The sequence below is a fragment of the Melampsora larici-populina genome, assembly GCF_000204055.1.
Source record: "Melampsora larici-populina 98AG31 unplaced genomic scaffold MELLAscaffold_14, whole genome shotgun sequence".
Taxonomy (NCBI): Eukaryota; Fungi; Basidiomycota; class Pucciniomycetes; order Pucciniales; family Melampsoraceae; genus Melampsora; species Melampsora laricis-populina.
In genome coordinates this window covers 332,618-402,637 of record NW_006768778.1, presented here as the reverse complement: position 1 = coordinate 402,637, position 70,020 = coordinate 332,618, and the positions used below count along the sequence as shown (strand labels likewise).

General features: G+C 42.1%; 15 protein-coding genes across 15 annotated transcripts; 10 read left to right on the top strand and 5 right to left on the bottom strand.

Annotated features, from left to right (window-relative positions):
• Positions 1–6,879: 6,879 nt before the first annotated feature.
• Positions 6,880–8,245, top strand: MELLADRAFT_55799 (uncharacterized protein; the record flags this gene model as incomplete). The annotated part of the gene is made up of 3 exons (XM_007409084.1): positions 6,880–7,203; positions 7,310–7,513; positions 7,597–8,245. The coding sequence occupies 3 exons, from the start codon at positions 7,088–7,090 to the stop codon at positions 7,835–7,837; spliced, it is 561 nt and encodes a 186-aa protein (XP_007409146.1).
• A 2,184-nt stretch (positions 8,246–10,429) lies between these two features.
• MELLADRAFT_77508 (acylpeptide hydrolase) lies at positions 10,430–13,935 on the top strand (the record flags this gene model as incomplete). Its single annotated transcript, XM_007409085.1, has 8 exons — positions 10,430–10,632; positions 10,701–12,017; positions 12,077–12,290; positions 12,383–12,432; positions 12,521–12,782; positions 12,889–13,077; positions 13,143–13,752; positions 13,824–13,935. 7 exons carry the CDS (start codon positions 10,491–10,493, stop codon positions 13,273–13,275), a joined length of 2,307 nt encoding a protein of 768 aa, XP_007409147.1.
• Positions 13,936–15,477: 1,542 nt separating this feature from the next.
• On the top strand, positions 15,478–16,023 carry MELLADRAFT_43078 (uncharacterized protein; the record flags this gene model as incomplete). The annotated part of the gene is made up of 3 exons (XM_007409086.1): positions 15,478–15,487; positions 15,558–15,627; positions 15,703–16,023. Coding segments are annotated over 3 exons (401 nt in total), but the record flags the coding sequence as incomplete, so codon positions are not given.
• Positions 16,024–16,562: 539 nt separating this feature from the next.
• Positions 16,563–17,400, top strand: MELLADRAFT_74637 (uncharacterized protein; the record flags this gene model as incomplete). The annotated part of the gene is made up of 2 exons (XM_007409087.1): positions 16,563–16,915; positions 16,993–17,400. A coding segment is annotated over one exon (280 nt), but the record flags the coding sequence as incomplete, so codon positions are not given.
• Positions 17,401–18,310: 910 nt separating this feature from the next.
• On the top strand, positions 18,311–18,900 carry MELLADRAFT_85410 (uncharacterized protein; the record flags this gene model as incomplete). The annotated part of the gene is made up of 4 exons (XM_007409088.1): positions 18,311–18,514; positions 18,584–18,703; positions 18,777–18,816; positions 18,881–18,900. 4 exons carry the CDS (start codon positions 18,311–18,313, stop codon positions 18,898–18,900), a joined length of 384 nt encoding a protein of 127 aa, XP_007409150.1.
• A 2,051-nt stretch (positions 18,901–20,951) lies between these two features.
• MELLADRAFT_105547 (uncharacterized protein) lies at positions 20,952–21,572 on the top strand (the record flags this gene model as incomplete). The annotated part of the gene is made up of 1 exon (XM_007409089.1): positions 20,952–21,572. One exon carries the CDS (start codon positions 20,952–20,954, stop codon positions 21,570–21,572), a length of 621 nt encoding a protein of 206 aa, XP_007409151.1.
• Positions 21,573–22,456: 884 nt separating this feature from the next.
• On the bottom strand, positions 22,457–24,043 carry MELLADRAFT_123276 (aspartic peptidase A1; the record flags this gene model as incomplete). The annotated part of the gene is made up of 6 exons (XM_007408854.1): positions 22,457–22,572; positions 22,640–22,954; positions 23,019–23,098; positions 23,186–23,304; positions 23,450–23,584; positions 23,663–24,043. 6 exons carry the CDS (start codon positions 24,041–24,043, stop codon positions 22,457–22,459), a joined length of 1,146 nt encoding a protein of 381 aa, XP_007408916.1.
• A 1,593-nt stretch (positions 24,044–25,636) lies between these two features.
• Positions 25,637–27,452, top strand: MELLADRAFT_105545 (uncharacterized protein; the record flags this gene model as incomplete). The annotated part of the gene is made up of 2 exons (XM_007409090.1): positions 25,637–25,716; positions 25,817–27,452. The coding sequence occupies 2 exons, from the start codon at positions 25,637–25,639 to the stop codon at positions 27,450–27,452; spliced, it is 1,716 nt and encodes a 571-aa protein (XP_007409152.1).
• Positions 27,453–34,429: 6,977 nt separating this feature from the next.
• On the bottom strand, positions 34,430–35,420 carry MELLADRAFT_105544 (uncharacterized protein; the record flags this gene model as incomplete). Its single annotated transcript, XM_007408853.1, has 4 exons — positions 34,430–34,539; positions 34,621–34,978; positions 35,055–35,079; positions 35,233–35,420. 4 exons carry the CDS (start codon positions 35,418–35,420, stop codon positions 34,430–34,432), a joined length of 681 nt encoding a protein of 226 aa, XP_007408915.1.
• Positions 35,421–35,909: 489 nt separating this feature from the next.
• On the bottom strand, positions 35,910–40,096 carry MELLADRAFT_47989 (uncharacterized protein; the record flags this gene model as incomplete). Its single annotated transcript, XM_007408852.1, has 10 exons — positions 35,910–36,539; positions 36,634–36,747; positions 36,818–36,934; positions 37,032–37,278; positions 37,717–37,807; positions 37,891–38,070; positions 38,150–38,708; positions 38,889–39,115; positions 39,203–39,778; positions 39,854–40,096. 10 exons carry the CDS (start codon positions 40,094–40,096, stop codon positions 36,473–36,475), a joined length of 2,421 nt encoding a protein of 806 aa, XP_007408914.1.
• Positions 40,097–47,034: 6,938 nt separating this feature from the next.
• On the top strand, positions 47,035–47,316 carry MELLADRAFT_124355 (uncharacterized protein; the record flags this gene model as incomplete). The annotated part of the gene is made up of 1 exon (XM_007409091.1): positions 47,035–47,316. One exon carries the CDS (start codon positions 47,035–47,037, stop codon positions 47,314–47,316), a length of 282 nt encoding a protein of 93 aa, XP_007409153.1.
• A 2,687-nt stretch (positions 47,317–50,003) lies between these two features.
• Positions 50,004–51,632, top strand: MELLADRAFT_55795 (uncharacterized protein; the record flags this gene model as incomplete). The annotated part of the gene is made up of 4 exons (XM_007409092.1): positions 50,004–50,244; positions 50,368–50,481; positions 50,545–50,779; positions 50,852–51,632. 4 exons carry the CDS (start codon positions 50,023–50,025, stop codon positions 51,427–51,429), a joined length of 1,149 nt encoding a protein of 382 aa, XP_007409154.1.
• A 4,060-nt stretch (positions 51,633–55,692) lies between these two features.
• On the bottom strand, positions 55,693–61,518 carry MELLADRAFT_47986 (uncharacterized protein; the record flags this gene model as incomplete). The annotated part of the gene is made up of 22 exons (XM_007408851.1): positions 55,693–55,759; positions 55,859–55,982; positions 56,083–56,319; positions 56,395–56,497; positions 56,563–56,697; positions 56,763–56,831; positions 56,893–56,979; positions 57,039–57,286; positions 57,364–57,464; positions 57,549–57,802; positions 57,864–58,291; positions 58,349–58,633; positions 58,699–59,253; positions 59,323–59,471; positions 59,540–59,799; positions 59,860–59,997; positions 60,059–60,133; positions 60,192–60,291; positions 60,363–60,478; positions 60,548–60,910; positions 60,976–61,309; positions 61,391–61,518. The coding sequence occupies 22 exons, from the start codon at positions 61,426–61,428 to the stop codon at positions 55,693–55,695; spliced, it is 4,266 nt and encodes a 1,421-aa protein (XP_007408913.1).
• Positions 61,519–61,753: 235 nt separating this feature from the next.
• MELLADRAFT_85404 (uncharacterized protein) lies at positions 61,754–63,282 on the top strand (the record flags this gene model as incomplete). Its single annotated transcript, XM_007409093.1, has 3 exons — positions 61,754–62,537; positions 62,626–62,816; positions 62,902–63,282. 3 exons carry the CDS (start codon positions 61,754–61,756, stop codon positions 63,280–63,282), a joined length of 1,356 nt encoding a protein of 451 aa, XP_007409155.1.
• Positions 63,283–64,855: 1,573 nt separating this feature from the next.
• MELLADRAFT_116176 (uncharacterized protein) lies at positions 64,856–68,416 on the bottom strand (the record flags this gene model as incomplete). Its single annotated transcript, XM_007408850.1, has 12 exons — positions 64,856–65,487; positions 65,586–65,756; positions 65,821–66,216; positions 66,283–66,402; positions 66,472–66,554; positions 66,622–66,999; positions 67,065–67,303; positions 67,369–67,554; positions 67,634–67,725; positions 67,795–67,841; positions 67,938–68,131; positions 68,244–68,416. The coding sequence occupies 10 exons, from the start codon at positions 67,809–67,811 to the stop codon at positions 65,319–65,321; spliced, it is 1,851 nt and encodes a 616-aa protein (XP_007408912.1).
• Between the last annotated feature and the right edge of the window lie 1,604 nt (positions 68,417–70,020).

Here is a 70,020-nt window from a genome sequence, read left to right as displayed (position 1 = left end):
TATTGTATCTGTGTCAAAGAGTTTGCTTTGGCTGGTGGACATTTCCTTGTGACTACTTTGTGGAGAGTGAAAGTGCTTAAAAATGGTGTGTCTAGGTGATTCTTCAGTTTTTGGCTGGACTGAGACTGTGGCCGTTATGACTACATAGAATAGCTCTGTGGAAACAAGGCACATAAAATTTTAGAATAAAAAGCAGGTGGCTTTGGCTCCAAGGGCACAATGACCTTAAAAAAGAAAAATCCAAAAATTTGGCTTTTTGGCTCCAGGTTCCACAACAAACATATTTGCTAAAAATTGAATTTTAGCTCCAGCAAGACAATGGGGCTTTGGTGGTGCTATCAGGGGTACTAGCAAGCCTCTCCTTCCTTTCAGCAACACAACCTACAGATGGATCATTTATATCAGATGTTGGCAGAGGGTCTGCAGTGGCAACCAATGAACTAACAGCAAACCAAGCATTTGGGCCGCTGGAGGGCATATCCAATCCAAAATGGAGATAGCTTTAATGATAGAAATGTTCAATTTCAAACCAAGTACTGATGCAAACCCAGACAAATACAGCTCATTAGCTATATTTAGTGATAGCCAAATAGCACTCAACTTACTGGCAAAACCACAGGCCGCAAAGACACTGCGATACCTCACACAATGCCTACTGAGGACTCACAGGATTTTACACAAGCAGCTTCAACTATGACTTTATTGGACTCCCGGACACAAAGGAATTGAGCTTAATGAAAAGGTAGACCAAGCAGCCAAGGAAGCGGCAGAAGGAAATTTGGAACCTATGATGTTACCAATCAGCCTAGGCTGCCTTCTATGACACACACAAGCAACAATTGACACAAGGGATTCAGGGAAGCTGTATCTATCAAAACATATAAAACAAAAAATAAATGGATAGCTGACACCTTGGCCAACTAGAAGAAGGACAAGCAGCATCAATATTTCAATCACAATGTGGCCACTGCCTGCTACAAAAGTTGCTACACAGAATAGGAGTCAAAGAGAATGACCTCTGGGACACGTGTTTTGCAACTGAAACATTGGCACATTTTCTCATCTACTGCAGAAAATACAAAGAACAACAACAACTGTTCCAAAAACAAATCAAGAAAGCAAAAATCAAGGTCAACACAAATTCAGCAAGAAAATTACTCAATACACCAAAAGCTTGCCCTTAGATTGTGCAATTCATACAAAACACTGGCAGATTTAAATATTTGAAAACTTATCTAGATGATTAGAACACATAATTTATTGTCAATTTTTTACTTTTTCTCACTTACAACTTATGCAATATTTATGCCCCTTTATTTTCTGTCTCTTTTTGCCTCTGCTTCAATCTCTTGTACACTTTTCTTTTGGGTGTTTAGTTAACCCAAAGCAGCTATTGTAAAAGCTTGGTAGTCTGTTATAAGATTAGATACAGAAGATGTTGTAATGCATGGTAGTTACCACCCCCTTTGGTAACAAAAGTTGCATAAAGTTACATATGCAACTTTTGTATCACAGTGAGAAATTTTCTCACTGTGTGTGTATGTATACGTATCCCTTGATTGAAGACATTTGGTAAACTTTTCAAAGGTTCCATTATACAATTTTTGACAAGTTCACCATAACTTTGCCATTTGGTAAAGTCAATATATGCATCATTTGACTTGATCATTCATTGTCCATGAGTGAATTGAGTACAAATCACTTGTTTCTTCTCATTTCCCCTTCATCTCCCTCATCTTTGTTTCCATCAACACCGATTCAGTTCTGCTTTGCACTTGTTTATACAAGGTAGGATAGATGGTCACAAGATAAGACTTTTCATTCATGTTTCATGTTTAGTAATCATCTTTGAAATTATCATAGTTTGATTATGCTCCTGAACAAATTGGGATCACTCAATGTTGTGAAGGTTGTTTACCAAAACAGAAAAAAGTTCAAGATTTATCTAAAAGTTAGGCTACTGGTTTTAAAACAGTTTGGGTAGTCTAGCTAAAAACATCAAATTTGGAGGCTAATGAGTATCCAATTTAAAATAAGATTCTGATTCAAGAGAACAAGAATAATGTAAATGATTTGTGTTTGATTTGAATGGATCATGATTTGCTTTGCATATAAAATCATAATTTTTTGATTTGAAAGAATCTAATTTAAATGAACCCAATCATGATACATATGATTTAGTTTTGATTTTGTATGATTATGATATATTTTGATTGAATAAGCTTTGTTTAAAGTGAATAAGTGTTGAATTTGTGTTGAAATAATGATTCAAGTCGATCAAAGGGAGTCGAGTTGGTATTGGTGTGAAAAGTAACAGAAAGGGAGGAATGTTAGAACAAGACAATGTGTGAAAAACCCAAAAAGATTAGTGAGTCAGAGGTTTGATATGGAGTGTTGAGGGGAAGAAAAAGATAGAAAAAATGAGGAAAAGAAACAAGTAAGAAAAAACTGACCATGATGAGATGAGAACCAAGAGCAATAGAGAGTCACACACCCACAAAGTTGCATATATACAACAAATAAACAACTTTTTTTTGTTTTCATGAATACACATGATTTTTGCATATATATGCAAAAATATGTGTGTGCCTTTTGTCGCACTTGGGTTTACCAAATGATGATTTTGGGTTGCATGTGCAACCAAATATCACTGCGCATTTTTGGTGGTGCACATTTGGTCACACATGTTACATATGTGTTACCAAAGGGGGTGTACAGTACACACACAAAGTTAGTCAGTGCAATATGTGAAATCAAAAGCACTTTTTAAAAAACAATACAACCAACACAGTCATATTTCAGATCAGAGCAGGCTTCACAGTGTCATTTTACTAGTCACTGGCAGGCCAGTGAGTTCCATTCACCTCAATTCAATGTCAATTCAATGTCAGTTCAATGTCAGTTTGACCTCCAATTATGTTTGAGTGGGGGATATGTATGGGCTGCATAATCACTCAAACCTTCCAGACATTCTGACACCTTCATGTGTGGACATGCAACCAAACTTTATTCCAGTTCATTCTGGAAGGTTATTTGTCTGCTACTCTAGGCCAAACATTGAGTTTGGATTGATATTGAACTGACATGGATTTGCAATTGGATTGAGATTGGATTGAGGTGGACGTACTCACTGGCCTGCCGGTGAGTAGTAAAATGACAATGTGCTTCAGCCCACTGAACGGCCACCTCTTCAAGAGGAATATCACTGATTCAACCCTGTGCAATACTTGTAAAATAAGAGAAAACACCCACAACCTTCTGCTCTATTGCAGGTGATACTTGAGAGCAAGAGAGTCTTTCAGGAAAACCCGGAAAGAAGAAGGTATCAATATAGCTTGGAATATTAATTCAACAAGTATGTATATGCTATCATGATCATTTCAAATACCCAGATGACTCAATGAATTGTACAAATATCCCAACATGGTCTGAGCCTTTCTCAAAGGAACATTCATTTGCTTCAATCTCTCAAGATGATTATTTACAAACACACAAGGCAAGGTGTCCCCTTCTTGAGAATCTGTGAAGTAAGATGAAGTAGATTACCTTGGAAGAATAAAGGAAAGATGTAAGCAGTCAAAGACTGAACAATTAAAAGAGAGCTTTTGTTTTGGCTTGAGGACCTTGAAGAGCTTCCTGTCTTAAAAACCTTCTGAGGAAACAATCAGACAATTTTCTAATTATTGGTGAGAACAATCTGAATGTTTATTCACCTGTAATGATATGTCATGGCAATCACAACTGTTCAGGCATAATAGTCAAAATTTGAGAAGTCGAAAATCATTGACTTCTTGATTTTGGATTGAAATGACAATACCTTCCCACATGAAATTGAAAAATCTGAATAGACAGTTTTGTGCAGGGGATCTGGATGGAGGGCTGCACATAAAAAAGAGAATGCTTGATCAGGATGGATGGGAGCTGATGGGTCCATAGCACTGTGTTTTGGTTGATTTTGGCCCAAACTTCTACAACCGACAGTGTTGATCATGGCTCAAGTCCCCTGCTCAAGCCTTGGACCTGTTCAATAGATTGACTTGGGCAAGGAACTTGTGTTAAGTTGGAAGATGGGGGGTCTAAACAATGAAGCGGTAGCAAGGGGCGCTGATCTGTCTTGTGCAGTCAATCCTTTCAAGCCAACTCACGGCACAAAATTGGAGGGCTATCAGACATTTGACAACACTGGCTCTTTGAGTCCCAAGATCAAGGAGTACAGCATCTCAATGACTAGGGACAACTACACCTGAGTACATGCAAACTTGGTGGCACAGGAATTGCATTCAACGTGTGGTTCTGTCATTCATCTTTGGCATGGGTGATTGCCGAGATCCTGAAAGACAATATTGAGTGTCAAATTTACTGTGCTACGCCAAATCCATGGTGATGGCTGCGGCAAGCGTTTTGTGGTTGCGAGCTTATGGTTCAAGATGCGATGTGAATCTTTTGAGATATATCCATTCCAAAAGATCTCCTGGCCTATGAAGGACAATAAGACACGTATATTATACAGCCGTTTCAAGAAAGGTTGACAACTTTTTTTGGAGAAAGTTGTCTCCGCAGCGGGTAAAACCAGAGACAAAACTTGATTTACAGGTTTATTCTTTTCTGTATTCTTCCAATTAGCGGAGAGACAAAATTGAGTGAGGGACAAAACAGGACAAAACCCAGCTTTTGCACATTGGCGAGATTTTCAAAAAAAAACAATCTTTGTTGAAACAGCTGTAGCTTTAATACTTCAATGAGCACTTGCCAAGGCAACATGAACACCAGATTTTTTAGAGACTTTTGGCAAAGGAGACCTTACCAAACCGTTGGGACGTCAGTTCTCTGCACAAGGTAATCAAGCGCTCCGAGTTTTTCAATATGCAATCAAATTTCCTGTGTTTCCTTCGAGAAGTCTGCGTCGTTTCAAGTTCGACTGCCGGTGACGTAATTGGCAATAGCAAATGATGCCTTCTGCTATCGCATCTTGTTTTACTCATCAGATTTGTTGATTCTGGTTCGTTTGAAGTTTAGTCTTCAATCTTTTCACCGCCGAAACGCTATCATCATATACAAAAACGTACTGCTCATCACGACGAATTGTTTGGGATCTTTCGCCCACTAAGAAACGAGCGGGACGCCGCGGGGCACGGGGTGTATCCTGATGGATCTTCAAAAAAGAGCTGCGAAACGTTGGTAGTTCAACATGTAAGTATATTTGATATGCTCAAAGTCCGCCCATCCGGACATTCTTATCATTCAAGGTTTGTTTCAATAAAGCGCCCCAAAACTGCGTTGTAAGAGTGAGCTTTAGGCAAATATGTTGTAAAAGTCAATCATATCTTGCACAGCCTTCTAATCGAGCTCCGAGTTGGGATCCCATATTGTGATCGTCCACTACTCGCCTGCTTTTCACGATCTAGAGTGCATGTAAAGCTTTCAATATTAATGATGAGTACTTTCGCCCTCCAGCTCAAAGTAGGTGGCGTTTATTCAACTCCGCTCGTACTTCCAGAAAGTTGTTGATCGGATATTCCGCTTCGTTGGTACCTAATCTGGTGATTATAGGGGGACAACACATTCTCGGTGAGGCTGACAATCTCCTTGATGATCGAGCCATAGCTAAGCTGTCAATTTATCTTCTGCTTCCAATGGATCATCCATTAGCTATTATCTCAAGTTGCCGACGCTGAGTCGATCAGTGAGATATGGAAGTTGTGCACAAAGGTGAACCAGATGTTTTTCTCCGTACACAAGAGCGCAACATTCTCATTTTTTTCGAATTTCCGGGACCGTACCGTAGGTTTCGGCACACTTAGAGCAGGGTGAGAGATTGGAAAACTTGTCATGGAGACTTTTCTATTTGCCATCAATCGACAAAAGCGCTGGGGTTAACAAGAGCTTCAAGGTGAACCGCACATTTGTCTCAATGTTATAGAAAATCATCCACAGTGTGAGAGTTGACCGATTCTAACATAAAGTGGTGTTACAGAGACTGAGCAAAGAAACGGGACAAAGGGTATCGTACCTGTTTGATTTAGCCTAGAGCTCCTAAAGCCCTGTGATATTAAGCCGTTTGGAGTCTGACTGGAGGCTTCTATCATCTCACCCAATGATAGCTTGATCAAGAAAGACATATCCGGCTCAGTCAGCTTAGTGCACCCCGTCTACGAACCAGTGCTCATCCTAAGCCAAAAACTACAGCTGTATCATCAACATTTCATCATCCCGCTGTGGTTTGTAGTTTGGCGTCCATTCCGGTTCAAGGATGGTCAGCCGATAGCTTCATTACTTGCAGCACCATCACTACTTCGAACCCGTTGAACACCGCACCCATGTCACCGTACGATTTGGATTTCAAAGCCGCATCATTCAACCTGGAATCGTTTTTGTCCAGCTTTTCTCCCTTGGCACTTTTGAGTGCTGTGAATCAATCTTCTCATCCAGAAGGGGGCCGTTTGCAAGAATCAGATTGTACTAATGAGTCCCAGACATTAACCTTCGAAACGGCAGACGCATACTCGAATGCCACAACTCCTTCAGATTTATATGCCACTGATGACTCGATGGAGCAACAAGCAACTGTCGAACCGCGGAATCTCAATCGAGACATAATACCGAGTGCTTTTCCATGGGAGGAGCCGTGTCATCAATCCGCTTTTCCGAAGTGGGAAAGCCCGCCGTTCTGTAACTTTCCCCGAGTGACATCCGCACCGTCTACATCCATGATAGAAATGGAAGGAAATGCAAGCAGCCTCCCATGCGGAGCGAACATGTCTGACCAGGCTTTCATATTCAAGAGTATGTGACCCTTCTCAATCTTAGAACGGGGATATTTCTTAATATTTTTGTTTTGGCCTTGAATTATCTCGAAATCTATACACTTCCTCATTTTCAAGATGACCTATCAGGTATTGGTTCTCAAATAAGTCCACCGTGTGACCCATTCACGATTTCTCGTCCCGAAAATCCGGCACCAGCATACCCAGTCTTATCAAGCTCTTGCGAGAACACTTTCATCTCATCAGACCACAGGTCTAGTCATAGAAGAAAACGACGGAACCCGATGGCCACTCGTCCTCCAACTTTCACTGGGCGGTCAGAAATGGCCGATGGTATAGGCTCAGATGGAAGTGCAGAGAGCCCTACATGTTCAAACTGCAGGGGTACCCAGACTCCTCTATGGCGAAGAGGTCCAGATGACGAGCTATTGTGTAATGCGTAAGCTCACCGCCTACACTGGAAAGTCTGTTGATCTTGATAACCCGTCCCTACACTCATCTATCCCCGTCTACCCCTCTATCACAAATTCATTTTTATTCGGTAGATGTGGCGTGTTCTATAAGGTGCACAAAAAGCATCGTCCGCATAACCTTGCAAAGGTCAAGAATACATTTCGAGGAAAATTCGGCTCAAGAAGACATCCGAGGGACACACAACCAATCAAGTGTACCAATTGCAATGCCACAGCGACACCCATGTGGCGTAAAGCACCGGATGGAGCACTTCTATGCAACGCATGCGCGCTCTAGTATGTCACGTTTCTCAATTTTGCAAGAAGTGTCTAAGTTGACATGGGTATAGCTAAATACTCACGTTTTCCTCATCTATCAGCTTCAAGTGCCACAAGAGACCAAGACCAATGCCCCCTCAGGATGCGAGTACTATATCCACAGCGTCGGTGATGGCCCAATCCCTTACAGCTGGGATAGGTTTACCTTACCCAACGCTCTGTAGTCCAACGGATCTGCAATGCAATTTCTCAAGCTTCAGGGATATCTATGACCGTAATAGAGCCAACGGGGGGATGAGCACCAGCCCATTAGATCAACTCAGCTACCTACCCCTATTTTGATCCGATTATCCGTTGCTCTATAGCTTTCTATTCCTTGAACTTTTTGTCATGCCTTCTGATTATCCAAATCCATTTTCAATCACTACACCACCCGATACAACTCTGACGCCGAAATCTCAAGTTTTGTTTGAATACCATACATACAAGAAAGGTATTTCTGATCTGTGGTCATCATGTATTTGATGATATCCTTTTGCTCCCTATTTTCAACCCCAGGATATGATGGTGTACCATCTGGAATACCAGGAAGATATAGATGATATATGGAAAATTGGGAAAACAAACTGATAACTGAAGACAGAACCATACGGATAAAACTAAGGAGACTGTCCAGCTCCCAGATCAATCATAAACTTTCTTTTTGTTCTCTAAACTTTTAGAAAGAAATGTTTATGCTATCAGAAATCTTTGCGTTATGTACAATTCAAATTTGCACACCAAAGGATTCTATGAACCCCTAACCCGTTGAACCCAGATCAAGCAAGCCAAGTTACTTTTCGCGGCCGATCAATCCGGTTCATGAAATTTGGAAGCGCGAATGCTACGCGTTGCGATACATTCCATAACTCAATGTACGATGAGGTGAAAGTGAAGTAGCAGAAGGAAATTGCCCGCCTCCAATTGGTATGAAGACAAATTTGAAAATTCATACCATTGTACAAAGGGCATAGATGATTTGAATGACAAGTTTAGAGCTAGATTAGAGCATTTATCAAAAAATGTTCATGCAATCTCTGTGGATAAACAGTAATTGAAAGGCGCGAAAGGAAGCCATTTATATACAACCAAAACCATTTCCAACAAGGCCCAAATTTCGAGCCAACGACATCCATGGTGTCACACATGCCACCAAATCCACACGCCCATCCAGGTCCATCTCTGCAAGTCTCCATCTTTCAAGCTTCTCATATTTTCTTGGATCATTAGCATGTATGTATCTCTTTGCCTGTAAATTTTGGACTTGTTGAGTAGATTTTGTTTAAACCCAGCCCAGGTTTGGGCTGTCCCATCACTTGAATTCTATCTATACACCAAGAAGCTTATGAAGACCATCTTTTCTGTGGCATAGAACATAGTGCACAAAGGCTAAGGAAATTTGTGTCCATTTCAAAGATTACTGACATATGTCTTGGTGCACACTAAAACGGCCAGGTACTCAATATCACGCCAGTCAACATCATCTCACCCACCCTTGATATTGTTGATCCTCACCACCTCATAAATATTTTTCAAAATTCCTAGAACCATATGGAAAGGTGTACTTATTGAATCAGGATTCTAGGTGAGTACGGAGTGGAAGCCCAAAGGAGAGAGATCAAGTATTTGTACCATGAAGAAAATTTCTCTAATACCCGCTCAATGAGACCAAAGCTGCCTGCACCCTGTAAAGTAAATCCAGCAAGCCTCAAGATTTTTAGTGTAAATTTGAGTTCAAAACAGCTTGATACCCAATTTGTGTACTCAATGAGTCTTAAGCTGAAAGCTCACTTCCCTGCAGAAGAAGCTGCATGTGGTGCAATTATTCAAGGTGGACCTGCGTATAAATATCTTCACGTGACCGGAATTATTTCCCTGATAGAATTATGAGCAGAAATAACTGCAGAGCTCTGGGTTGATCACAGGTTTTGTGGCCAGATCATTAGTGATAAGAACCTTTTTTTACATACACTGGTGTTTCACGGTCATATTTATTTCCAAGGCCGTTGAAATAGACACTTCATCTCCATTCTAACCTGGGAAGCACGGAGGATAGCTGAATCTAGCTTAACACAAGCCCCCCCAAACCTCCGGAGCCTGCGGAGGGGGGGCTTGCGCCTTATACACGAGTTCTCGCGTGATACCCTTTGTAGTTTGGCTGGGACTAACTTCATCCTTCCATATCACTGTTTTACACAATTCAAGTGTTTGAAGTAACATGATGAAATTGTAGATCTTTGTCTTCCTGATCTTTTGTTCTATTCAGATTCTTCTTAATCGCTTCGGAGCTCAAAATTGTAAAGGAGCTCTTGTTTGAGAGTTTCAAATTTCAATTTCTGAGCTTGCTGCGACTACAGGTGATCATACATATACTTGATTCTTTTGAGTGTCTAAAAGGTTTTGGACAAGAGAATAGTTTCAACCGTCAGCGCAGTTGTTTGATCAAGCAAGATTAATGTTACAGTCTTCAGTTCTCCACTGAAGACTACAAATACAAATAAACACATCTGGATTTTGGAAAGGAAGAAGTACAAGATGCAGCGGAACAACTTGGCTGATTCAGAAATGTTTGTTGTCTAGTGGTGAGTTGAGTAGCTTAGATGGAGTCGAAAACGGCCAAAAAACACAAATTTCAAAAAGGGTACCAGGCAAGGAGACGTGTATAAGTCGTAAGTCCCTCCTCCGCAAGCTCCGGGGGACGCGCGCGGTTTGAGGTGGGAAGCACGGAGGATAGCTGAATAGGCATTCCTCATCTTATGATCAGCAATGAGAGAAGAACTTCCCTGGACTCGAAAAATATTGTAAAGAGCCAAGCGGATCGGGTACGAAGTATTTTGGGGGACCACTCGCACCCGGTCCTCGTCACTAAATTCTTGCCCGTGGATTTTGGATGGCACGGTGAGTGACGTAACGATTTCTCCCTTGTCGGTTCACATTTTTCTTTTGTCTACAATAGATGGTCACCACGCCGATCATGTCGACTCTTGCATCCGGGGAACATCGATCTGCAACGTCCCATGCGCTAGACGTTTATGTTAAGTTGGCTTCAATCCCCGTCGTCACGGCTGCATCAGTTTGCGTGACTGATTCTTCTCTTAGTAAGTGCCAGACTTTGGAGCAATGTGACTATCTGCAAGTAAGTTGATCGATTGAACCTCCCTACCAGAAATCGAGGTGGACTATTCAATTAGGGACCATGTTAGACTGCTAAAGCGGCGCTGTTCTCAAGCATTTCACATCGCAAAAACTTCCTCATCGGATTCGTCGCGTTTGGGGTCATTCCCTGGCCCCTCAGTACTTCGCGGGCCGCTATCAGAAGTCCCATCGGAGGTCGTCTGGAAAGGCTATTCCCCCAGTGGTCGAAAGCAAATCGTTTTCAGGAAATGTGGTTCAGCCAATTTCATCGAGCTATGGGACACTACCATCAATGAGCTCAAATTCTGCAAAGAAGTAACTGAGGCACATGGAAAGTTTATAACAAACGACACATTTGGTTTTCCAACTTGGGATTCTCAAGAAGCTTGCATCGCATATGTCGCCGAAACCAAAACTCCCACTAAATCCGCTAATTCTTCTGTTGCACATAAACATCGATACGTACCTGACTTTGGGGAGCAGCTTGACGGTATTCGCCTTCCGGCACTCTTTCTACTACCATGCGAAGGCAGCGTTTCATCAGATACTCGACAATCTGATAGAGCGCTCATTCAGGTCACAAATCCCTCATCTGCGTCCGATGTGGTATATGGCCAACCAGTATTTGGACCAGGATCTTCTTCGAATCTTGATTACTTTCAAATATTTTGCACCGGCTTTGCATCGCTCCCTGACGGCCGACGAATGGGCTTGATCTATTGTCAAAACCGCTTGACTGCAATCTACGAACTCAAGATACAACTCAAAGAAGCGGAAAAGCCATCTGAATCCTCAACAACCTCCGTTCCGGCCAGTGTAGCCTCTCGCAGGCTTTCCTCTTTGGATGTTTCAGCTCGCTCGCCTAGAGTTTCAGGCAATCACGTTTATTACATAAGTAATCCAGTCGGTGGCGCTCACGGTTCATGTGCGGCACTTCATTATGTATCTATCCCGACAATGGAAGACAAAGTATTGGTCCCCGCTGTAGAAGATGCCGGTACTGAAAATCTGGACTCTCTCGAGAACAGTTTCCCAGGTTTATATATAGATCAGCTACCTTTACAACCTTTTCTGTCACATCCAACCACTGGGAAACAATTTTTAGTGACTAACTCTATATGGGGATCCGTAAGAGTTTTATTGATGATTGATCTTAGTTCAGGAGAAGTACAAAGATACAAAGGTCCCAGCCCAGGAAGTTGCACGGTCTGGAACACGGACAGGGCAAATTGCCTTATCGCTTCCTTTAGTCAAACTACCCAGCCTCCGGTAATATGGCTGGGCATGCTCGCACAGGATGGAACTATGACTTGGGATACGGTTGAAAAATTACAAGCAAATACGACGAGTAAGTTTGATACCGTTCGGTTTTCGATTGAACATAGTCTGAGCTCTATTAAATTCTAGTCGAGCAACAGCTTCTCCAGACATCTAGCCAGGTATTTGCGCTCCCGCCAAACATACATGGCCCTACAGAAATCGTGTATACCATGGCGAAGTCCCCCAGTACACTACAGCCTGCAGGAACTCTTGAAGGCCGTTTGCCGGTAGTGATTATTCAACCCCACGGCGGACCTCACTCCACCTCTGTCAACGAGTTCTCTCCCACAACGGCTGCATTGTGAGCTTTGTGAAACTACAGGAAGGCTTTGATTGGTTGACCTGACCCGAGTTTTTGTTATAACCACTATCTCAACTCGCTTTACAAAAAAGCGCTTTGTTAGGATATTCGACGGCCTACATCAATTATCCAGGATCGCTAGGTGCGCAAATAATCCTACTCGATGACCTGAGCTATTTCACGTCGCAACACTCACACGGGTTTGTGAGACCTTTCTGGTTGATTCATAGGATTTGGACAAAAGTGGGTAAATCATCTTATCAACCATCTTGGTGTGGCAGACGTCGAGAGCAGCAAATTGGCTTTAGACTATCTACGAGCGCAGAAGATGGTAGATCCGAATCAGGCAATCATTAGTGGTGGTTCTCATGGTGGTTTTATCACTGCTCATCTTACCTCGCGTTATCCAGACCTATTTACGGCTGCCTGTATGAGAAATCCAGTGGTTGACCTAGTGGGAACGGCAGCTGGCGGAAGCGACATTCCTGATTGGTGAGATATTCTTAGAACCGCACGGGAAGACTTTCAACGTGCCCAAGAAGCCTAACGAGTTATGTTACCATCTTTGATCCGATGATCTTCTCGCGCGGATCAACAGGTCTTTTGCGGAGGCTAATTTGCCTTTCCCAATGATGGGAGAATCTTTTGCGCCAGTCATGATCAACGACGAAGCTTTCAAAGTGCTCAAATCCGCTTCTCCGATCTCGCAACTACATCAAGTCAAAACTCCTACACTATTACTACTTGGTGATGTTGATCGTAGAGTTAGTCATCAGCAAGGAATAGCGTAAGTCTTTTTGAACCCCGTTTCAATTTCGCTCCTAATTGATCATATCACATCCATTGGTATAGTTGGTATCATGGTTTACAGGCGCAAGGCACACCATCCAAAATTTACATGTTTCCAGAGAACTCGCATCCCTTAAGCGGAGCGGAGGCTGAATTAGCAAGTTTCGAGGCAAGTTTTGAGCATTTTTCAAGCTAGTGAGGCGCTAGTTCTAGGTCAATTGTAAAAGAACACTAGATATTGTATAAGGTGTAATTCTATAAGCAAACAGTATTCGTAGATCATGTTTGCCAGAAACGCAATGAATCTTTGAACGTTCTATGATGATCCTTCATCAAGTAGTGCAAGCATCTATGGGCTTAAAAAGAGATGGAGCCCCAAGAGCTAAGCTTTTACCCTCTTCATTACTATATACTACAGCATTGATAGCTGCCTAGCGTGTGGTAAAGCTGTTTCATCAATTCACAAAGCTCCACGTGTACCTTTTACGCTGATAACAAATGCTTTTCCCTCGCCCGTGGGATTGGCCATGAATCCATGTTCACTAGCAGCGATAAAAGTGCCCTCCAGTTGCTGAGAGGAATGATTTAAACCGCTCTCTGGGGAGCAGCCAAATTGAAATTGACCATCGAGTGTTTTAGTCTTGTGTTGAATATCTTCGGAGAAGACCGCAAACTACGTTGAAAAGAAAGAAGCTTCAATGAGTATCTTTAATGATTTTGAAGACTTGGTCTAAGTCAACGAACTTGAACCCATGAACCATTTGAGACGTGGTCTGTTCGGTCTATTCCGAGGGCTCCACGAGATGGTGCACCGCCAACAATCCTACAGATTTCCAACAAGTGCTCTGATTGAGAAATCGCCGAATCGGAGTCCTGAAAGTGATGTGATCAAAACATGAGATTTATCACACTTGTACCTCTCAGACAATTCTTCTTTTAGAACGGTCTTACCTTTGAGGGATCGGCGGAAAAAAATGCGGCAAAAATGTCGTCTTCTTTTCCGATGGGTAAGTTACTACCGGAGGTATATTCAGAATCTTGTTTGATGGACGCCATTAGGGCCTGAGCAGCATTTTCCTTGTTAAGCATCAAGATAATGTTACCACGAGCACTGCACAAAGTCGTTTTATGAGAAATTTTGAGAGTGTATGATTGCACTTGCACATATGAGATTAGATCAACTCACGAAGTTACCTCCATAGGTCTTCCTAACGCGCGTAGACCAGAATATTGTACTTTTGGAAGCCTTGTTGAAAGACCGTTAGATGAATCTACCACTGCTACACCTACTGCACCATCATCACCGATCCATCCATCACGAAATAGCGTACATGGTCGACCGGTTTCAAATGGTGTAGAAGCTGCGATAAGTCCAAGGAGAGAAGCTGAAGGGAATCTCGTCTTTAATCCTTCTAGAAAGGGTTGTGGAGCGCTTGCAGTAAAAAAGACGATTGATGTGACGTCATCTGGGCTGTCGGTATTTGCATACATTCATATCCAAAACGGATTAGTATCTAAGCAGCGATGATCTCTTGAGATACAGAGAAGAGTAGGATACGTTTCTTGAAGTGATAACAAAAAATATCGATGATTAGGGAAAGGAGGTTGTCCTACGGAATTGATTGCAGCTCAGCAGGTATCTCCTCTTGCAAGTCACGTCGGGACCATAGTCCATCCCACTTTGACTGTTGATCCTTAAATGAGGACGAATCCTGATGATCGAGATCTAAAGCTAAATCAAGTCTTTCATCTTCTTTTGAATCTTTCAGATTAGGTAAGATCTCCCGACCGACAGAGATGGGTGATCGAGAGAACCCAGTTGATTTGAAGGAGATCGCTTTAAGACCATGAGAGCCTTCTCCACCACACCATTTGGCAAGCGCTACACTATGTAGCTTGCCCTGTGGCTCTAAAACTTCCTGTTCTGAGCGTAAGGAATCGGATAAACAACCGATAGGTTCGTAGCTCGTTTGAAGGCTTTGAAATATCGTCACTAGTTCCGATAACTCCGATGAGGGAAGATGCTTTGAGATGGTGAATAAGAGTGGTGGACGTCGAGAAGTAGGAGTAGACTTCGGTAACAAGAGTGCTTGTCGAACATTTTCGAGCAAGTCTTTTGGTGAATGGGAAACAAAGGTTTGATTGATCCAATAGGCTCGCTGCTGGTGGGTAGAAAATCGAAGACTCCTTGATCGAATTGACTGACGAGCTTCATGAATGACCGTGGTGAACATCCCGTGCTGAAGTGACCAAGGACAGAAATTGAATGCGGCGAGAGAACCTTAAGTACAGACATAAGCCTAAGGTGACATAAACTTATTTCACTCTTCGGCCTTCAACTTGGCATTCTCTTTCAACCTTTCCAACCCTGTCTCACCCACCTCACGATCAGATTTAACAATGAACAAGTTGAGTCCATTCCTTTTTCCTGTCCTTGAACTCATGGTCAAGAGTCTAACGTTACTCATTCAAACCTAGCATCCGAGCCACCAAGGCCATCAACGAGAAGGAACTTGCACTAGGAATCCAAGCTTCGTGGCATGACGATGTTCGCCCTCTGTGTTTTTCTCATTTTATTCTTCAAATGAAATAAGAAGCTTACAAAATGATTCGGAGTACATAGTACAAAGACAGTGCATACATTTATATCGGAGGTCTTGATACTGGTCTTACAGAGGGCGATGTGATTACGATTTTCTCACAGTATGGCGAGCCAGTGGATATCAACATGCCTAAAGCCAAACCAGAACAAACTAAAAACGAATCAGGTAACCCCGAAGAAGCAAAATCACAAGTGAAAACCAAAGCCGGACCTGTCAAATCGAGAGGATTTTGTTTCTTAATGTATGAAAATCAACTTTCAACCAATCTTGCAGTTGATAATTTAAATGGAGCAATAGTGCTTGGTAGAACATTAAGAGTAGACCATTGTAAAAATTATAAACAACTTGAACGTACAAATGAAGGTAAGATGACAGAAAGAGATGCCGATTTAGGTGAAAGATTGAATGCATTACCTGAATTACATATAACTCAAGATCAAGACGAAAACCAAAGTGATGAATCAAATGATATCGATCCAGAAGATCCAATGGCTAATTATTTACTTGAAGAAAGGAAAAAACGTAAAAAGAAAGAAAGTAAAAAGAAACATCGTGATCCGGATGAGAAAAGGGGAAGGAAGAAGTCCAAACGTGGTGATGATGAAGATGAAGATGATCGAAGAGCGCGTAAAGATGCAAAACGGATCAAGAAGTTACTCAAGGAAATCGGTCCATCTGATCGAGCTGGTGAATCAAGTACGCAATCCAGATATCTGTAAAGAGCCAACTCTTTGGATGTATAACACTTGTTCATTTATGCATTGCTTGACTGATAGATTCACGAAGTAAAGACGACAGAAGACGGAATCATGATGACGACCGAGATTCATATGATCGACGTAGATCATACTCACCGGCACCTCGTGATTCTCGTGATCGATATGATCGCAATGACTCACGGGATGATAGGCGCGATGACTTTCGAAGCTACAAACGTGAAACTGATTCACATCACGTTTCACGATCTACAAAAGATGATCGATACGAAAAAGAGTCTAGTCATAGATCTAAACCTTTCTACCGCGATGATGATGATTCATGCAGACGATAAGGTCCAACTGAATCAAAGCATCAGAAAACTCATCTCACTATCAATGGTTGAATGGAAAAACAAATATGTAAATCACGACTTCTTTTGGACACAGGTTGTACTACTTTAAAATCTCATATCACTATTTCTTGATGTATAGTCCATTTTACAAGTTATGAATGCAAGTCGTGTGGTTCAGATCAGTGAGTCTTGAGTCGAAATCTCTTCGAATTGACGGGTTTTCTGACAATTTGCAATGATGATTGGTGTGTTGTTTTAGAAAAATCAATCCGTTTACCTGATCTTTTATCCCAAATTGAACCCATGAAGAGTATCGTGAAACAAACTTTTTGCTTATCAAGCTCCCCTTTGGTTCCAGTTTTTGCATCGGATTCAATGGATGTGAAATTGAAGTTTTTTCGCAGTCTTGTGTTTAGTGTCTGTAAGTTTTTGATAAGAGGACAATTGAAGATCTAAGCTCTTGTGTTTTTGATCTTTACTGGTCTCAGAACTGCAATTCATATAATAGACTTTGTAATCAAGTAAATTGTCAGCCTCCAACTTTTTGTTTATATTCAAATCATACCTTTGCACAACATGATGATGTGTCCTGCTATAAGATCTTATGGGGGTTCTGGTGGCAAAAGTTTGGAAATCTGCGTATACCCATACTCTCTTTTTACAATCGATTTCTTTCTTCATTCAGAATGGACAATTTGTTGATGCAAAAATGGATTGATTGAGCCATTTGGGTCTGCAACTTGTTTTGCCAATCTTCAGTCAGTCAAGATAATAAGAATTCTATCTTATCTCGTATCTTGAACCCAAAATCTTTGTTGTTTTCCATGTTCAAGCAGGGGAGAGATGCCAAACAGTATGTAACTCGTTACTCAGCAGTGATATGTACCACATGTACAATACAGCTCTTTGTCCGGTAATTGATCGCATCCGTTGGCCGGTGACATTGGTGGTATGACTGTATGCGGTGATAGATAATCCCCTGAAGATGGGGTCAATCCTCAATTTCCCACATTCCATTATCAGTCAAGATACCATTTCCAATTCTAATCAAGAACCACCATCATTCAGACCTCTAATATGCCTGCGAAGCTTTCTCCATCCTCTTCAATGGATCTCAAGGATGAGATTCGGGTAGGTTCATCCTTAAATCTTCTGAATCTCTTGGATATCCTTAGAGTCGATTGATACTCAGCACAGAAAGAAGATCTGAATGAACAATGGGATCATCATTTACATTAGGCTACCCTCGCAGATCCTCATCTGGCACAGAATGGTTTCGAAACCTCAAAGGTGATTGCTCTGATTGCAGTGTTGTTGAAGGTGAATCACAGAAACATTGATTAAACCAGTTGTGCAACCCAACCGACGGTAAAAATCTCATCAGACCTCGTTGAGCTCAGTCGCAAAGGCCGTCCTCAACAATAGTATACTAACACCATGTGATCAATAATGATCTGGCATGTACTTGTACTCTTTCAGCAAACGCCAGATTCTACACAGTCTATAATTCCTTCAAGGAAAAAGCTAATACGAGCAATCAAGACGTGCTACCAGTAAGCATATATAACCTCAGTAATATGATTAAAGACAGAATCTTTGACTTCATGCACAATTCTATTGCTTTATGTAGATTCGTAATCAAGAACCAAAGTGGGGTAGAAGCCATCTGGTACATTGATATGAAGAAAACCGGCCGGGTGGGCAAAGGGAAAGCACCGATCAAGCCTGATGTGACCATTTGGTGTTCCGATCTAGATTTTGTAGCATTGGCAGCAGGTGAAGTCAGTCTTCTTCCGTTCATCAATGGCTCATGAACCTTGGCCCATATGCTTACGTGTGCACTGTTCTAGGCCAACCCTCAAAAACTCTACGCTGCTGAAAGGATAAAAGTAAGGGGTAATATGGACAGAGCGCTGAAAGTGGAACACGTTATTTCTCACGAACGTGAAAAAATCAAAATAGCTGGCGAGGTGAGTTATCCAAGTATTTTTTATCAATATAATTCTTCCTCTTGGTTGCCGCTCATTGAACACTTTCTTCAAGGCCATGAGTTCTTCATCAAAAGGAAATCCGATCATTCGAAGTAAGCTATGAGGGACGCAACACTAAATTTTGATGTTTGTAATCTGTTTTGACTTTTATTTCAGCAACGTCAATGTATCATTAGACAAGCACCAAAATTTAAGACAACTTGGTCAATCGACTTGTTTGTTTGAGAGTCTCTGATTGTTTGTACATTTAAATCTCTGTCTACTCTGCTTCACATTGAAAGATTCAAGCATTAACTGCTGGGAATCTTTATTTCTATTGTCTCTGCAAGAACTCTTACCATGTCAACATAGTTTGTCACATGCTATCTCAAAATCGTCTCTTTGTACTATAGAACGCTAAATCATGCAAAGCTTTCAAACACCAAAAAGCAGCCAAGAGGTTTTCTAAGAGCTCTTGTTCCAATCCCAAATTATACCCGATCACGTACAGGGAAGGATCATCAGACCCCACGCCGAGCTTTAGAATACGAGTGTCATTTTTTGAATTCCATGGGGAATTTTGAGGTTCGTGCTTTGTTCCTTGTGTACTTCTTTCGCTACGTGACTCAATATACGTCAGTAATGCACTCATAGATCACGCTTCAGCTCTCACTAGTCTCAAGATGATCTGACCGATGAAATCCACACTTTGCATGAAACGTGAAGCCTTGCCGCAGAACAACTTAAACGAAGATTGATGTGTAAGATATTTTGAAAATCTATCATCTTGATTTATTCGTGCATTCTTCAGCTCTCAAACAATGAATCAAAGGTGAAGGGGAGATAATCGCATTTAATGGAAAATCTCGAACAATAATGACTGTTATAAGAGTTACATCTCTGGGGCCCGGGGTGAGTCAATGATTGTGACATGTTTTTGGTTTTTGAAAAGACTATGAAGTTCACAATTCATTCGAATTTAGAGTTTGGATCACGGTCACCACGTGTTGAATGGGCTCAACATCAGTTCTGGGTCCCGTGATAATACCCGCAAATCCTTAATTTTTCTTTGAAACGATTGTGGTAGTATGAAAGGCATCATATATATGCAAATAAGATTGGAATGTCCGCCGATCATGTTTAATTCATGTAGGTACCTCACATCATGATTGAGGGAAATCTCAATATATATATTCATTGGGTTGTTTTATTTGAAATCCTAATTATCATACTAGTTGCAATATTCTGCAACCCCACCACTCCTTGCATACTCACCATTGAGCGTTCTCTTTCATGTATGGGCTGGGGATTTGTTTGTATGAAAAATGTCATCATTTGATACTTTAAATTTTGGGGAGTCCAGGCAAGAAACTCACTATTATGTTTGGGTTTGTATTTACAAGTGTTTCAAGAAACCAGTTAGCCGGTATTACAAAAATCCCCCTTGCAAAGTAATGGCCTTCGATGTTGGATTCTGATCTAAGATTTACGTCTGAACCAGTAGTGGATATTCTCTTGAGGCACTGGCTTCTATAGATGATATCGATGGTAGAAAACTTCATCCCCTTTGCGACCCAAGTATGCCAAGTTAGAATCCCAACGAACTTGAAAGACCGGATGAATGTGATCGTCTCTTCTCGTTCTTGTCTCGTGAGGTGTCTGCACACGCCTCTTGTTTTTCATCATCTTGACTGCTTTCTTTTTCAGACCCTATGATCCGATCCGGGGTACTAACCAATTTGAAACCCAAACGCAGCGACAAGCTGGGTCTAGACATCGGAAACAACTCTTCGTAGAAGGATGTAAACTTCAGATCTCTACGGATCATGATTATTGATTCCATCTCGCTTGGTTTGAAGCCCAGTAATTTGCATGATTGTCGATTAACCTCGCCTGGCCAACTTCTTGCACGATGTGTCACGCAGCACAGACAGTTGCGTATGTCATTGAGTCCCGTCACCAACAGCCAAGTGGAGTCCAGTCGGCCATTAGCCAGCTTTCTTACGTGGGGGTGCGGAGAAGAGACTACTCAGAGTCGCGGAAACTCCTGTAAAACTTCTCTGATGAGGTATCTGTAGCACCAAAATCTTCGACTTGATGAGAATTTTTTTTTCAGCTTTAGATCTGTATAAAAAGGCCAGTTCTTTTCTGGGGAGTGCAAAGATTTGATAGCCAGACGGATCAGTGCATATTCTATTCTACTCGTGTCTTTCCTAAGCTTCTTCAGCACGTCTCCAAGTTTTTGAAAATGGATCAGCAATTCCTCCTGTTGTCTCTTTTCTTTAGCATCATCGCAGTTATCCAAGTGAATTGTTATCATTCTGCTTTACGTTCAGAACTCCATATTAGTAAGCATTCTAGAAGAGCAGAGCTCCCGATTGGAAAGATAGTAGAAGCCTCAAACGCGGAGAGATCAGCAGCAAGAAGTACCACATTTCCCCGCACTGACATTCGCGGGCTCATCCCTACAACAGAACGGGAACCTTTGCCAAGATTAGAACAAGGAGACTCCATAGCGTTCAGGGGGCAAGGGCACCACAACTTGGTTCAACGGCCCAATGAAGAAGTGGAAGGAGCACATCATAATGCAGATCTAGATCATCACGATGACCATTCTGAAGATGAATCTGAGTATAATTCCGACGATAACTCGTTCATCTCTTTTTCGGATTGGAACGCTTTGTCTCAGAGTGATGGAGAGGACATCGAGGCAATGCCATTATACGACGATGGAGAGTCTGAGAGTTCGCCCAGCTCCGAGGTTATCGATGGCCCTATACCAGCATCTCATAAACGGCTAGGATGGTTGACTGATACTGGGGACTCTCATCGAGATAAACGACCAAGAACTCTTGAAGAGCGAAGATGAAATTCCCTTCACACCCTCATAGATAAGGCTCTGAATCTGTCAACTCGTCCGTTGTAACGTTTTGGGCAACACTGAACCAATTATTTGGTCTAGCGAGACGAATGATATTCCAGATAGTGTCAAATACCGGTCTGTTCCGTTGAAAACACTTTTGGTGGATGTGGTCGACTCTAGTCATGCACGATTTAGTTTCTACAGATCAAAAACCACATTTCAAACTTATGATTACACTATTCTTACGAAAAATAACTGAATTTTATCTCTGTACTTCATTTCACGATCTTCTGTGCTTCGTTTCATCATTTTTTTGGTTTTCAAAACAACATACCAAAATGTTATCAAAACTTATTGCCTCTGGTCATGGGCTCTTGGGATATGTACATGTTTTATGAACGTAAAAAATCAAAAGATATCTCTATAGATCATCATGTATCATAAAAAGATTTGCCTGTTTCTGAAGGATGTTAGGGAGCTGACCTTGCGAGACAAATATCGTTTGGATCTTAAACTCTCCACTTGAAATTGGTTCATCACGGCCCCGAAGGACAGAGAAAGCATTATGGGAAAAATACATTTTGAGCTTATATGCCGTGTTTTTGACAGCAAAGTTGAAAGACCTGATTTTGTAAAGAACAGTGATATGGATCATAAAGACACATCTAGACAAGGCCATCGGCAGATTTTAGAGCTGAGTTGAGTCCAAGCTTTCGATGTCACCTTCTTGGCCAGGTTCACGTCCCAAAATCACGTATTTCTTTGGTATCAGAAAAATGATAAAGTAGGGCAAATTTCTCTGGGTTTTAATACTTGAAGTCCTCTTTTAAAACTTTTTCTTTGTCCAAGAGGTCTCAGCAAGACCAATCTACGGGGTAAGGCGAGTCAAATCATATATCAGTTTCTCCTGTATGGAATTCGTCATTAGTGATCAAATTTGGATTATTTACTCGATAATTCTCTCTATCGTAAACTGAATAGAAACGTTCAAGACCTTTCATACCCACTAATGAGATAAATAAAAAGGCGTAAGAACGTGATACCGTTGACAAAAGTAGCCACGTTCAACTCACTGACGATGGTTGAGCCCTGCTCAACAGTTGAACCAATTGGGGTGATATATGAGTAACGATAGGTGGGGTCAGGAAGCATGTCCTCAGGAAGCAGCTGAGCTTCGGGAGTCAGACACCACGGCCGCTTATCGGCTGCTGTAAAGCACAAATCCTTCATCTTACTGACTGAAGTCTTTGGAATCTTGAGTACGTGCCGATTGACTGAACCAATAGGATTATTCTTTTGAAAGTCATCATAATCCCAAATTGAACCCGGAATGCCAGCAATATAATCCTGGAAGATGTCATTAGCCAAACATGGACCAAGTGCCCAGGCTGAAAAATTGAATGGATTCAACTGCTGAGCTTCAAAAACAATTGCCAATAGAATGTGACGTACCAGGATCGAGGGCAGCCATTAGTGGGGTTGGATACATTTTTTTGCCACCATAACTTATGGTCACTGTCCAATCCCACCCACTGAGAACAAATGTAGAGCAGAACACATAAATGAAACTTTTATCTCTAAGTTGGCCGCTCAACATTTGTGGGACATGCACAACGTACGTGTTTGATTTGCAACTGTACCAATACAACTTCCCAATAAATAAAGAAGGTTCGATGCCACCGAAAGTGATCATTCCATTTTGTTCTGGCTCGAGAGTACGAGTGGGTTTGAACGAGAGCTAGCAGTCCAAAGATATAAAAAAGATGAAGAAATGTAGAGTAAACGAAGAGAATTAGATATGATTGTTGTTTGTTTGTATACGCCAGAGACAGTCTGTTGACAAGTTGATCATGAAAGATGCCATCAAAATGACGCGTTCTTACCGAGAAGACATTCTGCTCGAGCAAGTTGCGATGCCACATGTAAGACATCGGTGTCCAATCAGATTCATTTTCTGGGTGGGCTGCTGTGTCGCCCACTCGGTTCAATGTAAACATTCCATCACATTTTCCAAAGCCCTGTGATACATTTCGACAGTGTCAATAATTTGATTAGACCTCATTCTCTGACATGAGGAAGCTATGGAAGGGACTAACAATGAAGGAGCCTGAGGAGACGTCTCCAACCATTATATTTGGAAGTACGATTTGATCGGTCCCTGAACCTAAGCTGATAGTGTCATTAACCCATTTTCCGGATGCGTTCCCATACATATGATCGATTTGGAAAGGTCGGTTCAGATCCACCGTTGATCGGGTGGGGACATAAGGCATTTCAGCACCAATCAAGGTGTTCGATATACCAAGCGCAATTGCCAAGCGATGCACATTGGGTGGATCGCCCACACCAACATCGATACCATGAAGGTTGATCGTATTGACGAGCGGCAGTGAAAATTTTGATGGTGTTCCAATCACTCCGCTTGCTAAGCAACAAGCTAAAAGACATATCATCCCTCCCGGACTGATAGACAGCATATCGTAAGAAATCAACAGGCAGATTTTGAAGCAGAGTCAAAAAAAATTGTAAATCGCAGAAGCTTTTGACAAAGAGCGCGAGGAGTTTTGCCGCCACCATCAAAAACAAATACGACTCCGCTGCATTCAAGATGTGGTCCTCGGTATCGTCCATCCGGCCGCTATCGTACGTGATCCTCTCATGAGAACGCTCATCATGTTGACACTTGACGCAGCTTGACGCCTACATACATACCTCGCAGTTGATCCAAATTGATCCAAATTCTATCGTTTTCGTCCAAACTTACTCATTGCTATGATCCGGCCTTCGTGACCCAAATTCCCCGCAGTTTCCCCATGATATGCAGCGCCTTGAATCTGTTTTGACCAATTTCATTTTATGAGAGTCCAAGAAACTCCAAAGTATAGCAAGCAATCACGCATTGAAAAGGTTTCACAGTTATGTCTCCCGCTCGGGATTGACTATGGTCAATACATCAACGGCCTTTATTTCAGGGTATGGTTTGCTGTTTTGCAAGAAAACGATATGAAATCTTGCGAAAAGATGCCGCAGTTGAACTCTCAAATTTATTTATTTCCACCAAGGTTCTTTCGAGATACAACTTTGGCTTGCTCAAGCTGAGGCTTCGATTCTTCAGTATCAAATCACTTGAAAACATACATGTTGTGAAACTTTTCTCAAACCTTTTCAATAAATGCGAGCACAGTTTTCTCAGTCTTCTACCTTTGATGGAGAAACGTTTTGATAGGTGACAAGGCTTGAGATTTATTGTTTGCAGTCAGTTCCCTCTCCAGTTCTGATTTCTAACTTCTATGGAGATATGCTGACGACTTGAATTTATGGGTTTCGATGACTGGGAGTCGGGACCGGTCAACGGGGCCTTTGAGCAAGATGGGTTTACATACTATGCATGAGTCAGCGACTTAGTTAGGTTAGGTGCATCACACCGCGGGAATCAACTCGTTTGAAACCGGATTGAGCTTAATTTCGGTGTCCGGGTTTGAAATTTCCTCGAATCGTGAATTGTTTTCACAACTCGTTTGCATTATGTTTGCCGATTCCCCTCGGGCTGTACTCTGTACTCGGCTGGCCCCGTGGATGTACAGTCACATCATACAGCAACATCCCCTTTCACCATTCCTCACCTTCATCCTCATTCTTCAGGCCTCAATCAACCGAAAAAAAGCAGTTCAGCGGGAACATCAAGAGCGGTGAGATATGTAGTCCAACGGTTGGAATCACAGGTTTTGCAAGTGCCCTGTATGTTAGGGTACTCGAGGGAAATCGGCAAACATAATGCAAACGAGTTGTGAACGAGATTCACAATTCGAGGAAATTTCAAACCCGGACACCGAAATTCCTCTCAATCGGGTTTCAAACAAGTTGATTCCCGCAGTGTCACTACATTGTAATTTGTGATGTAGTGATTACATGTTGCGTTTGTATGTAACGTTTAGTGACTGTTTACTTTAGCTGTTTCTTTTTCCTGTTGACCATCTTTTTCTTTTCCTTTTCCTATTGACCATCATTCATCAACATTCATCTTTAACATTGGCTCCTGCTTCTTTCAACATCCTCTTGGATATCTTCTGATGTCTCACCCGAATAACAACTCGTCAGCTCCCGTTGGTGTCACTACCAATACCTCCTCATCGGCAGCCTCTTCTCACGCGTAAGTTAATTCCACTAGTGTTCTGGGTACTCATTGACGATTTATAGGAACTGAACACTGACGTATGTACTCTATCTCTCTCATTGAATGGTACTCAAAGTCCTACTAGGATGCGGAATCCAATGGTCGAACAGGTCGTTTCATCATCATTGCCAATCACTGTCCCACAATCGCTGTTGATATCCGCCAATCCTATGGCGAGTCTTCAAATATTCGCAGAAGCAGAGCGTGCCAAGACTCGTGGACAGACCTCTAGCCAGAGGGTATCATGGACTTCTGCCTGGAGTCGGTTCCCAACTTCCTCTTTGGCTCAATCAGCGCAAGTCCATGCTACAGCAAACCACACAAATGATCGAAAGCGACCACGACCTCCGACAGCTGAATTCGAAACCGATGCCCTGGTTTCGGTTGGATCGTCAACATCACAGGCTGCAAGACTTCCTCTCCGAAAGCGCCGAAAAAATATGCCCAACCGCAATCCCTTCTATCCTTCCTACCTCCAGTCTCCAACGCCTTCAATTTTATCTCTTTCCTCAACAGTCTCAACTGGAGATACCACCGACTCCGACGTACATGATCTCACGGAGGATGAAGATAGAGATGAGAACAATGAATATCTAGTACCAGCGTACCCTTGTCTGCCTCCAACTCCTCTGACCCCCCACGATGTCTTACAGTCCACGACGTTATCTCGAATGTTTTCACGTGCCAATCGAACATTCCATCAAATTGCGAATAGTGCAACAGGCCTAGTCGAAGCAGATCAGAGTACTTGCAATCGCATGGGCGAGCTGGTTGAAGTTTTGAGAGGTGATCTGGGTGGAAGGCGATGGTTTGAAGTGGTCGAGCGCGCTTTTTTGTCACCGACATCGAAGGAGGTCTTATCGAATTCTACTCGGAATGGCAAGAGCACCGCATCATCAATAGCACAAAAACCGCCGCAGAATGACTCTGTTGCCAACGCAGGCAAGGAAACTTCCTCTAATGCACTTCCTGGACGTCGTCGAATACAATCCATGGAGCAGCCTGGACTGGACGCTCGGTCTCATAGGGTCTTCGGCGGCTCAAGTGATGCAACAAATCATCTTGAGAGCGGATCAGATTCCCTCAACGAGTCTCATCGTTTGATGCTCGATCCACGATACCAAATTCTGACCCAAGCACCAGGTTTCATCCAGTCATTGTTTGTTTCTTCTGATCCAGTCACCGTACCTATGATGTATCGCCCTCCAAATGATGTAAGGGGACTCCACGCGAGCCAGCAGACCCAACCTAGCGAACTCAACACCTCGCAGAAGATTAACGGTGCATCTACAGGATCGAATACCAAAAGCCATCCTGCCAGTGTCGCGTCTGGGAACGGCTCGTTGGAAAACCTTTCAATTCAGCAACAGATTGATTCTTACCATGATTGTACAATCGAAATTTCGAAATTCCTCGGTGATTTAACCGATTATCGTGACAGGCTCTTGGAGGTCAGAGATGGTTGTTTGAGCGTGGATAAACGTAGAAGGGCTTTGTGGGCGATTGTGAAAGTGTGTGCAAATGGCTATGACGAGATATGTAACGGCCAGAACTCAAATACCAAGACCGAATCGAGCGCTGTCGCAGCTTCGACAATGGAATCAAAGCAAGAACCTAATGGTACTGTTCACACAGGTCAATCTACTGCACCTTCCCGAACAAATGGTCACACTGAAACGCCATCTTTACGCGGAAAGAGCCGAGCCAGATGATGTCAAAATTGTACTCTTACACGGTTTTCTTCTTACGCGATCAATCATCACAAGGCACTCTTATTTTTCCCGCTTGTGAGGCAGACATTTCTTCTATCGCTTCTGATATGTGTAAATGATCGGAAGATGGACATAGGATTCAATTAGTTCGTTTCACATACACTGTATTTTGCTTGTTTCCCCCCCCAACGATCGATTGCATTCTCTTTTTTCGTTTCTTTTCTTGGAATGATAGGAGGGAAGCAACAAAGAAATCTTGTTGTGTGATGACTCGGTCTGCATTTTTCTGATTATCTAGTTTTGTTTTAGTTTGTCGTATTTTTTCTTCTGCTCAGGTATTTATATAAAGTGTGTAAGCTACAATATGTTTTGATTTTCCCAACTCTGAGCATCCATTTTGCAAGTTCTTTTTTTCTGATGTTTGAGATTACTATTTATATTGTAAGGATGAAAACATACTAGATATAAAGTATTTTTTATCATTTTCTCTGAAGTTTTCTGTGTTGCTCGTGGATGTACCAGATACATAGCCCTCTTTTTTCCGGAGATCGCGGCCTGAGGTCCCTGAGTCTCAGCTCCCGGCGGCTGGGACGGGGACTCCGTTCACGGCTGAACGCATGATACAATAGGTCAAGACCGTCTTACACTGACCATTGCCATGCACCAAACATCTTGTGTGGAATGAACTCCCACATTTCATCCAAACAAACAAAGAATCTACGAATGTTCTTGTTGTTAGTTTATGAGTGAAACAAACACTGATCAAAAGATTTGGACAATCTGAGAGAAACAAAGATTGAGACAAAAATATTTATGAGTTTGATGAAGAGAAAAAGGAAACAATAATTATGCTTGAGAATCTTTTATGAGAACACAAAAACATGATGTCATACCAAATTTCAAACAATTACATGATGTAAGCAAAAGAACATAAGTGCATGATAGAAGAGAGATGCTACACGTTGTGATATTCATATCTCAATTCCCCCCATCTTTGTTACATCATGTCATCCCATCAAAGAAGAAAAAATTCATGTTTTATGGGTGATAAAGCGGTGAAGATCTCTGCTCTGATATCATCAGTTGAAACACAAGTCACCTTGAGTTTTTTGCTTGCTGCTAATTTCCACAACCAATGATATTTAACATCTACATGCTTAGTTCCTGACTTAAATTTTTCATTTTCCAAAAGTGCAACTGCCTTCTGATTATCCAGATTCAACATTGGTGCACCTTCTCAAGCAATATCTAGATCATTCAACAAGTGAGGAAATCATACTAAATCCTTACCCCTTTTGTACACAGCTCTATATTCCACTTTTGTGCTTGATGTTGCTACATTTTCCTGTTTCTTTCTTTTACAATTTACCGCACCATCTCCTAACATTAGCGGTACACAAATATGAAAACCCAACCTAAAAACCCACGGACAAAATCAACTGTAAACCTTCATCTCCCGCACAAGCTTTCAATTGTAAACCTTTACCTCCCAACTTGATTTGGTGTTGAAGAAGGAATGGGTGGAGTGTTTGGTGGTGTTGATGATGGAATGAAAGGCAAAATTACCAACATTGTGCAAGAAGATCAACAGTGGGAAACTTTTTCTTAGCACAAGCCCCTGACACAACATTCTCAACTCCAGGAAAACAATTCACATCAAATGTAACATCATGTGAATAAACTGGATTTAATTTTCCAGCATCAAGACAAATGTAATAATTCATCATAAAAATTTATAATATAACAAAATAACTTCCATTGAGGTATCATCAAATTTATTGCCAAGTTTCTTAGGTATCAAGACATGCACAACATCCAAATGGCTTCAATCTTGAGTAATCAAATTCTTGACTAAACCAAAGTTCATAAGGCGTTTTATATTGATTTTTGTCATTGCAGTTACCTTTCCTGAAGAGACTGCCTTGGTAACAGCCCCACCCCAAAACAACTTTGGAAGATGATAATGCTTAAGGATTGTTCTTGCCTTTTTTGCTGTGGTTCAATGGCCATGTTCAGAAATTGGGTTGTGTGTGGAGTATACAGAGCACTCAAATAGGAAGTTTTACCATTTTCTTCCACAAGTTCTTTAAATTCACTTCAGAGATACTTGCCACCTTGATCATTCATTACACTTACAATTCTGTGACCATGGGGCATCTCAACTCCAGACTTGAATTTGGTAAGGCATGAAAGATTTTCTGCTTTTGATTTCATGATGTGCACATATTTGTAATTAGTAAAAAAAATAAGTAAGCTCAAAATAGTACAATCCACCACCTTCATATTCAACTGAGATCCTGCCACTGAGATCACTATGGATGGCTTGAAGAGCAAAAGTATACTTTGGAAGAGAATTGGAACATGGAAGGCCATGCCCCTCAGACAGAGCACAATCTTCACCAAGCCAACCATCCAGAAATTTTACAATATACATCAGTTGCAGTTGATGAGAGTTTGTATGACCTGAACTTCTATGTAATAAATCATAACAAGCAACAGTGAACTTGTTGCAAATGAGAGAATTTGATGTGTCTATGTCAATACCAAGCTTAATTACTCTATTTCTAATATCACCACAGAAACAAGCAAAAGCTTCCTTGGTTAGAAATATGGTGCCTTTCTCACAATATAACACATAGCCATCTTGAAGGAAGCAACCCATACTGATCAAAGAATTACCCCAACTAAGAATGTGATGGGCCAACAAGCTGATATTTCCACCAGCAGAATTACAGATGATATCTCCTTTACTCAAAATATGAATGTAAATTCCACCAGCCAAAGAGACATCAGGAACATATTTTTTGAAGAGATTGATGGCTGAAACCATGTGGTCAGAACACATGCTGTCAAGGAGGATAAGATTGTTGTCAGAAGATGGGTGACCAGATTAAGCACTGGTTTCAATAACATTGTTCAATTCTGCCGCTGGAAGCACTGCAGTTGTGGCTCTACTGCAAGTTACAGGAGTGGTGCAATCAATAGGTCATAAGTGAGGAAAGGCTTGATAACAAGCTTCAGGTTTATGAACAGCAACAGAGGGATTTGTTACATTCTTGTTAACCTGTCATAACAGGTTAAAAATACATTCAGAATATGAATTATGAATCTCTTCAAATAACCTCAAATCTTGAGTTGTCCTTCAGTCAAGATTGTATATCAAGTTCTTGATCAGTTTTATTTCCATCACAAATAACCAGGTAAAGTACAATAGAATCTGCAACCACCACATAGGTTAAGATTAGGTTAATAACCGTTATACACATGCTATAAATGCAAAATTTAATCCAACTGTGATAAACGAAAGAAGGAAATTATACTACAACATGATAACATGAGAAAATGAAATTTATTACATCATGCTATTGACCAGTTGGGTTTGGTAAAATCTAACAGGATAATGGCATCTGCCAAAGCAAGGGTAAGGATAGTGGTGTCCTTGTCCAGGTGGGTGTGCAGGTCAACTAGTCATGGTGGATAACACAATGGTTTTGTCACATTGATTCTTCTTGTTGAATTTGACAAGATAGGCGTCAAGATCAGTTAACACATCTTTAGATTTCAAAGGATGCTTAGTTGCAAGCAGAGAAATGGTGGTCTCCATTGAATTGGGAAGTTTTGCCACAATGGTCTCAGATACAAGCTCTTGTGGTGAAGGTGATGCCACAGGCTTGAATGAAATCTAGAGCAGGCCTGGTGACCTTGATGTGTTGATCAAGAGAGACAAAAAACAGATGAAGCTGTTATCTGCTCAACCTTTGCTATCCAAAGTTGCCGAGTGAAACTGTTCGTTCATCAGTTTCCATATTTCCAACAGATTTCAAGAAAACCTTTGGACTCAACTCTGATGTAATATTGCCAAGTCATGCTGTCAGGGTGGCAACTTATGGAGGAAGTAAAAAGTACTAAGCTTACTTCTGGAGTCCTGAAAACAGATCCTTCTGGGTATGTAGGACTGCTGAACCAGTGAAATGCACCTGTAATGGTTTCAAGTTCTTTCTGGTGAGATGATCTCAGTATTTCCTTTTGATCATCCTTTTAAAACTAAGAGTATGCTTAACATGGCCTGCTGTATGCCTACGGTTGGGAGTTGGTCTAGTTCTAAGGTGTTTTGAGAACTAGTAGTTCTTCAAATGCTTGCGTAACTTAACAGGGATCTGGTGATTCTTTGCAACACTAGAACAATGGGGATTAAACAGAGTGGTTCTACTAAACCAAGGGTTAGTAGAGGAAGCCCTGCAGTCAAAGTAGCCTTATATGGCTTTCTTTTGCAGGGGCTTCTTCAAAATACAGTAGATTTCATAAAGGTTGAAATCAAGGTTTTTTGAAAATCTAGAGGTGGCCCGTGCGCCACCTGTGACAGGTCTCAAATATGCATACCAGATCAATGAACATACAGTACCAAGACTTTCAACAACCCCAACCCTTCAATTGTTTGGTGGCGCAGTGGTCAAGAACCGTGATTGGGTGGTGCAACTTTGATGGGACTCCCGTGTTTGACTCATTGCCCTTATCTTTTTTACCACCGTTTTTTTGCCTAGAATCAAGGATGAAATGGCAATAAGGAAATGCAAGCAATCAAAACCAGCATAGCTTTCCCATTCTTTTAGTTTATGACAACAAGCAAAGCAAATATGAAAAACTTGTCAAAAGTTGTGATGACATAAAAGAAAGCCACTCGGGCTTGAACTCAAAAATGTGCGTCTTATGAGGGTGTGCATACCCATGTAGAGGGCATTCATCCAACTGTGCCAGAGGTTCTTTTCAGTTATTGTGTCTATGCTGTCTATGTAAGCATTTTGGTATGCATATTTGAGACCTGTCACAGGTGGTGCACGGGCCACCTCTTGATTTTCAAAAAACCTTGATTTCAACCTTTATGAAATTGACTGTACATGTTCACATTTTCCGACCTAAGATCTCTATCTGTTCCAGAGAGAAGATATGTGGACTTTCCTTGCCTGCATATGTACACTATTTCCCCCCAAGGAAGTTGATACCCTCTTGCCTAAAATTGGGCAATGTATTGGGTGCTTGTGATAAATTACATATGTGATGTCCTTCCTGCATACAAACTTACCTTCAAGACCCAATCTTTGAGACAGTTTCTAGGCAAGAGCACTGCAAGGACAGTTGCCTTGGAGGCAGACATCCAAGGAGTCCTTGGATAGTGGCCGCAAGTAAAAGGGCACCCAAGAGGGGCCTTCAAGAAAAATTTGAGCCCTTGCCATGGTCTTGGCTTGGTTTCTTGAATGCATCTTTTCTTGGAGAGAAGATCCAAGGACTCCTTGGATTTTGGCTTCTGAGCCAAAGATGCTGGCAAAGGAAGGAATTATCTTCCTCATGACAAAAATATTGCAAAATCTGTGCAAGAGGTCAGTTCACACTTTTTGATTTTGGTCCAGATAGGAATCTGTAGTAAGGCATCATCTAGATGGAATGCTAAAATTCCTCCTGCACACACCTTGACTCTGAGGAATGGGTTTGTTTGAGTTTGGCACAAGTCCCTTGCTGTGCATTGGAATGTACAGCAAGCAGCAAGGGACTTTGATAAGTTACCCAAGGTGGTGGCAGTAAATTTATGGAACTCTCAGAGTTGAATCTAGGAATATCAGATTTTGAGTGGCTAGAACTCCCTGAGGTGCAACTGTTGTATGAGTCTTTACTTTCTCATATGCATTCAACACAAAAACCAAAAAGCTGGAGAAATAGAAGCCAAAATTTTGAGTCACTTTGAGTACCAGCAACAAACTCCTTGTGGCTTGTTTTGAGCCCCATCCCCAATATCTGGATGGATATCTGTCCCCAGTGGAATGGGAGCATAGCAGGTTGAGAATTGACAGTGGAGGTACAAAACCGACTTCTTTAACCTGTGACTAACTTAAACCTGTGAAAGACTTTGTGATTGTGCAAAATTCAGTACACACTAATATTAGTCAACATCCCCACAGGTGTGAATGGCTTGGCCTTTGCCTCACCCTCACAATTATGGGGATTGTCTGCAGTTCAAGTCCACAGGGTGAGAGACAGAATGGGGTTCGAAATAAAGAATTGGCAGCAAATAATGAGGGCAAGGTTCTAGAGAGTTGCGAAGATGCCAGGGAGGAGACCTAATTAAGGCTAAAGCTTGCTTAATATTACTCAGCCTTTTACATATCACCTTGTGGCAGTCTAGTGTTTGAATGCCAGGTGAGGATGTCTTAGCCTCCAAGACAACTACTATGAGGGAAGTGAAGACCCTACAGTGGGTCAAGCCAAGAATGTGTAACAAACCTGCCTGCAAAAGTGGCTGGGTCCAAAATTATTGAGGTTTTTATTTGGAGAAAAGAATCTTTTTAGCACCCATTTTTTGGTAGTTTTTGGCCTTCCTGGGGCCAAAATCAAGATTCAACCGCAGTATATAGTCATTTAAGAAAACCTTGCAACAAATTCCCGCCAATTCACTTGTAAGGTTTCTTAAATTGACTGTAAGTATCAGCCTCAGTCCCTACACTGCCAACAAAGATGCCTCGGAGTGCTAGGTCCAGAAGTTTGATGCCTGCTTTTCTTGGAAATATAATATTCAACATGTGCTTCACATATTTGGATCAAGCTCAATAAGCCCATTTCAGCTGTCTAAAGTATCATGGGTAAACATTAAAGTTCAGTTGTACACAATTCAGTCAACAAGTGAAGTTTTGGTTTTGCAGATGGGATTGTTACACATTCTTGGATTTACCCACTCTGATGCATTGTTTATAACAAACCAAACTGAGGTGACTGCAACTACACCAGATTGTCTCGATCTTTGAGCTGATCTTGAGCTGAATATGCACCACAACCTCATTAGGGACCTGAATGCTGCATCCATAATTGCAAGTTGCTGTAGGTGAGTAGGGTACCAACCCATCAGCAAAACAAAAGACAGTCCCTTGCTACCTATTGACCGGGGGCAAACGTATCGAAGATAGCTCGAGAGTTAAGGAAGGACCTGCTCGTCAAGGAACCTCGGATTCCATCGAAGAATCGTCGATACTCTCGAGTACCCAGTCCGGCGTGATCATGTGTCTCATTAGTCGGTCGCTGTTAGGTGCATCGTTGGTCTCGACTGTTCCGCCCCTCACATCATTCTTGTTCAGTCCTTGCTTTCACTTCTCTCACAAATCTTATCTGCTGAGCAGTTACTTACCCCGTTGACGAGCTTCCGCTGGATCATCACAAATTCCTGACCTCATATGCCGTTGAACGAGTCTTTCACCACTTACTGAATTCGAAACTTCGATCAGGACTTTAAAATCCAACTTTTTACAGGCTTCCGCCCAATCTGGCGACTCGTTGAACAGTGCGTAGAGTCCTTCAAGCAAGATGATTTGTTCATCAGGTTGGATCACTATCCCACCCTCGACGGGATCTTTAAGCGTGTGCGAGAAGGACGGCGCTTCAAGTGCCGTGTTAGTGGGTTGGACGAGCTGGGCTACGAAGGCTGCATAACCTTTGGCGTCGAAAGTTTCAGGGGACCCTCTTCGCCGATGAGCTTCAATCGGATCCTAAATATTTATTTATGATCAGAGGTTTTATGGGGACTTTGCAAGTCAAGTTCCAGGTGAAAGTCGGTCAACGTACCTCAAACCCGTCTAGTATCGCCCGACTGGTAGAAGAATACCCAATCAGCACAGATCGAATATTGAAGTCCTTTTGTCTATGACTTGTTTAAGCTCACGAAAAATGCCTAGACAACGCATAAGGAATATAAGGTTATCCAATCAGCAGTTCAATCTTCTCTAACCTTGTAACAGCTTACCAACCATCCAGACTTATAGCCTTAGCCGAAGAGCCCGTAGATCCATTACAGCGAACCACTTCTTCATTTATTCTTCTTGTCAATCTATCCGCAACAGTCGTCTTCCCTGAACCCGCTCTGCCAGTGATTCCAACTAAATATCGAATACTCTCACTGGTTTCGACATAGCTCAAACACCATAAGTTCATATTTAAAGTCCGGTTCCCTGGTCTGGCTCACTCACCACCCTGGCACAGTCTTCTTTTTAGCAGCAGCTTCAATGATCTTGTTAGCCAGTTGGTCAATTTGATTCTCCATCGGTCAGAGAGTTTGGAAGATCGTAATGCTGAGAAAGTCGGGCTGTTAGGGTGTCACTAAAAATCAATTCAAAACAGAATCCGACGTTTCTCGCTTATGTGATTAGACCCGAGAGCAGGTCGGGGCGCTGTTCCTTGTGTTTTGTGCTGTGCGGCGCAGGAACATGTATACGAATAAATAAGTGACAGACGTCAACGGAAGAGGATATGCATGTAAGTCAAAGCATCTTGAATTGCAATACCTGCTGAGCCACACCAGAAGATGAGCGCGCAAGAATTGTAATGACTATAACTATGCAGTGGCATGAACGAGCTCATGCCTCCCCTATTGGCAATATGTAGTCTCTCTAGACCATGTCCGATCTTTTTTGACTTCATCTTCAGAAAAAAATTGATACATTTTCTTACAAGGGTTTAAGAGGCTGAAATTTTCACCATCCCCCAAATGTGCAAAAGGCCACAATCTTCTGTTAACTATTTAGCCAACCAAGCCCACGATCGAAATAAGAAAAACACAACTAAATTTAGGCATTCATATATTCCATGACTATCAATCTTCCACAATATATTAAAACTTATAATGAATTAAAAAACAAAACAAAACAAAACAAAACAAACTAAACAGGAGATATGTTAGTGAGAAGAGAGAAAATGAAAGATCAGCTTTGGAGGTCAAACGCATCATAAATTCAATGTATCAGCTTATGAAACCTTCAGCTGTACGTCACTCCCAGAGTCCAAGGATAGTGTGAAAAGCAAAAAAAGAAAATGGCTTTGGAAATAAAAGCATAAAAAGTGAAAAGAGGTGCGTGTTAAGTGAAAATGGAGAGAATAGTGAATGCCACAAAATTTATTCCTCCAATATATGAATGAATCAAAATTCTCGAACAGTGATACTACATATCTTGCCATTATTCCAAGGATATGTAGAGAAATGTTGAAGCTTAATTTCCTTCGGTGACAGAGCCACCAACCGGAGCTGAATAGAAACCACCAACCAGTACAAGATAACTGCCAAATCCAAAAAGAAGAGAAACACAAAAGTTTAAAGTTTGTTCACCTATACTAAAAGACACGCTTGTGAGCAATGGGACTGATGACAGACCTGAGCACTAGAATCGTTCCTCTATGATAATTAGCACGAGCTTCAATGTACGTGTAAGTCAAAAGGAAGACTGAAAAGACAATCGAGATAACATCCCATCTAGGAAATACCAATCTGCGCATAAATAAATCAAAAGATGTCAGAGAAGACCACGCGCCAAAGAAACTATGGCGAGCAGACTCACGTGAAGGTGTGATGAGCAGATATGTATTTGCCCGAGTTATATATTGCAGATATAGCGATCATAGCAGGGATTTGGATCAAACACACTTGCAGAGCATACGCAGAACCGATCTCCATACTGATGATACAAAAAAAGTGATCAAGTCGATATTGCTATTAGTTTATCCTGATAAGACGGGCGACCTCTTTATTCATATCACCAAAAAGAATCTTACCTGAGTGCAATATTCCCATTCATGGCAAACGAAATGGCATTCATGAATTCGGTAGTGTTGGGCACCAACGCAAACAATGTCACGCCCAGCAGCTTTTCGGGGATTCCCGAACCATCCAAGACCACGTCCACTACGCTTACTAAGATCTCAGCAATCACTGCATACAGTAACGTACAGCTCAGTAAGACTGTTGTACTCTTATTTCGACTCCAGTTAGGCGCATCATGACCACTCCCGCCGCCAGGCTCTATCCCAGATGCGACGTTCACATCTATCTGATGATGCTGCGGTTGTTGAGAATTTGGATGACTCCGAGACGCATCCCGGCTATGCGAAGAATACTGATGTTTGAGCATGTGGGCTGGGGTAGTAGAGAGGTGCCTGGCGGTAGCCATCTCTAAGACCTTGATGGTACGATCGACGTCTTCGGCCGTAAGTGTACGCTCAAGACTCAATGAATTGTCACCGGCTCCCGTCTTGAGATTATGAGGTGAATGAACAAATCCTGAACCACTGGCACGGTGGTCGGATTGGACGGTGTTGGTCGCGGGGGTCTTTTGTATATGGGGGAGAAGCTGCTGTTTTACCATCTCGGGAAGTTTTCGTACATACATAGACATTCGCTGTTGATTGGTACTCCCGCTCATATCTTGCTCATGGTGATTTGGCGCTAGCATTTGGTTACCATGGTCGGCTGTGTGAGGAGCAGCAGCAGGAGTTTGCCATATTTGTGAGGCGTGAGTTCGCAGCGAAAACCATAGGCCGATCAAATAAGACTATAAATAGCAATATCGTTATTCTTTTAGAAAGCAATCTAAAGTTGATGAAAAGAATCGATACGATGAAGAAAATGACATACAAGCACGAGAAGAGCGGCACAATAGTAAGATAAGCCTTTGACAGACGTCTGATAAAATTCATCATTGACCGGGCTCAAGTGTTCGTATCGACAACTTTGACATTTCCACAAAGCCTCTGTATTGATCTCTCCAGGCTTGGTGGATACGCCGTCCGGACAGCCTGAACAAGTCAGTTGAAACTAAAAGTTTGAAGAAGATATGAGTACACGATGATAAATTGCACGAACTTTAGCAGAAAGTGTAAGACAATAACTCAACTGTGCCATAAATCTCGTAAAATAGTGTGGGAGTCAAAACCCCGATGATAGCCATGATCAGCATTGTTGAAGTCACACCAGCCGAGCGGGCATTGAATTTCTGTTCCTTCCTGCGTACTGACCCACCGATCATCGACATTCCGGGCATCAGTAGTACACCGGCCAGGACACTGCCTATGATGGATCCTTCGACTAGGTCTCCTTTGCCCTCCGTTAATGCAATACCATATAAAAGGATTTCGATGATCGAACCAAAGGTGGCGTTGATTACAGCGCCCATTCCAATGGATGACTGAGCGGAAATCGAAGCAACAGCCATGCCAATGAAGTATGATAACGGCACAACACTTAGTAAGGCCATAACAAAGATCACGGCCTGACTGGAGATCACGCCAAGGAATCCAGTTAAATGCAGGGGTACCAAAAAGAAAGCATCAAAGATGACAAAAATAACGAATGGCATCAAGATGATGAAGATGATGTTGACTCCATCCACAGTGTACTTGTAATACTGGATTCCCAGTGCTTTGTACGTGCACAATAACACCTTGGCCTTTCCGCTGACTAACCTGCCTTTTGCTCGACTAGCTGACAGGGACTTCTTAGAATGCTTCGGTGCAGGTTGACCAGGTTTCAATCGAGGGAGACTACCAAATTCACCCAGGCCAGAATCGCTTTGGGCTTCAGCACGTTGACTAGATGATACCTCCCTACTACCCCCAAGACCCGCTTTTCCAGACTCAATCTGATTGAGATCGATGAAGGTAGGCGGTGAACGGAAATGAAGCGCCAGAGGTTCTGTGCCCACATGACGGACAAGCACCCATAATAACTTGGCCATGGGAATGGGAAATACGAAGAACCAACATAGAACGCAGGAGGCCAACATCATCGGAGCAATGATCAGGTAGTAGACGGTCCAGAAAGATAATCGACCCAGTGCCCGTACCCTGATTGGATGATATTTCTGGCCTGCCTGTCGACGAGACATATCCTTTGAAGCCGCGTCACCAAGTATAGCAGTCACATCGGTTGAGGTAGAAGAAGACGAGACATGTTGATTAGATAGCCTGGGTCTAGTCCCGTGAGTGGCCCCGTAATTGGGTGGAAGATTTAATCGATCAGGTCCAGCCTCTGCTGCTGTTAAAGATGTGCGTTCATGAGCATCGCCGCGTATGGTGAGCCGGTCAACAGATTCATTGTCGTTGTCGTCGTCGCCAATGTCAGATACTGCCTCCCATCGGGACGAGTGGACATCAAGTGTGTTGGCGGCTTCCTCTTGTTGTGTCCCTTCTTCCCCCTCCTCACCTTCTTCTTCTTCAGACCATTCTTCGACATATTTTCCGAATGGCCAGATAAGATAGCCAGCGAGCTCCCATACTACTCGACCGTATTTGCTTCCACCCCAGGGTATCACGAACAATACGGCCGCTACCAGGGAAAAAACAAATGCTAGAGGGGAACCAAATAATAAGGCCCATAAAATGTTGCCAGGTGTGAGAGTTGAAACACTAGTTGACGTGGGAGAATCATGAAGTGCAGCTTCCGCATTACGAGCCACAGATCTTGACTTCTTATAGAGTGCTGGTTTCCAGATTGGCAATCCGAAAGGATGTTCAATATTGATTGCCTGGTCAAATAAACAAATATATACAATTAGCTAGACTGGGATCAACGTTGGACGAGGCAAATGTTTGCAGCTCACGTCTTGTCGGTCTTTGAGTGTATACTCTACATCTTCATCGTTCAGGTCAGATGACGCATTGTCACTACTCGCGTTTTCAGCTTCAGCTGGTAGGTTGCCATCGGCCTCTCCTTGTGGGGATTGGCCCTCCTCGGAAGATGATGCTTCGGGAACATAGACAGATGCATGGCGCGCAGTTGACTTGGGCCGACTGGGAGAGTCGAGCTGAAGGTTTGTATGCTGAGAGATAACAGGGCTACGCATAGATTGCCCTGGAAGTGCGCGGGAGCGTCCACGCGCAATTGGGGTTTGCAAGTCAAAGTACTCCTGTGCATCTTCCCCTTCCTCATAAACTTCGTCGTCTTCACTTTCTTCGATTGCATCGGACATAGTGACACCCCCACGCTGCCCAAAAGATATTAACGATGATCGAGAAGATTTGCCAAGCAGAGATGGAATATTTTTGGACGTAGGAGAAGAAGACATCCGTACGGCATGTTCGGAAGACTTTAAGCTGCCAGATGTGAATTGACTAGGTGATCCAAAGGACTGATATGTAGATTGAACTGTGTCAGGCGAGCGGCCTCTTGAGGAAGAACTGATGCCTTGTTGCCGATCCAGATCCACGACGTGAGGCACGCGGCTGGAAGCAGAAGCAGTGTCATACTGGCTGGCTGATCTTGAAAATTGTTCACTCCTTGGGATCGGAATGTCGTGGACCATATGTGCCGATGGCGAACCGGGGGGGTCATTTGAGTGACTGACCGAGTCAGAGAAAGCAGGAGGGTGGGATGCTTGGGAATGGTGAGGATGAGCAGGAGCGGTACGAGTACGAGAGGCAGTCGGACGCGAATGAGAGGTTCGGGAACGCGTGGTTTCATCTTCAACGCGACGCTGACGCCGCTCAGCTTCCTTCTTGAGCCGCTGACGCTCCTTCATACGACGCCGGACCAATGCCTCGCCACGATCAATAGGCTCAACCCCGTCGTCTTCTACATCATCAACAGAGACCCTGTTGGCTATGGAATGGGATTGAGGTGGTTGGGCAAGGTTAGAACTTGGTGGAAGCAGGTGGAAGGATGTGGTCACAGGAGAGATGCCGTGAGGATCCGATGGATTATTCACGGAGGTCGGCCTGGAGGGAGGTACGAAGTTTGTCTCTTCATCTGAGCCAACTTCAGATGTTACGTTTTGTTCTCTTCGAGCGCGTGTGGATTGGAGAACCGAAGGCGGAGTAGTACCAATGAGATTGGGGGGCTGTTTAGAGAGTGATGCCCTAGCTTTGCCTTTCTGAGTACCGCTGATATGAGAGGCAGGAGTGGTGACAAGATTGGTGTTGATGTTGGGGAGTTCCGGATGGGAGGATTCACGACTCCTGTCCCGATGGAGTGAGCTATCTGGTTTGGAAATCTTAGGTCCCTTGGGCGTTGGCGGTTCGAGATCTGAGAGCAACTGAGGTTTGATATGAGACTCAGACGTTGGTAATGGAGTGGTTGAACGATGATCAGATGTAGTTGTTGTGATATCTGACTCAATGTTGGCGGATTCCTTTGAGTTGGGCATAGTCTGGGCGATTTGTTAGAAAAGAAGAAAGGAAGAAAGAAGTTGAGAATGACGATGAAGGCAATGAAGGATAATCAAAGCTTGAGAATTGTGTGACTTGAGTGTGAACAGATGCGTCATATCCGTAGACCGGTCCGTAATAGGCACATGCCACATATGATCATAGACTTACATATATGTACAATGTTACATATCGTATCAGATCGTATCATGTGACTCATGTGACTCGATCACACACTGCAGGCCTGGCCCTGCGCCCTGCGAGGCTGCGAGTGATCAAGTGTAAAATCGACCTTGACCGAAACTTGAAATCGAGTGACAACGAAATCCTTTGGTCCGACCAGGGCCGACTCTCTGCAAGGTATACTGGTCCTTTTTCTTCATCTTAAATTGTTTAGATAGTGCTCCATGCAATAAAGCCTTATGCACTTTAAAAAAACCGAGTCCCACGTAGCGCTTTCAGGCTGTACCAGCCCGCTCAAATATGACCTTTTATTTATTTATTCATTGCTTAGAATGCCTCCTGAGCCGTAGGCTATCAGGCACTATTAACTACTTGTGCTCCTCTCCAGTACAAACCCGAGTGGGGAAAAGGAAATGTGCTGGCTGTTTAACTATTGCAAGGGTTATTTTTTGAACATGTGGGGGTGTCAAAGGATGGTGTGTTAAAGTAAATAGAGTGAGGAATTTAATACAGAACCAAATGTGAAATCTATGAAGAGAAAGCTCCCAAGAGAACGCCTCTGACATGAATTGTCAGAACCTTATATTGGAAAATTGGATTTCCAAGGAGAGAAGGCGCAGATTGATATGCTCCAATGCCGCATGTAGACATAAGCAGCACAAGACAGCGGAAGTCCCAACTGCCGGCCAGCATGTGTGGGTATGGGCCCAAGGCTCAGAACACTTGTCCATGCCCCTGAGTGGTGCATTGATTTGAGCTACACACGTTCCCAGGCGCATAATTAGGGGGGGGAGCGGGCTTGGATGGAGGTCTCCAGCCAGGGTCCCATTTGGTTCACAAAAACCAAGCCCCAGGGCCGGAGCCCTTCACTACCCCAACCCGCGCCCTCTTGACAGACATTGAGAGGGCACATCATGAGGGGACTTGAGAATTCTCTCAATCAAAAGACATGAAATGCCTGTGAAAGCCAAATTAGTATATCTTGACATAGTCCAAATACTACTACCAGTCCACCCATAGCTTAGTCAAGCATGAAGAGAATGGAGGACTCAAGCCTTATGCAAGTTGAAGTTTCATTGCTTGGTACAGTTACAGGAAGAGTCATTTATTGGTAAATGTAATTCATCAGATCTTGTTTGTGCTACATTGAAACTGGTTGGTTCATCTTTGAGTTGTGAAAAGGATGAATAGGTTCTTCTTATTCAGAGACATCACTCACATAGACAAAAGTTGAGGGGCTTCTCAGGGCTCACGGCTCTGCACCCACGTGAGTTTGGGGGCTGGGAAGCCCACATCTCAGAGGGTTCAGAGGTAGAATACCAGGTTGCACTGCCAGCATTAAAGAGGTTCCCAGATGGGAATATGGGTTGTAGGGATCAGACCGCCTTTGTGATATATGTAGTCACAAAGGCTGTTTGCTTCCTACGACCCATATTCCCTTCTGGTAACCTCTTTAATGCTGGCAGTGTTGTTACAACCGCTGCACCCCTCTGGGGCCATCCCCACACCACAATTGTCAGCCCTGAGTACATATACATGTACCCAAAATTAACCTGTAACAGTAAAAACCCTATGTATAAAATCAATTACATGCTACATACTGAATATAAACTGTATGTAACATGTAATACAATGTACCAAAACCTTTATTACATATACATGAACCTGTAAAACAACATGTAATATGTAATAAATCACCATTTACACCTCATAACTCAGTGTCGAGAGTTAAATGCTTATATTACATATCACACATAACATGTATATGTAACTAAGCATCACTAGTAACAATCATTAATATATGTTAATGACTAACCCTGAACCAATGTAGTGATAATAACAAATATCACTACAGTTAGGTTTAGAGAGGAGAGTATATAAACCCCTCCTCTCTCAGCCTTCAGAGAAAACCCCCAAGCATTTATTACACACTACTTTTAAGAACAATTAAAGTTCTACTGAAGTAACAATCAAGAGTCTTATAAATATAAGACTAGTGATAACTTCATTACTTTAATCAGTTCCTTGATTAAAAGTAAGTAATACCTTCACCCTTTCTGGATCCTCTACTTTCCCCAAGTAGGAACTCTTTTAGGTTGGTGACCTTCCAACAACCCAAGGCTAGTGACCTACATATAATTACTTTCAGGCTGGTGACCTTAAGAACAACCATAAGTTGGTGACTTTAAGAACAACCAGTGTAGTGACCTTTATCTCACTCTTTAATCTGTTACTTAAAAAGGATTAAAGGAAGGACTTTTGGATCCATCCTTCAATAATTATAACATTCATTTATTATAATTATAAACCTCCTTTTCAGGAGTCACTTAACTGTAGTCTGTCTGGATTTATCCAAACAGACCAGCCCTGTTCCTTTTCCTCTTCCTTTTCTATATTTCTAGTTGTAATTACATTATATTTGAAATATAAATTTAATTATTAAAATCACTAAGACCCTTCTTAGCCCAATTAGTGAGCCTTGAGTCCTCATCTGAGCACCCAACCCTCACAACAATGAACAAACTCCTAAAACATAATTGTTCTAGGTCAATGCCTGCTGTGGTGGAGCAGCACTTAAAGAGCCATAAGTTCCTTAAGACCCAACAGTCTTTAAGAGAACTTAAATAGACCTTGTCCCGGTCTCAAAAACATCAAGTAAAAGAGATAAATGAATGTTGTTACTTTTTTTCTTCCATGATATTTTTTTACAATTTTTAAGCAACATTTTTTTCTTTTTATCTTACAACATACAGCCATTCCGATATTGCTTGTTGCACCCTTTTGAAAAGAAAAAGTTTGTGAGATTGAAACCTGAAGTTTGGCTGTATTGCCTTGAATTACAGCTGAGTTTGAAGTTTTATCAAGTAAAAACTTAGGTTTCAACTTTTTCTTTTGCAAAATGGAGCGACAAGCAATATCGGAATGGCTGTAATGAATGAATGATAAGATAAAAATGTCTTTTTTAATGAATGAATGAACCTTTTTTTGTTGCGGGTTTGGTTCATGAAAAAACTACGGCTTTTTTAAGGAATTTGTAGATGAGTTGATTGATTTTTGCTTTTTTTGCAAAAACAAAAACAGTGATTTCCCAAACATTTTGTGATGAAACTTCTGCTCAGTCTGACTAACTTGAGTGGAAAGTGTTCTCGTGTATGTACAACTATTGAGGCTGGCAAACCTTGACATGTGTTCTCTTTTGGCCTCTGTCTGATGGTGCCATCACTTTCTTTGTAGTTAGGAGAGCTGGCCACTGTTAATTTTGAGTACAGTCAACCAAAACATACAGCTAATTTGAAAAGCTCATCATCATTCCCCACAACTCTCCACAAACATGATGTTTCCAATGGACAAGAGGGGTGTTGATGGCTGATGACACCAGATGGTCTGCATGGCATACTTTCTCCACAATTATCCACAAAAATGATGTTTTTGGTGGACAAGAGCGGCAGTGATGTCCAATGAGCAAATGAGACCAGACAGTGGTCTTGACATACATCATTCTCCACAATTCTCCACATAAATGATGTTTTTGATGGACAAGAGGGGCAGAGATGCCCACTGGGCAAATGTGACCGGACAGCAGTCATGACATACCACCTTCTCCACAATTATCCATAAAGATGACACATTTAATGGAAAAAAGGTGTTGGAACCCAGTAGGCTGACGAGATTTGACAGAAATTGTGGTTAACATGATTAGTCTCACCAAATATTAGCTTATCATAGCCTTCTATGTGTGTCCACGTCCTAGAAACCACAGATACTCTTTGCTCAGTATACTTTGGAGGTTAGGGGTCAGAATTCACGGGAAATGAGGCCATGAAAATGGAAATTGATGGAGCCAATCAAGATCTTTCACTGTGATGGATACAGGGATGAATGATTCCTGGATAGTTGTACCTTCTAATGTTGAAAAAAACCTCACAACACTGTGTGCTGTAGTTGATAAAGACCATCTGCACCTTTGGAAGTTTGGATGGGTTGAAGATTCAATTTTAAACCAAATTGAAATTCTCCAGGCAAAATATTTTATCAACACCCTTTGATACCTTGAATTTGTATGTATGAGAATGTCTGACTCAAGCAAATTTTCTGAACAAACCATTGTTGGAAAGAACCGTAGAACTTCAAGAATTGAAGGTTTGACTACATGCATAGCCCCAAGGTGTTTCAATCAAAGATTTGAATGCCTATTTTACGCATATCTTTTGAGTGGGTGTAAGTCCCGCATGATGAAGCTGCATATCTCAGAGCTTGTAGGCTGGAACAAGCTTCAGTGATTTTGTCTGCATATTGCTACATCAAATTTGGCATTTGCATGTCAGTATCTCTGTAAAATCCTTCCCATTGCCTCATACTCAGACTCAGCGGATAAAGCCTCAGACCAAGAAGACACCAATCATCCAGCCCACTTTTCAGTTACAACCAACCCTGTGCCAGCAACACAGAACGGCGCAAAAAGGAAATTTCCGGCTGTGTTGCTCCGCAACACGTAGCATACAGTCCACAAATCAAGTTACATTGGTCCTAGCACCCCAGCATGAAATAGGCAGGACGAGCTGCGCACTGGATCACCCGTTGTGCAACACACCATGCGCAACAGTGCCAAAAAATCTCAAAAATCAATGGTTTTTTGGACTGCAACACAAAAAGTGCTGTTGTGGGCAGAAAAAAACCCCAATTCAAAAGAACTTGTTGCATGTCAGGGTTACCCACAACATTTATACAGCATTTGCGCAAAAGTGAGGCGTGTAAATTCCGCAATGTACCAGCAGCGCAGCGCGCAACAGCTGCGTTGCTGGCCCAGGGTTGTTAATACAACCAACTGGTATTGTCTATCTGTTGAGCTGAATAGGGCTCAGCAAGAGAAGCTGATTGCTGCAATAAATCCAGAGTAGCAATCCTCACCAATGAAGGGTGGGAATGGTGTTAAAGGAAATCTATGTGTCAACCCATAACCCCAAATTCTCCCTAACAATTGAAAAATTCAGAAATTTTGTTTGAGCTCTGGGCACAAGTTCTTTGCACAAGTTTCAAAATGCTACAATGCGGGGCGCATCTGTAAACAAACTTAATCATGACTTCTGTGATATTTGTTTCAAGGTGGGGACATTCATTCAATGTTTCTGATGTGTATAAAAGCTGAATGATTTACTCAACATCTACTTTTTATCCACATATTCCTTGACTGTTTCCTACATCTCACCACCCAGTGGTCTGCCCATTTCCTTATTACTACAGTATTTTGAATAATTTCAATGACTGATTAGGATCTACTTTGTATCTTATTCTGCAGGTAGATTGATCAAGACAAACCACACCCAAATACCTAAGACACACACAGCTCCTTTTCTGTACGTCACTTGACCTTGGAGCACTTCTATGGCTCCTAGAAAATCTTCCTCCAAACCCATATATGTTGACTAAATTGAATGTGACATCTAGGTCAAACACCATGAATGCTGTCGGACTCATTGGAACCATTTTGCTTATATGCAGCTCCTCAGCATTTGTTCAAGCCATGCCCACTGGAAGTGGTCTTGAATTTGTGTCTCTCAAACCGTCAATTGAAGGAGTGGATGAACAGCCTTTGATAAATCAAGTTGGATCTTCCTCATTTGCAAAACAACATCCACACAAAGGCCATTCAGGCCTTACTGGTGAGGATGATGATGATGATGATGGTTGCTTTTGGTGGAAAATGTTTACTTGCAACAACTGTTGTGGCACATGCTGAACTACACAGCTACAACTGTCAACCAAAAGCTGTGTTTTGAAAGAATGATCATATGCTGGATATGATGGGAGTATAGCATTTTTAAGTGATGCCTGGATACATTTTTTGTATGCCTGACTCAATTCAAATGAAAAGATTTGGGTATAAAGTTTGGGCATACTTTTAATGTCTTATGTTGCCTTTGGTTATGATCACCAAATTTCTTCTCATCTGTGTTGCTGTTGTCAATCTTCTGCTCCATGTATCTGGTTGCTGTAGCATTTTCTGTCTTCCAAAGCCGCCCACTATTCATTACCATTTTGACCAGTAATGCTTCTCCTTCTATGTTTCCTTGGTGGATATCAGTCATGTGGGCTGCATTCTGTAGAGGTCTGATTTGAGTCATGTTTTTTTGGAAAGTTGAAAATCACAAGTCCTTTTGATACAGATTTTGAAGATGCTATCTGCGCTAAAGAATCTGAGCACTCTGTGCAATAGATTGCTCTGTCAGACCAAAACTCTGTGGGTCTCAAAGATCATGTTAAAAATTGATTTGATTTATGGTAGAATCATACATCATGACATTCACAAAGCAAGGTGATGGAGGTGATAATAATTGTTGCCTAAATCATATCTAACAAGTAGGCTTAGAAATACACAAGTCCCCAATTTAACAGCCTGCATTTGGAACTTGGTAGATTGACCAAAAAGAAAATTGCAAGAAGTAAACTGCTATTGGGATTGAACCACCGCCTCAAAAGGACACCCCACAGGGATATAAGGCCGGTTTGCATGCAGGTGGGTTAGAAGGTGGCTGTGAGGAACTTCTGAAAGTCCTTCACCTAAATGATCTCGAGAGGGCTCGTAAACATGAGCGGAGGGAACAGGATACCACAAGGTGGTTCCGACTGATTCTAATGCCAATAAACATCATGTTTAAAAGCTGGCTCCAAAGGATATGAATCTAAAATCAGTCAAAGATTCCCTAAGGAGCCAATTGTGTGCGTGAAGAATTTGGAAAGATATAATATCTGTTTGGGTCTGAATATGTTTATAACTAGATTTATGTTTATAGGTTTTGTAATGGTGTTTTGACAACATTACAGTGGCCTGCGGACTGGCTATTGGACTATAGTCACCAACCGGCCACAGCAGACCAGTGGGATTTACTCACTGTTTGCCTGCAGGCTTCCTATAAATTATGGTCTGCAGGTAGAGGTTATACAGCCTGCAGGCTGTCATTTTGTTTTCACAGATTGTCAATCAAGGGTCAGGCAATTCAATTTTTCTTGTTGGGGGGTTGTTGATTGAGCAGGAGCAACAATACATTCATTGCTTGTATACCAAGAGGGGGGCTTTTGGTACATCAATAACTAGATTGTATTTCATTGTGGTACCAAGAATATTACCAACGATGCTAGACAATGATGAATGGATACAACAGGTGGAAAGATCTGGGAATAAATGAGTCATGGTCACTTCAAACCTCTTCAACCTGATAACTTAAATGGTGATTTGATCAATAAGATGATTGAATTGGCTGATCATTCCTTTGGGACAATAAGGAGTGATGGATCCAAGAACATTCTTCAGTGATAGGTAAAATAAAACAGTACTGATGGTTCTCACCTCTTTCACCTTTATTGATAGTAAGTCAATTGTTAATGAAATAAAATAATTGAGACTTGGTCAAGATGAGAAGTATCTAACAACTGAGCATAATTGAGCTCTAGAACAGCATCAAGTTTAGTAGCATTATCCACCATGTAAATATCCTTGTAGCACGTCAACGTGCACACACGAAAGACTTTCCTTAGACCCTGTAACAACCCATCAAAGAGGTGCCACAATAAGCACATCTTCCCCTTATCATCTGGGAGGTTGAAAGTCAGTTGACCCCTGCTGACAACAAAGGAGTCTGCAAATCCTTTGAACAAGTCACAAAGCACAAAGGGTGCTCAACAACAATCTCAGTCTAAATTCAACCAAAAGACTTGGAGTTTTATTTCAAAACTCTCCGTGTGTGCACGTCGACGTGCCACACAGATATTTACATGGTCATCAGTTTTGAGTAAGTCTTCATCATCAAAGACATTGACATCCTTCCCATCATAAACAAAGTCATGTCCCCCTCCGTCTTCAGTTGAATTTTCTGCTTCATTCCCTGTGTATAGTATACAAAACTCTCCCCTCCATGAATTTTAACATGATTAGAAATTTCTGAATGGTCAAGAGGTATGGTGGACTATGATTTTGGTGACAAGATAAATTCAGGAATTGAGATAAACTTCGGTTATGTTCGGCTGGTGCATTTTAATGCACCTTAAACCGATAATGTACATTAAAATTTTAATTTAATGCACATTAAAAAAATGTTGTTCGGCAGAGTTTTAATGCAGAATTTTAATCAGCTTAAACTGCCAATAATGTACCAAAACGTGATTTAAAAATAATCGACTCTACAGTCGATTATTTCGCTGAAAAGGTACATTATCCCCTTTTGATCCAGCTGGAAACTGGCCCCGACCTTTGTACTCCGCATCGTTCATCGGTCCTCCCTTAGGTAAAATCGTACTTCTCCTTTTTTTTCCAAATCTCAACCTTTGTACGACTTCACCCTTTCACCACTCGACCCTTCCCTTTCACCACTTTTCACCACTCACCTTTTGGATTCGGTTTTCAAACTCCTCAATCAATCACTCGAGATCAATCAATCACTCGAGATCAATGGGTCGACCAAAGTCTAGCTCACAGCCTGCAAAGCCTCAAGCTAAGTGGACCGAAGCCCAAACACACACCTTACTCAACTCCCTTCTAGACTTGAGTCATGACAACGATAGATCCAACAACAACTTTCCGCCAACTGTTTGGGGAAAAGCTGTCAAAGAGTTGAATGATACTCATGAAATTGACCGTGACATCACTCAAGAAAAGAATCACTATGGTACAGTAAGCATTTTCACTTCGGTCTATTTCATCACTCAGATTCATATTGTCACTTCTTTTGATTTCATGTCAAATGAACTCGAACCTGTACATCAGCTGATTTTGTGTTTTCATCCTTCTATACAGCTCAAGCGACATTATGGTTTGATGCGCGAGCTTAAAGAAGGATCAGGTTTGGGCTGGAGTGTAGAAAAAGACACTGTTGATGGAGATGAAGAATTCTGGGCCGGTTGGGTTGCTGTAGGTCATCTCAACTTGATCTGTTCTCTGATTCATTTATATTTACACTATAATGTATTGCAGGGACACAAAGGATCGCATATCTTCAAAGATCATGGATTCGATTTCTACAAGGCCATGGATCTTCTTCTAGGTTCAACTCCGCTTTCTGGTGCAAATCGAACAGGCACCAGTACCCAGAATCGAAAACAAAAGTATTCACTAACTGCCTCAGAGGAGGTGCTTGACAACAGCAATGACGACGAAGAGCCTATTGATCGAGGTGATAAAGGAAAAAAGAAAGTAGTTGAATTGGCGGGTAAGTGCATTTCCTTTCAGTTTACCATTGAAATGTTCTTTCTTGTTCACCTATTCTGTTATTTCAATACAGGTGACTCATCTGATGCAGACGATACACTCCCACCACCACCACCACCACCACTTCCACCCAGGCCTGCCAATCCTCCCATACTGTCGAACTCGTCAGCTAGAGCAAAGACAGCTCCTTCGGCTGCAAAAAAGCCTTTCACTTCGGATGCTACCATCCCCAAACCCACCAACACATCCTCTTCCAAGCCGAGTGGATCTTATAAGCCTCCAGTGAACTTGGCAAGCTCACTCAAGCTAGTCACTGAAAATTCGACCCTCAAGACTCAAGCTTTAATTGAAAAAGAAAATCGAAAGGATGCCCGAGCTGATGCCCGCGCTGATGCACTTGTCGAAGCAGCTCGAATCAAGAGAGAAGCTCTCCACCCTCCACCTCCTCAACGATATCAACCTCAGGCTATGGCTCGCTTCAAAGAACACAGTCAAGAGAAATTCCCAGCTGTCTCCGATCGTATGGCTGCAGCTAAGATCTTAAGAAACGAAGAAAATGCCGAATTCTTTTTAGAATTAGAAGATGATCTTTGTTTTGCATATTTGCAAGAGACAATTGATGAAGAGAAGAAGAAAGATCAAAATCAATGAGATCGATCAAAATCAAATTTATCATTACAAATTTATCATTACAAATTTATCATTACAAAATACTATTTTGCTTAAATGCTATTGTATTTAAACTACTATTGTTCTTATGCTATTCTACATTGTTAAAGTTATTGTAGATTCTCAAAGTTGTGATTTTTCTTATCCCTTGTCCTAGTTTGAAATAAATATGTTATTCAGTGCATAATGGTTTGAGTTTGCCTAAATGCGATGTGGATGTAATTGATAATCATCCCACATTTCCTGAGCTAAGACATCACGGTCTTCAGTAGCATTAGCCCGCTCCGCAGCTGTTGGTGCACGGTAAGCCACTATTCGAGCTTCATCCCAAGTAAGTTGTCTTGCCCTTTCTTGTTGATCATACTCATCAAAGAAATTATCCTCGCCACATTGTCGGATTATATTGTGAAGGACTGCTAGGGCAACAACCAGCGAAGCCTGTCTTTCAACAGGGAATCTTTGCATATGTACCAGAGTATTGAAGCGAATCTTCCATACTCCAAAGAGCCGTTCAATTACGTTACGCAGACTCGAATGTCGTAAGTTGAAGAGCTCTTTGTAGTCTCGAGGGCGGCGTCCACCAATACTCCATTGCTTTAGATGATAACGGGTGGCTCGGTAAGGCGCTAAAAAGCCTACTTGGTTGGTGAATCCAGCATCTGCGAGGTAATATCGACCTGAAGAATTGATCATTAGAAACTATCTGAAACTTTCTAATGATCAATCACGGATTACATATGCTTACCTGGTGGTACAAGGAAGCGGCCATCCCTTCGTGCTACCTCTAGAACACGGCTATCGTGTGCTCGTCCTTCAAATCCAGCAAGGATGAAAGAGAAATTTCCTTCGAAATCACAGGCAGCGAGGACATTTTGACTGAATGTGCCTTTGTGGTTACGATAAGGAGCCTGATCAGCCTCGGGAACAATTGCTTGGATATGTGTTCCGTCGATGGCTCCAACACAGCCTCGAAACCACGGAAAAGTCACTCGAGACCCGCTGATAGCCTCTGGAACTGGAGTTCCCGGGTGTGGTTGGTTGATTATTCGAGCCTCTAGATCCTCAAGATACAAGAGTACCTTGTTATAATACCTCGAGATGGTATCTCCAGAGTGTTGGAATCGTTCCCCGGCAAGACGATTGGCGCCAGCGTGTCCAAAAAGGAATAAGAATATCATCACTTGTTCGGTGCAACTGAGGTGGATCGAATCTTCGAGATATGGTTCAAGGTGTCGCATTAGGCCTTTAAAGGCCACTTTGTTCATTCTACACACTTCTCGGAAGCGGACTGGGCTGCCTTCATAAACCTCCCTTGCATACATGGCACCGGTAAGTGCTGAAGTTCGGCAGGGGATTTTTGGACGGTTCGCTAGCTCAATTCGGTCTTGAGCAGCACCGATGAGCAGTGCAAGGACTTCATCATCACTGTCCGATGATGAAGCTGAAGACGATGATGAGGATGAATTCCATTGGTCTTCATCGGAAGAAGTTTCATCGTTGTCTGACATGATTTCAGGATTGTGGTCAACAGGATTTGTGATGGATCAAGTTCGATGATTGAAGTTGATCAAATTCAATCAACTTCATCGCCGAACACTTTTTGCATTATAAGGTACATTTAACAAAAAAACGTGAAAAAGAGAAAAAAACCAATTTATCGCTTTTTGCGATAACAAAATGCACAGCAACTTGATGTTCCTTAATGCGTTAAACTGGAGCCGAACGTAACCTTCTTGAATTGCTCCTGATTTGGTTTTTGAAGTTCTTGATTTGCAGTATTTCCAGATGATAAGTTCTTGATGATCATCATCCAGCACATTATCAATTTCATTTGAATTGGAATGTGAAGTGTTTGAAGAGATTTGATCAACTGAAGTCAATTTGAGATGGTGGTTATGTAAATGATTTAATAAATGATAATCTGATAGATGACTTGCAGTTGGCAACATATAGGATAGGATAAGATAGGATAGAAATGAAAAGTTGAAGTTGAAGTTGATTAGGTGAATGAGTATCTTTGATATTAATGCTGATGGTGATAGTTGATGGTTGATGGTGATGTTTGATGGCTGATGGTGATAGTCAATGGTTGATGGTGATAGTCAATGGGTAAAGAAAATAAATTGTATAGTAAATTATTTTTCAGTTTCACTCAAACTGTTGTCCTCTTTCAATCAATTAATGAACCCAAAAGTGGTGAAGATGGGCTTGTTGGTTGGGTTGTATTAAAGTGTGAAATCAGCTGCTATAGTGCTTGAATTGATGATGTTTTACGAGTTTTGATTCCAACAAACAAGAAGAAAGTCAAGGCAAGGTCAGCAGTGGTAAGGCTTAAAAAGGCTTTGAAATTGCATATTGTGGGGGAAAATTGATGAATCTACAACAAGTTTTCACATGCGGCATTGACATGTGATTTTTGGATGGTTCAAATTGTTGGATCCAACCTTCAAATTTGAAGGTCAGGTTTAAGGATCAACAAGTCAAAAATTTGAAATGCACAGCCTTTTCTTTGTATGATTGCAACTAAAGCTCAGCATCACAATGCACATCCCTGCACCCAGACAGGAAAACCTTCATTCATTGCTCTTCACTTACAATACCTCTGGCCAGACTTTGCATCTCAGCTCAACCGATTAGTTTCATCCATATGGATAATTGGAGAGCTGGTGAAGATGATTGGAAATGTAGAAGAGAGACTTGAAAGGTGTACTACATGCTATACAATCTATAAACTTTGATGTTACCTTAAGCACATCATGAAGTTTGCACTTAATAAGTTGACTGCAACTGCTCTTACATAGAATCTATGTTGTGAATGTTTATGAAACCTTAAAAAGAGAAGAAGAAAAAATCAAGTTGGGTGGCAATTTTCTCAAAACTGCTGTAAATCAGTGTGAGCAAAGCAAGATACATTTGTAAAATTGGAAGATGAATAATTGGGGAAAACTAGATGAGAAGAGAAGTTGAAAAGGCTGATAAAAAAGGAGAATTTGAGAGAAATGATGGTGAAAGGAACAAGGTGAAGATGCAATAGATTGTCATGTAGAGGAATTGGGTGAACAAGTAACATTCATTGACCCACCTTCTAGCCCCTTTGCTACTTTCCAGATTTGTTAGTACTATTAAATACCCAAAAGTGCGACAAGAACTTGGAGGCCTTGGTCCTAATGTTGTGGAGTTGCTGAGCACTATGATTGTTGAGAGTGCTAGGAATATTACCCAAAGGTGATTTGGCGTGAATCAAGCAGAGGAGCTTGCAAAATTCTTTGAGTTCCTCCTGCTTCAAACAGAACACACCTTCAACCTTGTTGAGTATGTCCAAGGCCTCCTCAGTGAGGACGCTTGGACTGTTGTCAATGGACTGGTTGCTAATGCTCATTTGCATCTCTTGGAAGCTGCCAGAGGCCACAGGTCAAAGGGAAGGAGGCATTGTATGTTGCTCAAGGACAGCGATTTGCTGGTAAAGAGCAGCAGTACCAGGAAGAGTCAGCAACATGAGGGTAAGCCAAGTGTTGTAGTGATGACACTTTGGCAAAAGTCTGGTTTAGCACAAGCTTAAATAAGCTCCTCTCCCAACACGGCCACATCTGCTCTTGAAGAGCGGCTGATGACTTAAACCCCGGGTTTGGCCTGAGCACAGCAATATTTTCAAGCTCATTTGCTTGAATCCCCAATGTTAGGACTCCAAACATCATGAAACCTCACAAAAGAATCAGAAGAGCTTCCTCAAGGTCCTGTGTCTCCTTTTAACACTTAGCATGTCAACAGTTGCGGATTGCAAGGAAATCAGACTCCGAGATCAAGTAATCTTGAATGGGCTAAGCACACATGTATACATGTATATTGAATAGGAGCCAGATTTGCAAGAACTCAACAGCTTGACTGTGTCACTTTGCTCAAATAAAGTGGTGTTAATGATGGCACAAGCATATGCACAAGGCTTATAAGAAGATCTGTTCAATTTTTTGTGAGGTTACAAAATGTCTAGAGCCCTCACAATGGGATTTCAAGTCAAAGTGCTTGAAAATCCTGCTGTGCTCAGGGTAAACCCGGGGTTTTAGCCATAAGCCCCTCTTTGAGAGCGGACGTGGCCGCGTCGGAAGAATGGCTTAAGACCTTTAACCTATGTTATCATTTCAAATCTTGACCCAAAACTCAACTGTTGTCTAATTCACATTGGTATATATGATGTATGCAGCTTAATACTCAAATACATAAATCTAAAATCTTTTGCTTTTGCTTTTCTTAACAATTCTCGAACAAAAGTTTTCGTGGGGGTGGTAAAACAGGTAAATCAGATACCAAACAAGCACTATAAAATCCCTCAAAATAAAAAGTAATCTTGAATCAGTTTTCTTTAATTTCAATCATACTTATTTTTTTTTACTTCATATTAAAGAAAAACACTAACGCAGAAGTACCAATATCATTGGCAGGATTACCCATAATGATACATTCAGAAACACCTTCAATCGCATCTCTTTTACTATAAAGAGCTGCATCAAACAAATGATCAGTAGTTTTCTCAAATGAAGCTAACATCAGCACCTAAATAGATCATCATCGAAAAAAAATCAAAGTTACAAAAGTCAGTCCAATTGAAAAACCACTAAATCTTGAGTTCATTGAAAAGACAAAAAAAACTTGCTGAGTCTTTCATTTTAGCTACACCGAATCTTGTGATACCCAAGACTTCTCCTTTATAACACATAATGTCTCCTAAGAGCATCATATGCCGTGGATCTACTTTAAGTCCATGAGAATCCATTGTATATGAGATTTCCTTTATGATACAATTTCTCCCAGCCTCAATTCCCAATATTGATTGAGCTTCCATGATGTGATTCGGCATGGTATGTGTACCCACCACACCTAAAGCATTCTCAAAAATATCATCATCAGCGGTCTGAGTGCCAAGCAACGGAAGAGAAAACACATTATAATCACCGTCGGTAGTCATCACCTCACGTAAACCATATCCTTCCACCAGTAGTTCATATTCATTTGATGTATTCTTATTAATCACAGTTCTGCCAGCTTTAGAAAGGCCCTGTGTAAAACAATCAGATCATTAAAGCTATGCTCTCATGTCTCTAGTGAAAGTAGCGGGCGTACTTTGATCACCACACCGGGCAAAACTCGTCTAAGGAACATAAGCTTTTGATAGAATGGCAACACATTTTCACCATCGGCTAAAACACCATCAACATATACTCGGATCCGGTTTTTTCGAGGTATCACTTGAATTTGCTAATCAAGAGGCAACACAAAGGTTGAGTGTGATGTTTGAGTTTAGGAAATTTGATCTCTCTTACGTCTTCACGGATTTTTAATTTTGGAGCGTTGACAATCGACCATTTGATCGTATCCAAAGTCACTTCCAGCTGCATCGTGATACATGAGTCAGCATATTACTTCAATCATCAGAGTTAACGTTCACCTTACCTGCAAGCGACGGACTGTGTCCATATCAATATGTATTCCAACATACATAGATTCATTCGAGTACATTCCTTCAATGACAGATGTGATCTAAAAGAACTGTGGAGGTCAGATAAATTCAATAATTTCTAGTCAAACTGAAAACATACATCACCAAGGTACGTTTTTTCTAGTCGGGCTTTGACAATTCTAGCAGCACGCTCGCTTTGATTAGCAACCAGAGGTGCATTGATGATAGGACCATTGATAACTTTAGACGCGTTGATGATTTCTTTGATCCGAGGTACACCAAGTGTAATGTTCATAGAAGCAACACCAGCAAAATGGAAAGTCTTCAAAGTCATCTGCGTTCCTGGTTCTCCAATGGATTGTGCACCAACTGCACCAACTGCTGTGCCTATATGTATGTAAAACCGAGGCCGTCAGTTTAGACGGCTCCACATGGAATTCGACCACCTCACACGAAGTACTTACCAGGCTCCACTTTTGCCTTGACGTATTTGACCCAACAATAGTCTAGGAAAGTATCGATTTGTTTGAGCGTCACCTGTGTCTTGTTTGCAACTATCTTCTTACTTGCATCTGAAGCCACCACAATCAACCATACAAAAATGATCAAGATGCAAGCAAATAAAAAAACAGACCAATCATAGAAACACTTACCGGTAACTCCAGCTGATAGATCAGTCTCCTCATCCCAATCGCCATCCATCTCCATGGCTGGATACATTCCATAACTCGCTCGATAAGTAGCTGCTGGTTTGGCTACTGAGTTGGTAATGAAATTCAAAACTGAATCTGTGAATCGGGTTGTACAAGCTTTGGCGAACCGAGGCTCAGCAAGTCGTTTGGCCACTGTTTGTACAATCTCATATGGATATAAACCTCGACCGTCGAGATGTGAGATAGTGGCCTGTGATTACAAGAGGTCAGAAAATAATCGACCGAATTTGATGCGGAAAATAATTTGATACCTTGGAATGACGCCATGTTCGAGCGAATTCAACCGGTTCCCCATCTCCTTCAAGATACGTTGGATCTAATCCGTCATCACCGTATGTGAATTGTACCACACCACCAACCGAATTCCGCACAGAGTCGTCATACCGAGTGGAAAGATCTTCTAATGCTTTCATCAGTCGACGTTGCATATAACCTGTCTCTGCAGTTTTGACGGCCGTATCTACCAGACCTTCTCTTCCAGAGATGGCGTGAAAGAGAAATTCTGTGGCTCGAAGACCTGAATGAAAACTGTTACGAACGAATCCTTTGGCGGGTGGCTCCTTGGCTTTTTTATGGAAATGAGGTAACGATCGATCTTGAAATCCATCGGGAATACGGTTACCGCTGATAATTTGTTGCCCGACACAAGCAACCATCTGGGCGACGTTGATTGTAGAACCTATATAATTGTACGTCAGTTTGACAAGCATGATTGGATCATCAATGTTTGACTCACCTTTGGATCCACAGGTAGCCATGATCAAAGGAGCGTTATGCCTAGTAAGTTCTGCCATACAAATGACACCCAAACTATCTCTGACTTTAGAGAGGACACCTGATATCATTGCCTCTAGCGTTTGATCCTGATCACGACCCGGTAGAGTTTGTAGCTGCCCCGCTTTCGAACTCTTAATCAAGTCATTCGTTTCCTTGTAAGCTTTTGCTACCAAACTTTCTTTTTGTGTAGACAGCCTTTCACCAGGTGTGACATCACCAACTCCGATGGAAAATCCCATGTTGGCTATTTCGAACAGATTGTGTAAGAAGTTTGAAGATGTATGCAAGAGGAAACAGAATCAAACTTACCCAGCCATCGCGCACTAACTTTTGCAAGACGATTCATGGCTTTGACTGCTTCGTCCGGACCATAGTCTCGATTGATAACAGCAAAGATTGAATCTTTTTTACCACCACCTACAATAGCTTTATCGACGACACCACACATGATCTCTGAATTTTGGATGACAAGCCATCCATCGTTGGGAGACATGTCAGGTAAGAATTCAGGTAAAGCTTTATGATGGGTGGCACATTTGGCCTCAATGTTGACTTTGACTGGTGATGCTTTGTTAGGTCGCATGAGCACGTTGAAAACTTGTTTTCCGGTCCAAAGTCGGATAGGTTTCCATATAACAGGGGGAGGTAGATCAATATGTAAAGTAGCATCTGATAAGTATTGCAAGGCCTGTGTGAATTGCTGGCGATCGTAGAAATTGTCTTTTCTCGAGAGGAGGTAGGAAGCAGTGATGAAATCTTGAGTGGCTGCGATGATGGGCTCGCCGTTCCGTGGAGTAACAAGATTGTATTTTACGTTCATGAGTTCGGTTGCTTCTGTGCGAGCTTCCTCTGTCTGCGGGACGTCTGGAAATCATGAACAAAATTCAAATAAGATAACACACATCAAAGGCAAGATTACTGAAAGAAGCTTACGCAAATTCATCTCGTCTCCGTCAAAATCAGCATTGTACGGTGTACAGACACATTCATTGAATCGCAGAGTCCGCCACGGCCGTATCTTTGCGCGATGAGACATGATGGAAAGTTTGTGCAAACTCGGTTGTCGATTGAATAATACCACACTAAAAGTTCAACGTTAGCCGGTGTATAGCGTGAACAGCTATAACCTAAACAATGGATGACTACTAACTCTCCGTCGTGCAAATGCCTCTCCACTGTATCCCCCATTCGTAAAGTGTTTGCGATCTGATTACGATTACCGAACCTCAAAGACCGTTTGAATTGGGTTGCTGCTCCTGCAGTACCAGGTGCTCCAGAGGCAATCAGATAGTTAGCACCGGGATGGACATCAGGACCATTACGTATGCATTGACGCAAACGGTCCAAGTTATGCGCTGTAACGCGCTCCGGGTAGGTCAGAACTTTAGCCATCCGATCTGGAACAGCCACCTTGAAGAGGATAAAAATTAACTCTTGATTCATCCGAAAAATTTAGATATGAATACTAACTTCAGTGATACTGAGATTTGGATCTGGGCCAATGACTGTTCTCCCTGAGAAATCCACACGTTTACCCGAAAGATTCCCTCGAAAACGACCAGTTTTTCCTTTCAGTCGTTGACAAAAACCTTTTATAGGTTTTGCACCCTGTCAAACAAGAAGCTTCAAGTGAGTGACTTGACGGGCATCAAGGATTAGAATGACGTACCATTTGTGAAGGCACTCCAGGGAGTTCGGCATTGATGTACATTGCAACGGAGAGTTGTAAAAACTCCCATTGTTCCTGTGTAGACAATCAGATCAGATATGGACAATATGCTGGGCACAAGATGGGGACGGACCATGATATTCTGAGTTGGAACACCCTTGACCAAACCAGTCTTGATCAATGTATTTGTAAAGATCATTTCGGTCAACTTGACTGTCACGTCGTCCTCATTCCTGTCATCACCAGAAAAGATTGTAAGTATTGGACAAGGCTGTAACATTCTGTCTGATCCTGATAGACTTACGTAGCTGCCTCCTGGGTTACACTTGGTCGAATGCAAACCGGAGGAACATGTATATATTGCCAAATATATTCTTCAGGCCGGCCTACTTCTGGATCCAAACCCAAAAGCTCGCAATCCTGATGACTCGCGAGAACGAGACGTTAAGACGCAAGATTCGATAAGACCATGACAAACACGAAACTCACAGAGGGTGTCACTCGCCGGAATAGATTTAGTACTCTGAGTGGATTCATATCTTCTTGTGCTTTGTGTAAATGAGGTGCAAGTTCTCTAGTTTCTTTGATTGCATTGATAAATGTATCCCGAAACGCTTCAAGTTCGTCGGCCTTCTTCTTGGCTCTGAATTTTTCATGTACGATTCGAAGTGCACCCACTTTCTTTACGATACCATTAGTAGCACCACAATATGGACAAGTGAGGACTTTACGACAAGCTGTGTTAACTTGTTTTGCATAATGTTGACGTTGTAAATTTTCAAGATTTGGTCTTCGAAATCGTTGTAGGTAAACTCTCCTATCTTCTTCACTCAACATCACTCTTGCACAAGTCTAAATCTTCAATAATCGGACTTAGTTCATGAACTTTTTTTACTAAATCAGAAAAAAACACGCACCTTGCATATATCTTGAAGCATTTGAATCACAGCCCGAAAATAACCAATATGGAAGACTGGAAGAATAAGTTTGATATATGAATAATGTCCAACGCAATCGGCCATCTTAGCGTTACAAGTGCCGCATGTTCCTGATTTATCGGATGTACCAAGCCTGGTATCTAAGACACCTCCTTTCGCTGGTTTCTTCACGAGAGGTTCTGGCGCGCCGGGGATTGCAAAACCAGATGGGTCGGTCGAACCGGACATACTATATAAATCTCGTTGAGTGGATTCATATTCGGAGATAGCAACGATTTCTTGAGAAGATAAAACTGAAAATTGTATATGCTTTCTGAGAAAGAGTATTTCAGTTCCCAGTCGTATAACGAGGTTTGATTAGGTATCGTGATAGTTGAGATGAATTTATCCTGACATCTTTTTAGGAGCCTCTTGAACGACCAATTGCTTCATCTTGTGAACCCGTGAAGTGCCCAAAAGCTTGCGTTCCAATCTGATATCGAGACGAAGATAGAGAAGCCAGAATTTTAAAACTTGAGGAAGTGTTTCCGGAGCTAAAAGAATTTCATCGGAGTTATTTGATCAGGTGATGGTCAAATTTTGAAGTTTTCGATTGATTGAAACAAGAAAGTTACATGTCTAGTTCGGATATAAAGCTTTTATTCTTAGAGAAATCTTTATATCGAGTTCTAGTGAACCATCGATCGACAGAGAATTCTTTCCTATTCTTTCAGGTTTGGATTTTCATTAACTCAACTCAACTCAACTCAGCTCAGCAATGTCATTCCGATTCTCATTCTCAAAACCACTTCAGCCATTCTTACTCGAATCTACAAACTATTCACTACCTCGTCACTTTCATTCTGCTTCACCACTTCTTGCTAGACGTTCACGTGAACGTAATCGACCGAAACCTCCCATTCATCCTTCAGTCCCTTCTTTCAAGATCTCTCCCGATGAACCTACTCGTACTACCACTTCACGTCGTAAACTTTTAGGTTTCAAATCTAGAGCGAATTCCGATGAGTTTGCTTGGAAATTGGATTCTAGTGCAAACGTACTCCGTCGACGAGATGGTATCACAGGAAAATATGAGCATTCAAAAGTAGATTGGGTTGCAGAGAAACGACGCAAGTTTTTCAAGCTTAAAGAAGAAGAACATGTTCAAAGAGAAGACGAGCGATTTGTGGCTCGTCGATCAAAAGATCCCACGTTCACAGACCCAATCAAATCAGACAACGGGCCACCACCTCCGAGCAAAGGTTGGAGTCTTCCATCCAGAGAATGGAACCGTGGTGCACCTACTCTTGTACATGAGTATGGTCGAGAGAGTAACCCGATATATTCATACCCGCAAAGACAAGCCCTTGCCCTTTTACGAAAAAGTGCTTTTGCTCATGAAAAACGACGTCAAGAACTGCTTAGTCAGCCTGCTTCAGCATCAGAAGATCAATCACAGGACGCTAGCTTTTGGGATTACGAAAAAAACTTTCGAAGTCCACTTTATGACTTTTTTAGGGGCGGTTCGACTATGGAGAATAGTTCGGTCACTGATTCTACTTGTTGAGTGCTTCTGGTGCTTGTATTTATATAGCACATCTTGGGGTCGTTACTTATTGATACTTCTCATTTATCTTGTGATCATCTCAGATCATTTCTGGTCTGTTGCACAATTGCGTCGGAAATCTTTTCAAGATCTTCAAGTTTTGTGGTACGTTCTGTTGAAAGAACGTAACTTACTCTTGGTTCAACGTACCGAAGCCAAAAGGACATTTGGCAAACTTGTCGATCCTGCCAATCCTGGCGAACCATTGTCCACAATCAAAAGCCAATTGAAAGCGGTGAGTTTCAAATAGGGGCTATATTCGCTAGAATACCTTAGCTCATCTGACCTCATCTTTCTCACTTCATTCTTTCGGCCCTTAGGTTCAATTCTCTATGCGGAACATCAAAGTGACAGTCTCTGAACGTCGTCGAGCAATCCAAGATAGGATCGATTTCCTAGATAAATTCCAAGCTAAACGTGGACGAAGCCCTAAATCTCAACAATGGCACATGGCTTTGGAGTTAGAGAAACAACGAATCCGAACAACTGAAGGTCATCAACTTCAAAATGAAAATTTGGACGAATACTTTGCTTCTGCCAAAGGTCGAGAGGAGCTTCAAAAGGTGCTGACTAAGAGAGGCTTGAAGGCACGAGAAGTGCTTGAAAACATGACGGCCTTTGATCTCGGAAATTCTCGGAATACCTCTTCCTGGACTGACTGCGAGGACCAAGCTCCGATAACAGCAAACTCTTCAAGCTAAAGTGGACATGACATTGTATCTCAATTCAAATCGGACTGAATTAGCGTGCTTAAGCTTTTGATCTGTTGAGATCAAACGAAGAGGAAAGCAAATGCACTTTCGGCCATGTGTACTCTACATACCCAGCTCTGCGGTTTTGCGAGTCTCTTGGGTCCTCGCTGAATATGATTGCGTGAGGAAGTAATTATCAAAACATTCATCAGAGTCAGCTTGTCCTAGGAATGATACATTCATATCACTAACTGTAAGGTAACAGAGCCAACTTCTTAAGTAGTCTTGCGTCTGAATAAGACTGCTTACAATCCTCGTACATCATACAAGAGTGTGATAGAATTGACAAACAGGCGCGAAAGAATTTCACACTTGGAGGAAAGCAAATCATAGTTTCCTCTTTGGACTATCCTTACATAGGACACTGGAGAGTTCTTATTGAGGTGCATGATGCAAAGATATTACTACACCACATGCACTTCAACACAGTTTACATTCAGAAAAATTGGACCAAAACCCTTGCTCCTCCCTCACTAATGCCTAGCCAGCTGCAAAGTACTCTGTTGGCTGTGAAATCCATACCTACACGAGTGTGAAGAGTTTTTAATGCAGTGTCAAGGCTGTGAAATACAAAGCAATTCACAGCAAAGATAAGAAAATGTGGGACGGGATCCAAACCAGTTGTTGCTGCAAAGCTGTAATCATTTGGTATGACTGTTCTGGATTAGGTTGCCATCATGGGATGGTATTATGCGGCTACATTCAATTGAGATGCAAAATCATACCACTGTGGTGCTTGTGGGGTGTGTGATAATCAATGGACAGGAGATAGAGATGCCTTAGCTGCTGGTGTGGGAACAGAGGTGGAAGACTGTTCCTTGAGTGGAGATGTGTCCTTGGGAGGTGATGGGATCTCAATAGGACCGTAAGAAACTGTCTGAATCACTGACAAAGAAAAGTAGTTATTGCCAGAGGGTTTGCACAAGGAGGCGTAGGGGAATAGACATCATTCCTGACAGAAGGAAGAGAAGATAGTCGTGATAAACAATCTACTGTGGTTTAACTTCTGGGATGTCTTTAGATGATTTAGATTTAGAAGACTTGACTGAAGTCACTGATAAAGGCAATGATGGAGGAGATTGCCATGCAAAAAGAGGACACAGAGATAAGGTGTAGTCATCTGGAAATGTGACTTTTGAGCTCCCATGGATTTACACTTCATGGAGACTCCAAGCACATGCCCAGACTTGTCCCCAGAATCATTTTGGCTGTAAATCTGGATTTTCTAGGCAGATGCCCGGTTCTGAGCACAAGGCCGGGCAGGTGCCTGGATTCTACTTTGTACATATCCTCTCATTGATCTCATGTGATTTGACCCTTTCTGCCATTGACTATATGTATTTCAGCGTTGGGAAATTTGTTTGCTGGGTTTTCAATTTCAACAAACAATCAAACTTCTCTTAGAGCTATGAGTGAAGCCAAGGATATACTTGGCAGCTTGGTTGGCAGGGACGGGTTTCAGCAAGAGGTCAAAAGTCACATTTTCAGATAACTAGTCTTTGAAGGAGCAATCCGGGGTCATGTAGTAAGCTTGCTGGTCTTCAGCTTTGAGATTCCAAAGTTGCAAAAGCTTTACTAAGATACCATCATGTATTCATTGACATTGTCTTATTCAATCCTCAGCCTTTCTATTGTCTGATGCTTGCATACAAATCGAGTTTTCAAAGCCATCAGAAGCTTGGATCACGAGATAAAAAATGATGAGATGTGACTGATTGTAATTTCACTTGTCATGCTGTATTACGCTTTCTGTATATATCTTAAAATGTCTGTTGGGAAACTTTCACGAAAGGAAAACAAAGTCCATATGAAATTGAGAAAAGCGTATGCGTGATAGAAAACAAGAAAAGACACTGATTGCGGTACTAAACATGCGAATGTGGACACTCAAATTCCACACATTGACTTCATAAACTTACATAATCTCCTATCTGATACACCATTTACTTCACCTGGGTACGAGGGTAAAATTAATGGGACTAGATTCATGAGTTGACCACCTGGAATTGATTGGATGGAATATTGGTAGCGATGGTTTTGGGCAGATCGATCTGCTTGGCATTGGATGGGTCTGGCTGTGGTGGCGCTACAGAAATTTCAGGCGCGAAAGTTTCTTCATCGTCCTCGTCAAACCACCCTTTACTTCTGGTGACACTGAAATTCATAATTTGAACGAGTATAAGCAGTGATCAGCTTGCGGGAAAATCCAACACTCGTCGATAATACAAGATATCAAAATCGTTTCAGCTTACGCTTTGTTCCAACCCTTGTAGCGTTTCTCCCGCTCCACATCACTGATACTAGGCTTGAAGATTCTGCGACCGGATTGATTCACTTCACGCATCGTGTCGGGTTTTGAGAGATCCCAACCAAATAAACCGATCGCATGTCCAGCCAAAAGTGCTGCACCAAGTGCGGTCGTCCTACAAAAATCAATAATCATAAGCTCGTGACAAAGTAAGGAAGACCAGATGCACGGACACCCACTCTCTCATTTCAGATCTTTCGACGGAGACCCCTAGAATGTCTGCCTGTAATTGCAATAACACATCATTCGCAGTCATTCCTCCGTCGACTTTGAGGATCTTGAAAACGCTACGCGGTCTAGTAGGACGAGTAGTTGGAAACTCCTCTATACCAGGCGTGATCGGACTCAATGGGGGTTCTACTGAGCTATTGGTGGAAGATGATAAGGAGGATATAAAACTTGAACTTGAGGGTGTGGGAGAGTGTTGCTGGTAACCTTGCTGTTGATCTTTGTCCATCGCATCCAAAATGGCTTTGGTCTGGAAGCATGTAGCTTCGAGGGTTGCACGAGCGATGTGCTGTTTGGTTGTGAACTGAGTAAGTCCGACAAGTAAGCCAGTCGCGGTATCATCCCAACTGTTGGAAAAAAATCCCTAGAGGTGATTAGCGCGGTGTCACAAGTTTATATAGGTTGCGACTTACTAGGGCGCAAATAATCCACTGAAGGCGGTGACAAAGTAGACACCAGCGGTATCCTCGACCTCACTGGCCAATTCCCCAATTTCAGACGAACTCTTGATAAGTCCAAGATTATTTTTGACCCTAAACATTCAAATCAAAGATCATGAGAAACGGGGTTGCTTCAAACACGCTCTAGTAGGGTTAACAAACCACTGGACTGAAGAACCTCCCACAGCAACAGAACCTTCCAAGGCATACATTGGGGCAGAGTCAACACCTAGTTGGAAACCAGGCTGATTGCATACAAAATCGACGTCAAGACTAAACCAGACAATCCTTGAATTGATTTGAAGAACTTACAGTCGTGAGGAGACCGCAACGACTCCAAATAGGCTCAGTTCCAGTGTTGTAAAGCATAAAGCACCCTGTTCCATAGGTGCTTTTGGATTCTCCAAGAGAGAGACAGAGATTCCCGACAAGCGAGCCTTGTTGATCACCAACCAAGCCAGAGATAGGGATACCCTCGAGGGCTGGATGAGAGTTGGTAAAGGCTCCAAATTTTTCAGCGTTTGAAACAATCTGCGGAAGTCGGGCGAGGAGTTTTTCGGAATGAGGAAAATCGAAAAACTCGATGAGGTCAGGACACCACTGAAGAGTCTTGATATCCATGAGCATGGTCCGTGACGCGTTGGTGACGTCGGTAATGTAAAGTCCACCCTCAAGTCCGCCCGTATAATGCTGCATATGGAGAAGGGCAATCTCAGTTTCCTTCGAGGGCAAAAGAACGAGTTTTTTTGACATACCCAGAGTAGATAAGTATCGACAGTTCCGACCAGCAGTGTTTCTGCGTCGAGCGCGTCCCTTACAGCATCACAGTGGTCAGTGAGCCAGCGTAATTTGAGGGCTGCGAAGTAATTACTGATGGGCAGGCCTGTTTTCTTTCGCAGCTGATCCACGCCAGTGCCAAATGTGCTTGTCTTTGCGGAGAGATTGTGAACAAGTGAAGTAGTACGGACATCGGGCCAAGCAATGGCTCTGTGCACTGCGATTTGATTCAAAGATTATTAGAGACATCAAAGGTTGACGGGTATAGTGATAGACACTTACAGATTCGACCAGAGATTTGGTCCCATACCACAGTCGTCTCACGCTGGTTAGTGAACCCAACAGTGGCGATGTCGGTGGCTCGATGGCCTAAAGCCTCGAGCTGGATAACCGCCTGGTCAATACAAGTATCTATACTTGTGATCCAGTCTTGAGGTTCATGTTCATGCCAGCCAGGGTGAGGATAGTCTGGTAAAGTGAAAGTGAAAGTGAAATGCATAAGTGGATGCAGAGCAGTAAACAGGATGATCTTATATGTTTAACATACGTTGTTTATACTCTTGTTGGTGACTCGCCATGACATTGGCATATTGGTCGAACACAAAGAATCGACAAGAGGTCGTTCCAACATCGATGGCACTGATAAAGACGATAAGAAATCAACTAGTTGGTCAAGAAGGGGCAAGATATCAAGGGATATAGACTCACCCGACAAATTGAGGCATTGAGTTTGATGATTTTGAAGCTTTGATTAGCTTTCAAAGTGTGTTATGAAATGGAACCAAACAGGAAACAAAGATAAGTGGAAAGTGATTGAAGGTCAACAAAAAGGTGATGGTAAAGAGACTAACCAAGATAAAGTGATGAGATGGGTAATGATAAAGTTAAAAGGTAAACAAGGTTTTAATACTCAAGGGTAAGCAGAATGATTTAAACCAATAAGTGCAGAGATCGATTCAAGCAAGGGAAGCAAGGTTTAATAATGAATCAAGTTTAGTTAGGAGTTAAGTTATTAATTCTAACTGATATGCGGATCACTGTTAATCTGAGCACATATCATGGGATCAGTGTATTGCACTACATTTCATATATTTGGCCTTGTGTGATGCGGTGATTCAAAATGCATGATTCATCATGTGGTCTGGTTTGACACTCACTTTGCTGTACGATTTTCAAGTTATGCGCAAGGTAGATGTAAAAAAAGAAACCTATAGACGGTCGACCAAGTCTTTCAAGATGGATTGAATTCGAAGAGGATAGTTAAAAGAATCTAGAGTGGCTGTTGAGCTGTTGAGGACTTGAATGAAGATTGGAATATGAGAGTCTGAAGATAAGTACGGTGGAAAGAGACAATGAGATTTCAACAAACGCAATCCTCGGTTATGAAATCTCAAGGCCAAGAGGACGATGGGAGTATGACATCAAACATCTTCACTCACTTTGGCTGGTTTTGCCACTTCGGGTGGGTGTAAGTAGGATGAATCGGGCACGAAATTTGTAAATTATTGCTTGCAGAAGACCTTGAAATTATTGAAATGATTAAAAAGTCCGCGAACAAAGGAAAGGTGATGAAAAAAGAAACCTGATGAGACTTTTGATTAAAATAACCCAATTAGATGAAAACGTTGATCTGAGGGTGCGAACTAGGTATGATTGTCGAACTCTTAAGAACGACAAACCAAGGCTGCAAGGCATATTCGCCTCGCTTCATTATCTTCACTTGCTTCAGTTCCCTTCTGATCGAGCACAGAACCCCTGGAATTGATCACGAGGACAGTTCATACTTGATTTAGTGCTCAGCGTACCCCGCAGAAGATTGAAAAGGGTCTGTGATCTCGCTTCTCCACATAAAGCATTGTGAGCCAGTGGCTAGCGCAGTGGCTTGACTCATAATCCGGGGCCCCGCTCTCAATTACTTCTTCCCCACTCATCTCGGGAACTGCGCCATCTCCACATTTTTTCACATCAGGCTTCTCCGGAATGTCCTCGGAATTCTAAGCAATATGTACATAGGCTGTACTCATGGTATGTATATAATGTAAATAATCGTAGATCCAACACAGGCTAGCATGACACAAACTTACCCTGGCATCTGTTTAGCTTAACAAAGCCCTCTGCGCGGCCGCGTCCACGCCCTTGCAGAGGAGCTTATGACGGTGTATTCCTGGCGTGAGCAGAACATGGTCGGACTCGCGGAAGTTTGGGAACGTTCCTTACAGTCAAACCCGCGCAATTGCATAATTGGGGGAGATGGCTGTTTCTATGCAATTTGACCGATTATTCATTTTGGGAGGTTTTGTGATAATGCATAGTTTTATGCATTATGGCCATAACGCATAGAGTTATGCATTATGACCATGCGATGTCCAGGCTTGAAAAAGATACCTTGTAGCTTGTACTTGTATTGCAGCATAATTCACGTATAGAGATGTATGTACATTTGTTTGAGAGTAAGGTTAAACTATAGATAGCAAAGAAAAAAGAAAAAAACTGTTTGTTTATTGAGTTACTTGAAGAAATCGGTAATCAATGCTTGCTTCTTAGTACCAAAAAAAATCTGTGACTCAAGCGTTTCACTGTATTTCTGTAAGTCAGAGTCCAAATTCATACCAGTAGGTGCTCCAGTGCCCTCAACACCTGAGAAGTACAGATGCTTCGGTATGTAGCCGACCCTAACCTTATACTGTATGGTCGGCTAGTTGCCGATGAAACCTGCCAGATGCTTTCAGGCGAGTCAGACGATCACCTTAAAGGCACAACACCAAGTTGTACTTTTAGATTTTTGTTTCTCACTCTCAAATTCGTCTATTTTCTGATTTTGAACCACTCAAGTATGCGGGAAACATGTTTTACGTTCAGTTGAAAGATTTCAGGATCCAAGTGCCAAAATTCAGATGCAGAGGCAGATGCATCTGACTTTACACGCCATATACA